The sequence below is a fragment of the Daphnia magna genome, linkage group LG7 (assembly GCF_020631705.1).
Source record: "Daphnia magna isolate NIES linkage group LG7, ASM2063170v1.1, whole genome shotgun sequence".
Taxonomy (NCBI): Eukaryota; Metazoa; Arthropoda; class Branchiopoda; order Diplostraca; family Daphniidae; genus Daphnia; species Daphnia magna.
The window spans coordinates 9,283,214-9,333,882 of record NC_059188.1 but is presented as its reverse complement, the minus strand read 5'-3'; the positions used below and the strand labels follow the sequence as shown (position 1 = coordinate 9,333,882).

At 38.7% G+C, this 50,669-nt stretch overlaps 4 protein-coding genes and 2 pseudogenes across 6 annotated transcripts; 2 read left to right on the top strand and 4 right to left on the bottom strand.

Moving 5' to 3' along the window:
- Positions 1-7,800: 7,800 nt before the first annotated feature.
- LOC123474675 lies at positions 7,801-9,133 on the bottom strand (annotated as a pseudogene).
- A 163-nt stretch (positions 9,134-9,296) lies between these two features.
- Positions 9,297-10,977, bottom strand: LOC116926965 (annotated as a pseudogene).
- A 1,222-nt stretch (positions 10,978-12,199) lies between these two features.
- LOC123474254 (lysoplasmalogenase-like protein TMEM86A) lies at positions 12,200-13,139 on the top strand. The gene is made up of 3 exons (XM_045176184.1): positions 12,200-12,393; positions 12,509-12,624; positions 12,727-13,139. Exons 1-3 carry the CDS (start codon positions 12,291-12,293, stop codon positions 12,850-12,852), a joined length of 345 nt encoding a protein of 114 aa, XP_045032119.1. The 5' UTR covers positions 12,200-12,290; the 3' UTR covers positions 12,853-13,139.
- An 18,273-nt stretch (positions 13,140-31,412) lies between these two features.
- LOC123474555 lies at positions 31,413-33,416 on the bottom strand. The gene is made up of 5 exons (XM_045176768.1): positions 33,321-33,416; positions 32,504-32,633; positions 32,336-32,443; positions 32,110-32,235; positions 31,413-32,008 (listed from the first exon to the last, which is right to left on the bottom strand). Exons 1-5 carry the CDS (start codon positions 33,414-33,416, stop codon positions 31,413-31,415), a joined length of 1,056 nt encoding a protein of 351 aa, XP_045032703.1.
- Positions 33,417-37,062: 3,646 nt separating this feature from the next.
- On the top strand, positions 37,063-38,656 carry LOC123474128. Its single transcript, XM_045175979.1, has 7 exons — positions 37,063-37,176; positions 37,250-37,362; positions 37,426-37,652; positions 37,716-37,845; positions 37,904-38,043; positions 38,109-38,349; positions 38,415-38,656. The coding sequence occupies exons 1-7, from the start codon at positions 37,142-37,144 to the stop codon at positions 38,642-38,644; spliced, it is 1,116 nt and encodes a 371-aa protein (XP_045031914.1). The 5' UTR covers positions 37,063-37,141; the 3' UTR covers positions 38,645-38,656.
- A 5,073-nt stretch (positions 38,657-43,729) lies between these two features.
- LOC123474791 lies at positions 43,730-45,295 on the bottom strand. 3 transcript variants are annotated; one of them, XR_006649917.1, is made up of 7 exons: positions 45,108-45,295; positions 44,848-45,038; positions 44,686-44,782; positions 44,269-44,625; positions 44,095-44,212; positions 43,931-44,022; positions 43,730-43,837 (listed from the first exon to the last, which is right to left on the bottom strand). XR_006649917.1 is itself a non-coding variant. In XM_045177500.1 (6 exons), the coding sequence occupies exons 1-4, from the start codon at positions 45,150-45,152 to the stop codon at positions 44,278-44,280; spliced, it is 681 nt and encodes a 226-aa protein (XP_045033435.1). In that variant the 5' UTR covers positions 45,153-45,295; the 3' UTR covers positions 43,730-44,022; positions 44,095-44,212; positions 44,269-44,277. The 3 variants fall into 3 exon arrangements, 1 of the variants encoding a protein (XP_045033435.1); XR_006649918.1 differs by having other exon boundaries at positions 43,730-43,899; positions 43,978-44,022; XM_045177500.1 differs by having other exon boundaries at positions 43,730-44,022.
- Between the last annotated feature and the right edge of the window lie 5,374 nt (positions 45,296-50,669).

Below are 50,669 nucleotides of genomic sequence, written 5' to 3'. Positions count from 1 at the left end.
AGGGAAGAATGCCGCGTGGATATCGACAAATGGCTCATGTATCCTAGGGGTAGGCGGTAAGGATTTTGATCTACAGTAAGAAAATGAAATTTGGATTAATTGAATAGTTTATTTAAATATAGAAAGAATGGATTTTATTAACCACCTAGTAGCTAATTCAATATCCGTCATATATCTCACTGTAATCTCCTTGTTCTTGTTGATTTCAAAGAAGATAATTCCTTTAGTTGGCTTGAATTTTCCTTTTAGTGCTTCCTTTTTGCATTCTTGAAAATTGGAATCTTAAGAAGAAATATGAAGAGTTTAATGTTTTATTGGCCCTTCGTGATTCCCGTAGCCCGTAGTCTAGTGGATGATTGTAATGAATTTCACTTGCTGCATTGTGTTGGTTTTTCTCAAAGTCTTCTTGATTGTAGTCGAACAAGTAATCTCGACCAGATAGAGTTGGTTGAGTGATTCTTGTTTTGCAGGGGTCTTGAAACCGCCGAGATAATCAACGCCAAGTAAAGCATTTTCTGCTAGCGCGTTGCCTAGTCTAGTAATAACCTTGTAAGAAATAAGATGTTAGTTATCAGTTGGTATGAATAGTATTTTATTGGATTATCTAACCTAATGATTAATTTTACTTTGCCTTTGTTAGATCCTTCACTCACTATTTTATCTTCTGCCTGTGTCAGTGTTTCAAAAAGGTTTGCTGTAAAAAGGGAAAAAAAATGTTTACAAAAAATTCCGTTACAAATTTATTATTCCTTACTTCCAACACAGATTCAATTAGATCCACTAGTGGTTCAAGTCGTATACCATCACGTATACAATTTTGCTGGAAACAGATGGTAGACACAGATTGGGAGCCACCTGAAGTTGTTAGAAAAAGGTAATTGAAAATTTATTTCCTAATTTATGTATATATACAGTACCCACCACAAGTGTTCGAAAGTGCGCGAATACTCGTAAGCCTCCGTGTAAATACCTCGCTGATTTGCAAGGTAAATACTGGGGCTAGATTTAATTTTTTTTTTTTACAAATACACTGGTTGAAGATGTATTCGTTAAAAGAAATCAGAACTGTAAAAGCCTTCACTAAGGCTGTACACGACTTTCCATAAGTATTAGAAAATTTGTTTTTTGTGCGGATTTCTTATGTCGGGATGGATTTTTCCGGCGGATATATCTTTTTTTCTCTATCTCTAAATATCTATCTATAAAATCTTTAAAGAACGCCACGCGGTCTGTGTAAAAAAATATTAATGATAAATTAAAGAACAACTTGAATAACGTTGTTCCATTTCTTCAAATAAAATTTGGCAAGAACGTATTTATAACATCTTTCTGGTTTTTGCAATAAAAGTTTGATAAAGTTAGTATTGTAGCTGGATGGGATTTCTTCAAATTTTTTAAGCCTATATGTTTAAAGTTTTAACAGAAACGCATAAAATCTCGAGAAAATAATATCTCTGTAATCAACTATCTGATGATTTTTATTTCAAATGGCTTCAGTTTTCCATGTTTTTTGTTGAGTTCCGTTTTCCATTTAGTTCAGGTGCAATATCAAAAACTCGAATTAGGATCACTAACATGAAGTATTGGGAATTCCACTTAGTAGAAAAGGTTGCCAAGAAGGCAGCTAAATATCAAAACCAGAGCAAGCATATTTGAACTGCCATATATAATAACTCGAACAATCTGAATTATTTAATCGACAAGTTTGACTATGCATTACAGTACCCAGCCAAACGTATATACACCCTGAAGTTTTTCTCCTATATTTATACGACCTCTTACGGCGCTACGTACAGCCGTTTTTTTATTCCCTGCCAAACGGTAAAAGACATGTAAAAAAATTAAAAATCAGCCAACTCACTGATGAGTGGCCTGTTTGCAATATAAGTCGCATATTTCCCTTTATAGTTCTCTGAACGGTAAAAGCTGGTAAAAGCTGATTCTAAAGATATTCTATGGGTGTCTTCAGGATTATCTTTTAACGTCCTAAGGAAATCCTTAAGGTGTCTATAAGATGCATATACAAGCCAAATAAGGGGCAGGTTTTTCAGGGAATTTTGAGAATAACCTAAGGTGTCGTTTGGATGTTTTAGAGATATTCTTAAGGCGTCTTCTGAATGTCCTTCTAATATTGATCGGACATCTTGAAGCCATATAATTTCAGTCAGGAAAATTATTTGTAAAGTTTTTCCAAATTCGTTCTGTTTAAATGTCTTAAAGACATCATAAAGACACCTTACGAGCTCTTCGATTTTCCACGTAGCCAGCTTTGTAAGTGATTGTTCACTAGCTAAATCATTATTCAGAACTGGTTCTTGCCGTTAGATTCCTGTGTTGTAGGGGTTTCAATACCTGGCTCGTTGTCTTTCATTAGAATACTCATCACCAAAAAAATGTAAAACAGAACAAGGTACTGTTTCCCCATTTAAGAATTAAATGGTAATTAAAATTGGTTTAGTCTTACCTTCACAATCTACAAGTTCTCTGATGTGTAATTTTGTGTAATTACCTCTAACGTTGGAGATTTATGAGTTCGAGGTTCAGATAAAATACCGGCTTTAATAACCGTTTGGTTGAGAAGTCTGTCTATTTGAATATATGTTACTGACGATTCGTCCGTTGTTTCATTACCATACATGAAATTCAAGTATGAAATCTTTTCCTGATTTTTCCTTCTATTTCGTCTATCTGTAATTTCTGTTACACTCTTATGTTTCTAAATAAAAAAATCGAAATATAAAAAAGGATATCCACGAAAAAACAAACAAATTGTTTGATGTATCAATGATAGCCGGACAAGCATCAACTGATCAGGTGGGTGTAAACAGTAGCAGCAAGCTAAATGAATCAAAACTTGGTGATCTGAAAAACATAACAAACAAAAATCCTACAATTTTAATGAAAAAACTTAAATCTAAGACCATGATTTATTGTACCTTATATCATATTGCCAAATATGGATGTATTGAGACTAACAGTATTCCAGTAAATCAATTTAGCAATAGGGGCTATACAACAAATTGTCGTTGTAAAACTGCATGAGCTTACATATTTTAACAATCAGTTTAAGCAACGGGTTACCCACATCAGGAATTCAGTTGCCTTAAACAATATGGTTAAACCGAAACTCCCCTTCTCTCACCCTGTCAGCGGTTTTTGAGTAGAGCAGAATTCGCAACTGAATTCAGTGAAAAAGGGTGTTTTTAATGACCACCTTCTTAGTTGTTTCATTTGAAGGTGAAACCATGGAATATAAAGTTATCCCAAGTACTAAGTTTCATAAAGAAAAATGTGCTTTGCAATTTAAAAATGTGCGTTAAGAAGCTAAAAAATTTTCGTTTCTCAAAATGTCGTGGCAGCGCCATGTCTGTACTATTCTGTCAAATCACAGTAAGTCATCTGTGTAGACAAACATTTTACTGCTCAACTAATTTATAATTTTTTTAGATTTATTCGAAAAAAACTTTTGAAAGCAATGATGAAGCTTCCTTTATTGGGTCTGTCGAGGCTTTTTTGAGCAGATGTGGTAGGAATCGAAGATCTGAAGGTTAAAAAAGGATTCAACAACAAAAAAGTACAAGTGTTGAACAACCTAGCACTCAGTCATCACAGCAGACTTAAAATTGTGATTGGCACTTGCTTTCTAGTGATTCGGACAGAGACAGCGTGCTGGAGGACAGTGAAGCGACTGAATCTATTAGGGCTGGACCCTTAACAAGGTTTCCCAGTAAGTGTGCCTGTGATATTTTAAAATGCTACATCCGTGTAACAAATTATTTATCTAATTTAGTTTCAATCACGTAAATCTAGTCATGACAATATATTCAAATTCATGCTCGCCTAACTCCTTCTCAAACGAGGGTACGGCCTTACAATCAACATTTCAAGAGATTCATCAGCTCACAATCCCGAAAGCACCAACTGGTAACTGAAAATATTCGGTCACAACAATATTCAAATTTTTTTCAATTTGAATTATTTTATTTTGTTTAGTTTACGTCATTAACGCGCATATTTTGAAAAATATGTCATCAGAATGCTATCAAGTATGAAACTTAAATAGTTTAAATCTAAACTTTTAAAATCTGTTCATTACTATAGATCAAAATCACTACTTGCGAGCAATGGCCAGAGAAGTGGCAGACGTAAAGGCATATATGCGTGACCTACGAAAGCTTTTCTTTATCCGAAAACATATGGCAAGCAACTTTAACAACAACACTGAGGAGAGCCGTCTTTCTGCTTTTAAAAACCACGTCTCCCTTCCCTTGAAAACAGTAGACGACTTTAAACATTTTGAAGAATGTCAGGAACAACCTGGTAAAAAGCTTTCTCAAACCCAGTGAATTTTTCATCAGCAACATTGTAATAAACATGTTTTGTGTTTATTCAGATTGAGATGCTAGTGTTTGGAACAGGAAACACCAAAAGAGGTTTGACTATACACGCTAATTGTTGAGGAGAAGCGATATCAGTATGTTTTCCTATTTCAGTTGCGCTTCAGTCGAGCATACAAGGCAACCCGAAGTACGATAAAACTTACTTCAGGGGTTTGGAAAAAAAAGATTTTATTGTCTACATGTTGAACTCCGGCTAACTCCAAGTAGAGCTTCTAGGTATATTTGTTAAAATAGTGTTTTAGATTAACCTTTTAGCAAAGCAATGATTTTGTTTTACAGCGTAATAATAGCTGGCAATCTTTAATATAACATAGGTTTTTGTCGGAATCAGCCATTGAATGACGATGATATTGGGATCAAACGATCGCGACGTAATAAACCCTCTTATCACGCAACACGGTGGTGGAAATCAAAACGAAGCTTTTATTCATCGTCAAGGATTTGCTAAAATAGATTGCATCACATCAAAATTCATTTTGAAACATTGTATTTCGCTTTCACATTTCATACAATGACTCGGATTTGAATACATTAGAATTCGTCTTTTGAGTTGAAAAGAAGATCATAAAGATTTCTAGAAAGGTACCGTAGACTTTAGACCCCTTCGGCATAAGACCCCGGAGGGACTAAAATTTTCTGGTAGATTTTCTTTGCACATCTTAGGCATTTTTAACGGAGAGATGTAGCCGAGCCAATAGAAAAAATAAAACTGGATAGTATTTGCCATATTTTTCATTTTACTTGTCTAATGCATCCTCCCTATCTGATGGACGACTTTACGGATTAAAACAAATTTATATTAACATGGAACTCAAAGGCGTTTACCCACAATGACGACTGTGTATTAATAGGCTAGGCCATAAAATATAAGGGGACTTCACTTAATTACAAGGGGACAAGAATATGAGGACAATAAGGGAAACAAAAATGGAAATAGAGACAACGTAATTTGGTCTAATCGTAGTAGCGTGAGCGATACGGATTAAAATTAATAGTCAGGGAGCCCGTGTCACAATTAACACAAACCTTTTAAGAAAAGGTTTGACTATCAGGTTTGGGTTAGGAGGGTGGGAGAACCACGAGATGGCGCGTCTGTCGACTCAGACCGGCCGGATTTGGTAGTTATTCACTCCCGAAGTCGGCGTGATTTGGCCAAAACCACAAAATATTTAAGAGGGAAAATTTTTACAGGGTAAATTAAACAAAAATACGCTGATTTTAACGTCAGGTCGCCAGACGTTCAAATCGGCCGTTTTCAACAAATCAAGCTCAAAGTTTCACTTTATTGTGAAATTTCACATTTCATTTAAGAAATGTAATTTTTTTTCAAAAAATAGCTCTAAGTGAGCTTATAATTTAGACGAAAGACCAGACGGTGACATCGGCCGTTTTCTATTCATCAGACGTGATGAAAAACTGACATTTACACTCCCAGGTTTATTTTTTGTAATGCGGCAACGCCGTAAATATGGCGCTAATTTTAAAAAATTTCAAATGGAAGAGAGGTACATTCAATTCTGTATTGATTTTCTTGATCAAATTTAAGAAAAATTCGCATTATTAAAGCCTTAAAAGGTTGCATTATTAAAACAATAAACATAAAACTAATCATCGGCAGCTGAGTCTTCATCTTCCGCAGCTTCTTCGGCGACGGTTTCTTCTTCTTCGCTTTCGTTATCCATTTCTTCTATTTCCTCGTACTCTCCTTCCCCTTCGTTTGGTGATTCATTTTGCTGGACATCTTCAAGTTTCTTTGGAAGCATTTCCCCATCAAACCAGTTTAGGGTGAGATAGTTATCACCGAACTCATCTTGATTAAGGTTCCACCCATTTCGTTCTGGGGGAAACATTGTTGTCTGGAAAGAATAAGCGTTGTTCCAAATCGAACACAGACAATTTGCCCCTTTCACTTGTTGAACAAATGCGGATTTAGATGGCGGCAAACTTCACTTGTATGTTAACTTTTCTTTCGTTGGGCGAATCATATTTTGCGCAAAATATTTGATACCGCGCATTGTTGACTTCTGCGGCTATCATTTTGTCTGTATTTTTTTTATGCCATACAGTTGGCAGGTGAACTTTTCGATTTCCCCAATAATTTCTTCCGAAACGGTTTCCATGGAACCAAGCGAGGCAAATGCCTTTTGATAAGCAGGGTTGCTTTTAAGAATCTTGAGAGGGGCTATTTTAGCCTTGCCGGCAAAACATGGTATTTGGTCACATCCTGTAAAACTGTGGAATCCAGCTAGTGATCTTGCCAATTCCCGGCCAATTTTTTGGGAAATAAATGATAGGTCGATGAATTTAATAGAATTTTTGCTAGCATGTCCGACCTCCAAGTAAAGCTTTGTACTTGGGTTTATTTTTGAGATGTTGGACTGTCCAATTATAAAAACATCTGTGTCGGCGGATCGGATGACAACAGTAGCTGGTGATGGAATTGATGCTACATGCGCAATCATCTAAAAAATTCAAAATCAATCCTGAGTTCACTAAGGTAATATTTAAAAAATGGTACCCTTGTATCCGCCTCTTCGTGCGCACATCGCATTCAAAGGTAAAATCTATTGCACCGTGGAGTCCACGGCGCTCTAGTGTCAAAAAGGGCTATTGCGCCGTGGATCCACGGCGCTCTACTGTCAAATAGTGCTATTGCGCCGTGGATACCAGTTAGCGCTAGTGTAGTCCCGAGTCGTTATGGTGAGTTGAAATTTTCATTTCTGATAAACGTTTTATTCTCTGAAAAATGATTCTATGTAAAGATTTAATTACAATTTTAAATAGAAAAATGATTGTTTGATTGAGGTCTCGTGGTGGAGGCCATGGCTTCATGAAGGTTCCACATACTACACAGGATGACAGGATAACGAAAATGTGGTTCCAATGAGCCACTGCAGCACAAATTCAAGTAAATATACCATTGATAAACATGGGTCTATCCCTGTAATGCAACACTCTTACTTCAATTTCACAGATCTTGTGAAGACTGAAGAGGTGGTAGCTTTTAGTCACTCCAGCACGCTGTCAAGTCAGTACTCCTTATGATAATGTTGCGACAAGCCGTCTACTGTCCCCAAAAACAAGTAAGTATTTATCTAATAAATAATAGTAAATATCTAATTCAACATAGTTATGCTAAACAGATGCTGCTAGTTATTTTTCTCCAACGTGGATGGTAACGACAGAAAGCCAGGCAACATACACATACCAAAATGAAAGCATTCCATCCACAGTGAACCATGCTTCAGTGTAAGTGCACGACTAGGTTTCTAATTGGGTATAGAAATGTATTAATCGATTTTTTTCTTTTTTACAGTTATCACAAAACCAATGATCATCAAAATTTTTGGGGCAATCCTTGATGCATGTTGTGTGGTACTATCCTTCACAATCCTCTGTGTCACATCCGATGAGAACCAACCCCTTTCCCTCCCACCCTGTTCGGCGACAAGTGCAAAATACTTGTTCTTCTTCTACAATCTCCTTCGACCTCTTGGGCCGGATTGGATCTGATGGGAACGGCGTTAGTGTTCCCGAAGCCATACAGTTTATCAGGTGTGCACGTAACTTCTTTGGGTCGTAAAGTCTGGTTGCGGGGTCTTCTCCATTTACCAAACTGGTGGCAAAAGCAATGGAGAAGACTCCGCAATCAAATCCGTTACTTTGGCGCTGACAAGATTTAATAATGTATGTCATTTTCTCATCAGGCGTGCAAAGGAGACTCGACATGCAGCTCAGGATGTGGTCATTTTTCCATGGCTTGCTCGGCATACTGTCGTACACCAGGACATGGTTAGGTTGTGTAAAACCTTTTGCGACACACACCCAATGGTTTGACCCGTTGTGGATTATCTGCAGCCATCGGTCGCCCTGCGCGGGAGGAAACTCTAGTGCCGCTCCCATTGTGGAGCAATACAACCCTCCGATCGTTGGATGAAGTTTTTTCAGGATTACTTGGGCAATGTTGATGTCGCCCGTATTTAGGTAGTTGTTCTTTGTTATTACCTGGGCTTTATCCAAGAAGAGATGTGGCTCTTTGATACGGTTTCTACGTGTTTTGCCAGTACTATCAGCTGGTAGAAGCTATCAATAGGTAACGAGAAAATTAGTAACATGAATTTTAAAAACTTTCCTATTTAAATTTGTTACCTCGACAGACAGATCATCAATTGTAGCTGCATCCACTATGCACATTTCGTCGTCAGACAAATCATTGTTGGGTGAACCAGAAGCGGAAGATACTACTTCGCAACTTTCGTCGGCAGGCGGATTATCAGCGGGTGAAGAAGGGATGAGAACCCCCATATTGCATGTGTCTTGCTCTCTTGCAATGGCCTCGGCTTCCTCGTTAAGGATTGAAGCTTCTTCTTCCAATCGATTGTCCAAGTCGTTGCTTTCCAGCCTCTTTTTTTTGGCCTGCTTGTGGTAGGAGTTGAAGTAGCCCTTGTTTTCCTTTGGCCTGCCCCGTTTTCTTGGCGCAACCGGCAGGTGAAGGGCTGCCCAAGACGAGATCTACAAGTATTTTAATACAAAATCATGTAAATAAATCACATTTAACAATAAAGTGTTACCTTTACATTTGTTTCAGATAAATCAGTACTCGCATCAGTAGTGGGAGGTTAATCATGAAGATCAGCACTACCTTCTTCCTTTTTATCCTCTTGACTGGATTGGACCAACTGGATTGGTTTATCAGCCTTGATCAGGGCATGTATGTCGTGAAACAGTCTCATCTTCTCCTGAAAATCGGGTATGGTCATGGAACTAATTGTTTCGGCCAATTTGCGGAAGAGATTGGTAGCGAGGTTGTACTGGTCCCTCTCAGTTCGTGGTAATCTGGCTTTTTTCTTCTTGTGGATTCCGGTAGGTGACGACACATTGGCGGAAACTACTGCCTCATTCTAATACCATCAGAACGTTATTATTAATATAAACAATATTTGGTTCATTGACTTCTATAGTTACCTCCAAGCACTCATTCCTCCAGTGTTCTGCATAAGATCCGGACGGAATTTCGAGATTGTCCTTGAAATGGAAATATATGATGTGGCGACACGGGAGTCCAAATGCTGAATAAAAGTGACAGCTGCAACTGGACAAGTCTTTTTCAACTTGTAATTAGTATTCCTTGACGTTATGGTGTACGTCAAATAATCCTAGAGAAGTAAAACGTGTTTCATTTTATAGTACCTTCATGATTAATTAAATGTAATCTGACTTACATTGTCTAGGATGAAATGATAGTTTTTCCTCATTATCTTGATTTCGTTTTCCAACAGATTCCACGCGAAAGGAGAAATGGATTCAGCCAATTTTCGGATGAGTTCAGGCTTCGACTGTGTTGAAAATCGAACCTCACGTATCTTTTGTTTCAGCTCCCTGTCACTTAAACGAAGTAAAGTCACGTTAACCAGGGTCTAGATAACTTCAGATAATCTCTTTGTCTTCTGCAGCACGTCTTTGATGGTATGATGAAATCTAGGAATTTTAAAATAATATTATTTTAACCTTATTGATGCAAGTAACTGATATTTTTACCGTTCAATACGATTCGTCGTGTTATTTCCAAAGGTTGGTAAATTTCTTCGTCCCAAATTGGTCCACTTATCCTCGATATTAAACCAATTATCGGCAAAATATTCACCAAGGCTTCCCAATCCTTCATCAAGTAAGTAAGAAAAATATTTTTAACGTGTAAACAAATATGTGAAAGTAAACTATCTCTTTACCAGGTCCAATTAGGTACGCTTTAGCTTTATCGTATGCATCCGGAGTTTCTGCGTACATTGCAGCACGGAAATTTTGGCGTATCTCATGGTGCTTTTCTCTTTCAATTTCTCCGTTCTTCGTTCTTGTAAGATGGAAGTCCACGGCCTTCAACGCATGGAACTGGCAAAGAAGATGGACAGCTTTCGTGAATGTTTTTCCCAGGGCGGCGATCTCTGCGCAATCTTTGTCAGTAAATGTTACTTTAGTGATGGCCACTTCGTTGTTCTGTGGTAATGAAAGATTTAGTATTATTTTATATTTTATTGTAACAAAACTTACATCTGAAAATATTTTCAGGCATTCCGTAATCGCCTCAGTAGTCTCATCCCGGCTAAAGAACATGGCCACCGGCTGACTAACGCCGTTGTTGTCTTCGATCATTAGATGGTACAGCGCAAACCCACTTTTGTTAGTGTTGTAAGTTCCATCTAACTCCAGCACTGCTCCATATTTGTTGTATAGTCTGCGCTGCTTGCCTAGCTGGACAAATATAGCTGCCACTTCTTCGTCGGAATCATGAAGAACTTTAATGACGTTATTCTCGTCATTTTTCAGATTTGAAAGAATCCCTACGACATCTTTCCAGTCGTCATCCGACTTCCCTGTAAGATTCGACAACTACGTTAATTGATCCATCCAATAACATTTTTTAAACAATAGGCTTACCAGTCAATGTCTGCTTAAGGTTGATGATGTCTTTGCTAATAAGATGTGATCCAAATTTATCGAGCAGCAGTTTTCGAACTTTGGTCGGTTGACCACCAGCGACCAGCGCACTTTTTGCGAAATCGAAAGCCTCTGTAGTCATGTGCCTGCATGAACGTGTTGGGTTAGTTTAAGAAGTGAATATGCGATCACATTTAATTTACTTCTTTCTGGCGTATGTGTGCAGGTGTGCCTCAGAAACAGGGTGAGTATGGTGAAGAGCTCCAGCTTTGTGATCTTAAACTTCTTCACTGACTCATCCGGATTGTACGAAAATCGAATTTGCACAGGACAATAATTGGGCATCACATGTTGATTGAGTCTTCGGCCCTTTTTGGCACGAGAGTTGTGTGTTCCAAAATGAGGACATATGTACAGTATCCTGCACAAAAATCCGAACACCGATTTAATTTTTTAAAGCCACCTATTGGCGGGGTAATGGGTTTTTTGTTTGTTTTTCTTTAAGGGGGAGGGTAGACGGGGTGATGGACACGACAGGGTAGGGTAGGGTATGCCTTAAGGTATTACGCTTTAAGGCAAGTTACAGGTCGGGACATTTTTGCAACCCCCAGGGTGGTGTGTTTTTTAAAACGACAGTTGGAAATTTAGGGCTTGGGCATGGTAATGTTGCTTACCGAAACAATTAAGCTTATGTTCCAGCTGCCTGTAAATGTTTATGTCGCTGTCAATGGCGTAGGTGTAGCGTTTCTGAATGTGGTGCTGGAGATCGGTGTTCGATTCTAGATGAGGTGATGAGTTAATATTGTTAACTTACGAGAAATTCTCGTTCACATATAAAATAAATTTTCATCGAGCAATCTATGCTTTTTTTGTTTATTAAATAATTTTAAAAATAATAATCTCCTTCGTTCTAGAGAAATTAATATTCCCAGCAAATTCGAATAAAGAATATTATAATGATACCATATATTTTACAAACCCTTTTTGGGATTCGAACACTGATCTACGGCGTCGCAATCAGAGGCTCTACACATATGCCATCGGTATCGAAATAATTGTGCACAGGCAGCTTTATAATTTATTTGGGTAAGGAGTATTACACAGCCTAAGTCCAACATTTCCAACTGTCGTTTAAAAAAAACACACTACCCTGGGGGTTGCAAAAATGTCCCGACCTGTTACTTGCCTTAAAGCGTAATACCTTAAGGCATTAAAAAACTGTCTAGACTTACCCAACCCTGCCCTATGTGTCCATCACCCCGTCTACCCTCACTCTTAAAGAAAAACAAACAAAAAACCCTTTACCCTGCCAATAGGTGGCTTTAAAAAATTAAATCGGTGTTCGGATTTTTGTGCAGGATACTGTACACATTTTCACGACGCATTTTGATCGGCCTGATTTTCTCCTGCATCGGTGACTGTTTACTCGTTTGGCGTGAATTTTTCCTTCACGGAATGGTAGCGTTCGGTATCGGTCACATGTTTTTCATTTCAGCTTTCGGATTCAAACCGCTCAACATCCCGCTAAGCATTCCGATGTACATCGCATCAATGCTCAGTACTTTTGAATTTCTTAAAAAAAGGGAGAAAAAATGATTAGATATTCATGAAGAAGTCATTTCACGGAAATAACAAATAGCGTGAGTGATAACAGCTGTATCGTTTTCAATCAGGTCTGTCTATGTGGCTGCCGCAACAAGCACTGATTTACAAAATGACTGTCCCTATTTACACGGCACTGCTCGTGACAATGGCTTGGAGGGCCACAGCCCGTGTCCACTTCTTTGAGGTAATGACAACGGATGCTCCGGGATCGATAAAGCGGACGGAATAGGAAGGGCGTCGGCTTTCAAATTTTGTTAATAATCGATTTTTTTTGTTTACCTGTTAGGAGCTGTGGACTTGGACGAAACTTTGCTCTTGCGTCGGTGGTTTATTCTTCGTCATTTCGGACGCAATCATCGGTTTACATATGTATTATTCGCCCATTCCATGTCCTTGTCGGACGTGTTCATAATCAGATCACGGTGAGATGATTATAACGTTCAAAGTAGACTTGAAATATGCCGAGGTGTTGAAATGAAAATTCTGCAGACAAAAGAAAGAATGAGAAATTGCTTCCCAATGACTTGTGGCACCACACCTCAAGAGGAAACCGACAGACGAGCTGATTTCTAACAAAGCCAAAAGTGAAATTAGCACAATTTTTATTTTTGGATGATTTGGGTTTGATAGAAATTGAAGTTAGAACCGCCAGTACTAGCGGTTACACAGTATGTGCCCACTTATGAAAAGGAATGGAATGAGTTTCACGTCGGACTATATAACACCGTCACTGTGAATTCATCACTATCAGTCAGTTGTCCAGCAAAATCATCTACAACAACATGCAGGTACTATTCCACTTTTGCGTTAAAATTTCCTTAACCCGGACTAAAATGAATTACATTTTCTGTTACAGGTCTTTATCATTGTTGCTTTCATGGCCGTGGTTTCATGCCAAACTCCCTATTACCAGCAAACCTACAATCCCTACCCGGAATACAAGCCGGAATACAAGCCGGAATACAAATGTTGGCAACTCCGAACGTCACACAAGCTACACAACTCTCGGAATGAAACAGAAACGGCCCTCTAACTTCTTAAAGGCTTTGAGAAGCGACTCTTTCAAACTCGAGTTCGTGAAACTCCTTTCTATTGGATTCGGCGATGCGTCTTTGTCAACGATTCTTGGATCAAAACATCTATATGTAACAGAAGGCAATTCGTGCTTTTCCTTTAAATCCTGTGAAGGTGCAATAGTGCGAGCAGAAGAATTTGATATGGGTCGCGCCTATTGCACCGTTGAGTCCACGGCGCTCTAGTGTCAAATAGTGCTATTGCACCGTGGAGTCCACGGCGCTCTAGTGTCAAATAGTGCTATTGCGCCGTGGATCCACGCGTCTCTACTCTCTGTGTCAAAACATGCTATTACCCCGTTGAATCCGGGGAGGCCCTCCATCCATAGGGCTGTATGACAACTGAACATCTAAATGTCCCAATAATGGTTACATTTTGCAGTAATAAAAAAGCACGAGTAATTTAACAGTCGAGATAGTTTTATTGAAATACAAATGTCCAGGGAATGGAGCAAGGAATGGGAGCGGTCTATGTTCATGATTTGGAAAACAAATATAATAAAAAACAATGAACGGAAAAAGGTCCATTGCGCGACGGTTACTCATTTTGCCCCTTTGACGGCGGCTTCCATCCAAGAAGTGAGGAAGTCGGATGACTCTCTTATGCTCGTTTGCGGTTACGCTGTTACCGTGTCTTCAGAGGATTGGAAAGGAAGATCTGTCGCATGCCCTATTGAAGTGAGGAGAACCAATGAAATGAGGAGCAAAAAATGGAAAAAAAACAAAAAAACTGGCAAGATCTTCAGTAGAGTTTTCTTTCTTGCCCAAGAATGTCGATCCTTGATTCTCTTACCGAAGCCACGACTTTTGATAGCCATGCTGATATCGTTATATTTATCGAGCGGCTTTTTCAGGAAGGAATTGTGTATTTGTGGCGCGGGGATACGAAGTCGGTTAAATCTTACAACAACGATCCTAGGAATAAAGTGATAATAGACGAAGAAGTAGAGTTTAAAAGCGTGCAGTACAGTAATCCTGCACAAAAATCCGAACACCGATTTAATTTTTTAAAGCCACCTATTGGCGGGGTAGCGGGTTTTTTGTTTTTTTGTAAAGGGGGAGGGTAGACGGGGTGATGGACACGACAGGGCAGGGTTGGGTAAGTCTAGACCTACAAAAATGCCTTAAGGTATTACGCTTTAAGGCAAGTTTACAGGTCAGGACATTTTTGCAACCCCCAGGGTGGTGTGTTTTTTTTTTACGACAGTTGGAAATTTAGGGCTTGGGCTTGGTAATGTTGCTTACCGAAACAATTTAGATTATGTTCCAGCTGCATGTGAATATTTACTTCGAGGTCTATGGCGTAGGTGTAGCGTTTCTGAATATGATGCTGGAGATCCATGTTCGATTCCAGATGAGGTGATGAATTATTTTGGTTTGCTTACGAGAAATTCTCGTTCATATATAAAACAAGTTTTCATCGAGCAATATGTGGTTTTTTTTTGTTTATTAAATAAATTAAAAAATAATAATTCACTTCGTTCTAAAAAAATTAATATTCCCAGCATATTCGAATGAAAATATTATAAAGATACGAAATGTTTCGCAATTCCTTATCGGGAATCGAACACTGTTCTACGGCGTCACAATCAGATGCTCTACGCATATGCCATCGGTGTCGATAAAATTGTGCACAGGCAGCTCTCTGACTTATTTTGGGCAAGGAATATTACACAGCCAAAATCCAACATTTCCAACTGTCGTTTTAAAAAAACACATCACCCTGGGGGTTGCAAAAATGTCCCGACCTGTAACTTGCCTTAAAGCGTAATACCTTAAGGCATTAAAAAAATGTCTAGACTTACCCAACCCTACCCTGTCGTGTCCATCACCCCGTCTACCCTCCCCCTTAAAGAAAGACAAACAAAAAATCCATTACCCCGCCAATAGGTGGCTTTAAAAAATTAAATCGGTGTTCGGATTTTTGTGCAGGATACTGTACCTGATTTTTTATTTTTAAAAAAAAGTAGTGCTAATCTAGTTTTTCTATCCAAGATGAACAAACAGCCTTGAGGACAGTGGTCGGGTACATCTGCACCGAGATGAGGAAAAAAAACAATTGTTGGCGAAAATAACTCCCTCATAGCCGAGACTCATGCCGTGCATTGGCACGAAGAGTAAGAGACTTAGGATCGGTAAACATTTAAGGAACATGGCGAAGAGGGATGGATTGTCCTCCGGAATGAAAACGACGAAATAGATGGCCAGCGTCTTGAAGAACGGGACTAATTTTGGTCCGACGCTCTTTAACTATAGATAACGTCCCCAAAATAAAAAATTGAGGAATTTGTCACTTTGACATTGTTATGAAGCAATCGAATCAAGTTTGGCCAAAAACAAACAATAGTCATGCTGTAATCGATACGATAGAAAAACCCTGAGATAATTGCAAGGTTGGTTACAAAGGCCATCCTCGGGGTGATCGAGTACAACTTTAAACGAAAACGACTTTGTGTGAACGTCAACCGACATGCCATTTGTCTGTTCTTTTTTTCACGAAGCATTCTCATACTATATTTAAAACTGAAGCCAATAAAAGCATTATTAACTCATCCAAGTAATTAGCAAACAAAAAATGCGAATGGGTTGATTGCGTTTATAGTAACGGTGATCTAATTATGATCAGTACAACTAAACGACCTACGACTACACAGAAACCTTTAAAGATTGAAGGGTAATTCGAGAAGAGAGGGCCAGGCAAATGTTTAGTAAAGAGTGAAACTGAGAAGACGAAAAAGGGAAATCAACCAGCTTGGGTGTGGGTTGATTGCGATTATTCAAGCGGTCGTCCAAAACCGATTACTTCTAATCCACCTGTCGTGAAAACAACAGCGATGCCAGCAACCGTTCGACCTGTTGTTCCAGTACACGGACACGGACACCGTTGTGGACAAGTGACATAGCCACACCACAACCTTGTGGTGTGGCGTCGTCCCTTGTTGTCAGATGTATTATGCTTTCTCCGTTAGACGATTACTTTAAAAAACTTTGAAATGAGCTTGAGCGTACGTGAGCTTGAGCTAAGCTCACGTTTCGGTGAGCTAGTTTCAGCTGTGGAATTATGTTAAGAAGTAAATGGAAAGGAAAGGATGGATTTAAATTATTTATGAATTATGCTGCAAAATTACATTCTGGGGGAACAACTATAGAAATTTCACAAGTAAAACGTTCAAAAAATATATGAAAATAAATTAATGTATTTAACTTTATTGTAATGAATTACTGCCATCTAGTGGGAGAACATTTGGATTTGAAATTGGAGTATTCAATTTTTCAAATGTTGAAATAAATAGTTTTGGTGTTTCTGCAAAAAACGTAGATTCTTTTTCCTAATTAAACATTTGTAGGTTATGTTTTAATATTTGTATACATATAATTGGTTACTTCATTTGTCGGTGTTGAAAAATATTGTGGTGTTGATGGTTCTTTTGCTAATTCGTAGTTTGCTGATGAAATTATTGTTCTTTCAATTAATTCCTAAGTGTATCTTATTAATTTATTTATTGAAATAAAATTTGAAATTATATATCGATACATCAGTGAGAATTGATAATTTATCAAAAGATTCTCTTATGTCAAAGGCAGCGGTTTTTTACATTGGTTTATCTAACGCTATTGTGATTTTTGGGGAAAAGAATAGAAAAATTATAGGTAGGTGAATTTGTTTATATAAATCTTTTTTACTTTTTCTAGTTCATTGGTTTTTTCTTGTACAACTGTTGGCATTTTATTCGCTACGGTAAGTTCACTTTTAAATTTTTAAATTTATGTTGATATATCACAAAGATGAAGTTTTAATTTTGTAGACCAGTGAACTTTTTTTGACATCTTTACAGGTGAATTAATATACAATATATGTATATTGAAATTGTAAATAGTCGATGTTGTCACATATTTTATTTTATTATTGAATAATATTGTGTTAATATGCATTTATTTTATTGTCAATAAAATTTTTTATTCTACGTGTTTTTTATGATAAAGAAATGCAGTACTAGTTCTTGAATATATTGTATTTTTTAACAATTTGGTGTTTTATTTACATATTAAGTAGTAGTCTACGCTTGTTGTTCAAAAATTGGCAGATACATTTCATTGCTAGCTTACATATGAGTTCAGTTGTGGCTCAATTTCAGTTTTTCCAAGCTTCAACAATGGATTCTGTGAATTTTAAGGTAAAGGGTTTTGTTATTTAATTAATAAAAAATATCGTGTATTGTACTTTATTTACTCTAGATTTTTTCTAGATGTTTTTGTTCCATCACAGCTCGTGGAATGAATCCTGGCTTTCCTCCTTTTGATGACTTTTTATGAGCTATAGAACTATTGTTATTAATAATTATACATAAAGATTAAGTTATAATAAATACTTACTTTTCAAATATTCTTCAGTGAATATAGATGTTGTAAGTACGCTTACAAATTTATTCATTAAAGCTCAAGAAAAAAAAACTTCTAAGTGAATCGAAATCATGTTTAGTTTCCATAATTTTAAAACTTCAAACAAATTTAGCAAGAATAACAGAAGAAAACAAAAATAACAAGTTCAATATATATTAAAAATCTGCGTATTAAAAAATGTAACAAATTTTTACTCGATATCAGATTGCTAGTGAAAAATACAAAAAAACAATTTGAGGATTTAGAATTAAATAAGGTAAATAAAGTAATTCGACTTAAAATTTAAAATATATATATATAATTAACACTAAATTCACATCAAGAACCAACAAATAGAAAAATTGGAAAATGAGAACGGAGAGCTGAAGTTAACAATAAATAACCCAGAAATAGGCAATCAACATTTCTACGACAAACATTTTGAAACATTAACAATAAATGATTATACATACATAATTAACAGACATAGAAGAGATGAAAAAATTTCCAAAGGAAAATGTGTTTCGACAGGAAATCAACAACAATGAGGAATTCATAAACAACGAAGAAGATTTAACTATAAATAACGAATTATCTGATGATGAATCAGATTTAACAATTGAAAACCTCGAATTGACAGTAATAATTACTACATAAAATTTAAAACTAATGACGTGACTAAAATTTAATTTTAACAGAACTATCCACTCACTCAGCCATTTACTATCCCTATGCGTGTGAAAAACACCTTGAAAAAAAGGTAAATGAAATCGTCTCAGAAGATTGGAATATAGAAACTATAAAAAAATTCCCACTACACTATTTATAAATTCATGAATGAATTTACGTCGTCATTGTAAACGATTTCCAACACAGTTAATCAAATGGAATTTAAGATTTTGCACTAGATTACCTTTTTTGCATTTGAAATAAAATTTTTCAAGCTTATCACGGTCTACCCCTATCTCGTACCATTTTTATCTCGTACCATCTATCTCGTACCGGTACGAGATCATCGGTACGAGATTGGAGCCCCCAAGAAAGCGGTACGAGATTATCGGCTCGTGACAGAAAAAATCTTCTATGTCGTAGAAGAGCCACTACTCTAAACCAACCGCTCGGCATTGCTCGAAGTAGTGTTGGCGATAGTGTTGGCGACTATCTAAACTTTTTAACGATTTATCGATATTTTTTGATAAATGTTAGATAGTCGATATTTTTAGATATATCGTTGTATCGATACTTTCCAAGTAGTTTTACCGATATCCAACAGATGACGTATTGTAAAAAAATCGTGCAAAACAAAATTAAAAATAAAGTTTTTACGTATAGGTGGATTTGAATTCCGAACCTTTTACATGCGAATGCCGTCTTCATCCACAGCGGTTTTGAATCGGTATTTTAAATTGCTATGCAAAGAACAAATCTTTTGTTACCGAATATCGATATAAATAGCACAATACAAATCTGAACTGATCATCTTCGGCTTTACTTAAGGCTAAACAGTATGTTGCAATGTTAGTTTTATGTATATCATTTTATATTTATATTTACGTTTATAGTTTTATTTTGTTATCAGAAATATATGGTGCATCATTAAATTATGTGTTCATTGTTATTGTTCCTTTGTTTTTATGCTGTGTATTGAAGAAAATACAACTGTTGCATTCAAGTTCTACCATCTGTGTTTTAAACTTCGATAGGAAATAGAAAATAGTAAATGTAAAACCATGAAATTATAAACGATTACGACTGCCAAATCATCATTTTCATATACTAATTTGCTTTAAAAAAAATTAAGTTGGTTATCTGGATCGAACATGGATACTTATCATCATGAGCATCGTCTTATACCACTATGCCATTCAAGTTAGTAACTATTACGTAAGTTGAGAATAATTCACTATTGTTGGTTAGTATCGATACAAATTGCAGACAAAAAATCTAAAATTATCATTGTCTGCAATACTATATCTGGCTGGATAGCAAATTTGTTTACTATTGATATCAGGGTTGCCTCCGCAATTACAAATTCTTTTTAAATTAAAATAATTACCAATTAAAATTATAAGAAGAAACATTATAATTCAAAAAATAAAGGTCTGTTGTGCAACCGATTTCTAAAATCCCGTCAACAAACATTTAAGCAAGGTTTTCCCCAAAAAAACGTTGAGATATAAACTGCACTTAGGTTTGAACCTAGTAACTGAGAATTACTAGACTTGTATTATACCACTGCGCCAATAATCTTTAAATTACAAGCAGTATAACAAAGATTTATTGTTATTTGGAAGTATTGATACAATTGCAGACAAAAATCTAAAATTATCGTCGTCTGCAACACTATATTTTACTGGATAGCAAATTTTTCCGATTGAAACACCTAGTGATACACACGTATTCAAACGCTTTTTTGGAAGTTACAAGTTAATCTCATGTTAAATCCGCACATTCAAATCCGCTCAAGAACTAACCAGTTAAAAAAAAAAAAAAAACTAACTAACTAACTAACTAAATAAATAAATAATTGGTGTAGAAACGATTATCAGTGGACTTACAGCAGCACCTCTCAGAGAATCCTGATCACGTGGAAGTAAGTGTATTCAAACTCACCCATTGTTCACTGTTGTAGGGGAGACTGGAGTATGCCGGGACACCGGGTCAAGAGGGACAGTAGGGGGAAAAATAGAAGATTTTAATAAAATTATAAATTTTTTTAGTATGTTATTTAGATACAATCAATCTACTTTGGCATGAAATTTGGTCTAGTTGGCATAAAAAACGGTTGTTTTTTAGTTAATTTTTTCTCCGCCATTTAATGTTTCTAGAAAAAAATAATCGCAAATGGCATGTAAATTTAATATGGAAATGAAGCTTAATCATTTCTTGATTGTTAAAAACAAAAATTATAATTTTCGATCAATTACTGTAGATAATATTAACGTTTTAAAAAAATAGTCTTTATCGGGAAATCGGGACAGCTGTTTTTGACTAAAATGGGACATTAGTGGGCGGGTTTGGCCTTCAAGCCCATCAATAATCACCGAGCTCATGACGCCATTACTGTTCCTTACAATGATCTCAAGCAATCGATTATTCAGCATATTAATCGATTACAATAAGCCCAACCCCCACCTATCTTGTAATAAGGGTTTTTTATCATATAAGAAAAAATTTTTATTAACACAATAATCAAATTGAAACATTTATTAACTTATAGAGTCTATGCAGTGGGACGCTATTTCAATTTTTACAAATATCTTTAATGAATTTTAAGGCGAAAACGGAGGACGTCCCTCACCACCCACCCTAGTGTCCTCACTTACCCCTCAAAATAGGCTCCTCCTACGAATCTAAGAAAACTTTAAAGGTCTTATATGGGAAAATGGTCTATTATTAAATTATATGAAAAATATGGGGGGTACATTACCTTATGGAATACATAAAAACCAAAAAATAAATTAATTTAATGATTAGTTTGGGAGATATAGGGGAAAACGAAAACCGACCGCTTACTCCAGTCTCCCCTACCATCAGCTTAATAATTCAATAAAATTGTCAAACTACTTCATCCTCGTATATTTCATTCCCATAATTGCTGATAGCACTGCAACCACCAACAAACACACACTTAGATATCATTGCTCAATCCCCATCATACCCCATCTAGCACATTTCTGCCGTCGGATGTCCGAATCATGGCCGAACATCCCTTAGATATCCATGTACTCAATGGGTAGTTCCAGGGATGTCCGTCGGCTAGTCACCTTGGAAGTGCAATGGATGTGCGAAAATTATATTCTATGGACCTCCTACCAACAGCCAAGAAGATTTTCAATTGTTTCATTTAAGGATCGGCCTCGAGCCAATCGGGGCGCTTTTTTGCAAATCGTGTTTCTCATTTCGGGCCATCGAGGCGTGGCTCAGGGTGGAAAATTCTTCTCCCGAATTCAATTGGGGTTTGCAATCATTTGGATTGCAATCAATCGATTCATCAACGCAAAAAATATTATCGATTGACTGTTTCACCCGATCGATCCGATAACAACCACGATAATATCTCGTTCTACCCGCTTGCCCCGATTTTTACTCTGAAACCGAAAGAACGGCATTTTTAATATTGCGTCGGGGCAATGGGTTAACCTCAAATTTTTCTCCGCACCGGCCCGGTTGAAAAAGTGGCACCTCAATTCAACCCCGAATGCACTTTATCGGTGCGGGGCGGTTAACTCGATTGGAACTAATAGAGCAGTAAAACATCCTACGTTGCACGTTCTCCACAAATGCGAAAATCTCATTTGTGTCCAAGTTGGTCTGCTGCGGCTGCAGCGTCTTATGGAGAAACCAACTTCTTCATGTAAAAAAATACGTTTTCATCAATATAATTAAGATTTTCCCCCTTTTCTTCCTAGCAGAGGGTACCCTATTCATTTTTTCATCTCCCAATTTTTTTTCTAGCCCTAGTTCTATCTGGTTTATTTTTATTTAGCTATTGTTTGTGAATGGTTTGTTGTTCATCCCCTTGTAGCAGACGAATTTCTGGCAGCAAACGAAATTCTTCGGCTAAAAGAGACGAGCAACTTACAAACAAAAATAAAATAAAAATAAAGTAGATAGGATTTTAATTTCAAATAATAAAAAACTACTTTAAACTTAATAAATCATGCTGAAGTTTAAAATTCAAAAAATATCTAGCATAAATTGTTTAATTGCAAGTTATACACTTCTGATTTAACCTAAGTTCGACATCATCTTGACTTCTTAAAAATACTGTATGTGATTTGTTATCGAAAAAAACTGAAGTGTTTTACAACAATTCGATAGGATTGTTCGAAAATTATATGTATTAAATCTAAAGATTGGCGAGGAGGAATAATATTCGACTGTGGTGCGGGAGACCCGAGTTCAAACTCTGATGTAGCATAATGTTTTTTCAACATTAGAGGTCCCATACATGTCATATTTATAGCCAAATGAAAGCCGTTCGGACATCCTTAGAATATCCGACGGCACTGTTGATGGCGGTAAAAACCAAAAAAAATTACATCAATAGGACATCCAAATCGGATATCGGGCTGTCCGGAGGATATAAAAAGATGGACTTAACATCCGATCCCGACATCTGTCGGACATCCGACGGACTGCATTGTGTTATGTGGGACAATGCAAAAAATCCTGTCAACAACCTTCATCCTGGAACACGAGGTATCTGTAAACAGCGTGGAAGCCGAATGGCTCAACAAAGGAGTGGTTCATGGCATCCCGATTGAGCTCCATGAATCCTTTGAACTGGATGCTTTAATGAAAGACGCAGGAGCTGTAAACTACACAAGTATCCCATCAAAGGCAAGCAACAGAACGAAAATCATAATTACCTTTCCATCAACCTCCATCCCCCGAAGCCTCTTGATCTCTGTTTGGAGCTACCCAATCAAACAATACATCCCCCGTCCTCTTCAATGTAAGAAATGTTGGAGGCTCAACCACTCCTAACGAGTATACATGCTTAAGGCAGTTTATCCAAGATGCCATAAGGAACATGAGCAAACTGAGGCCTGCAAACATCCTAAATTCTGTATCAACTGTACCAGCTATGAGCACTGCTCGACAGATTCAGTTTGCCCACTGTGGAAAAGAAAAGAAGCAATTATCGAGATTGCAATGAACCAGAAAATCTCATTCACAGAGGCAGAAACCAAACTGAGTCAAAATACTCACCAACAATGGAGAAACGACGCAGAGAGCCACCAAGCCGCAGCACCAAGCAGCACACAATGACGCAGCCCCTGAAACCAAAACTGGTGAATTCAATGCCGAAATTTAAGCACTGAAAAAAAAAGAATACCTGCTTTGGAACAAAAACAAAGAGCAACAGAAGAAGCAATCCAGAAAATTGAATACAATGTCGCCAAACTTCCTCAAATAGAACAGAAAGTTTCCTCATTAGAAAAAGTCAGACAGTTTAACGCTAATAAACTCTCAAACCAATTAGATGAAAAGTTTTCGATGCTGCTCGACAAACTATCAATAAAAAAGCCAGGAACCTCGATGAAGCGTCTGAAATCTAAAGGCAAACACTTAAGTGCGCACAACAGTAACACAACAGTGTTACGTTGGATATACTCACGAACGTGCAAATTTGAAGTTTTCGTGAACAATCGTGTTGGAAAAATCGTCAGAAACACCAATCTTCGGCAGTGGCGTCATGTAGCTGGAGTCGAAAATCCAGCTGACCTGTGCAGTCGTGGTATTGACCCACAGAACGTAAACGAGTTGTTCCAGTTTCATCAAGGACCGCAGTTCTTGCAACTCGATCCATCTGAACGGAACAATTGGGTTGACATTGCTGAGCCGAAAGAGAGTGACGTGAATGTGATTCGCATCTTGGCAGTAAAAACAGAAGATGAGATCCATCCCGTAGACCAGTGCGTAAAAAACTGTTCGAGTTTGCTTAGAATTCAGAGAAATCTAGCCTGGTGTTTGAGATTCGTGAGAAATACACAATCCAGAAAACGTGGGGACCAACTGACAGTTGGGGAGTTAACGGCGTTATAAATGTCAACGTCGTTAGTGATTAGCGTCAAACGTGCTCAAGTGTTAGCTTTCAATGAAGAAATCTATGCCTTAAGAAAAAACCTGGAACTACCGCTGACGTCTAAACTTCGTCCTTTCAAGCCATTTTTAGATGACGTCGGACAGTTACGGGTAGGTGGACGTATCCAGCACGCCCCGGTAGACTACTAAGCAAAACATCCCATTCTGCTACCAGGAGATCAGTTGTTGACTCAACGGATAGTGTGGGATCATCACGTGAAAAATTTGCATGTGAAAGCTGAGACGTTGTTAGCAAGTATACGTTCACGTTACTGGATACTTTCTGGTCGGAAAGTCATCAAATCAGTCGTTAATAATTGCTGGCCTTGTAAACGCCGATCGTCGAAGCCAATGCCGCCCTTTATGGCATTGCTTCCAGTACATCGGCTTACCCCGTATCGCCCTGCTTTTGCCTTCACGGGGATCGATTACTTCGGTCCTCCCACTGTACGTGTTGGTGGAAGAGGTGTAAGGCATGAAAAGCGATGGATCTGTCTTTTCATGTGTCTAACAACCAGGGCTGTCCATCTAAAACTTCAGATGGACTCAGTCTGGAAGAATTCTTGCGTTGCTTCACCCGGTTCGTCAGTATACGTGGAAAACCAGATGTAATTTACAGCTACAACGGAACAAACCTTGTTACAGCCGAGCAAGAACTTCGCCAGGCTCTGGAAGAACTCCAGACGATAATGTCCTGTCAGCAGATTGAATGGCATTTTCCTCCTATGTATGGGCCCCATTTCGGGGGAGTATGGGAAAGATTGGTTCAATCGTGCAAACGTGCGATGAAAATCAGTGTTGGGACTCGCCTCGTCACTGATCGTGTCCTAAGAACCGTCGTTGCCGAGGTAGCCGCCTTGCTCAATTCAAGACAACTGACTCATCTCAGCATGTATCCTGACGATCCTGATCCCCTAACACCGAATCACTTTCTACACGGTGGGGCACGTCCTTATACACCGCAAAAGTTATCAGATGAAGAAAACGTAGACGTAACCGCAAAGCAATTTCTGCAAAGCCAGGCCATCATTCAACATTTTTGGAATCGATGGCAACGTGAATACGTTCCTCATCTGAGTGAAAGAAGAAAGTGGGCCGAAAATCGGCCAAATGCTACTGTGGGGGATATAGTGCTTTTTATTGAATCAAATACCTTACGTGTGCAGTGGCCATTAGGCAAAGTGATAGAAATAATGCCCAGTGCCGTTGACAATGTCGTTAGATTGGTTAAAGTGAAGCTTGTGAACCACAAAAGCCCGTTTATACGCCCTGTGACAAAGCTCTGTGTTTTAGCTATGGCCAAAGAGCAAGGGGTAAAATGGATACCGACCATCTGCCTCTCCCCTTTCTTCACTTTCGGGGTACAGCATGGATGTTGAGGATCATGAAGTGCTAGCAGGAGCCTGGATCAGCCAACATGAAGCCGAACCCAATGAATAACACACTAAAATGTATACAATTCAATGCCAGAGGACTGAATAAAGATTTTAAAAATGAATTCAAAACATACCTTAACCAGACCCAACCTGATGTAGTCCTTCTTTCCGAAACTTGGTGGACCGACAACTATGTACCAACATTCTCCAACTACAAAAATGGCTTCTTGAATCGTGAAATAGGAAAAGGTGGTGTTGCTCTTCTTGTCAAAAAGGATCTTCAAATGGCAAGGATACCTGTAAAACAATTCCTAAAGAGTAAGATAGTGGACGTTTCTGTAACAATCTCAACAAAAACTAAAATTCATATCTACTCAATATACTGTCCTGATGGTAATGAATCAATCCTGAACCTTCTGTATCATCTCCCTGGAAGAACAAATCCTTGCATAATAGGAGGTGATTTTAATGGCCATAGCCCTCGGTGGTTCAACTCGCATCTATCTAATAAAATCGGAAGAGAAATAAGTAATTTTCTTACAAATTCGGACAATTTTACGCTACTCACCCCTAAAAACCTCCCAACAAGAATTTATTCAGTAACTATGAAAAAATCAACCTTGGACCTCACCATAATGTCAACACAGCTAGCTCTTTGTTCATCAATCAAACTCGGCCCATATCTGGGGAGTGACCATCGGCCGATAGTCTTTAGACTTCTAACGAAGGAGAAGATAATAAAACAAAAATACAACTAAAATGGAAATTTAAAGAAAAAGAATGGCCAAAATGGAATGAGTCCATAACCAGGAAACTTGCGGAAAAGAAGTACATTGAATCCGGAAAACCAAAATTAGCATTCAGCATCTTCCACAAGTCCGTCCTTGAATCATAGAAAGACATTTTTAATCTTAATAATGAAAAAAGATGTACAAAAAACATAAACAAACCATGGGGAAATGAAGATTGCTCGAAGAAAATAGCTGAATATTGAAGAGCCTGGAAGGAATATACTAAATGGCCAACACCAGAAAACAGAACAGCTTACAATAGAGCGATGGCATTAAAGAAAAAAACTATAAGGGAAGCGGAAAAAAACGCATGGGACACAAAGCATAAAAATGTAGACATAATAAACCCTAAAGATGCATGGAATTTCATCAACGCAATGAGAAGTTTACCAAATTAATCCCTGGAATCCAACCAGATCACTCTTCCATGTGGTACACGAATGACAGAACCTAAGAAAAAGACCCAAATTCTTCTTGAAGTATTTAGTAAACACCAAACCAGCCCACAGCCAAGACCAAAAAAAAATGGAAAAAGAAATGAAATAAAAAATAAGAATTGCAGTAAACGCAGGCAGCACTCTGGATGAAACTATTACACGCGAAGAACTAGTGACAGCCATAAGCCAATTGAGACAATCAACGATGGGTGAAGACCTCGTGCACAACAGCATGCTCCAACATCTTAATGGGGAAAACATAAATCAACTACTGCGTCTATTTAACCTATCACTTAACAATTCTTTTATCCCTCCCGAATGGAAAACATCCATCATATGTCCTATCTTGAAAACGAAATAAAGAGCCGGGTAATCCATACTCATATCGACCTTTAGCCCTTACTTCATGCGGAAGCAAACTTATGGAAAAATACTAGCCAAAAGAATAGCTTGGTTCCTAGAGACAAACTACCTGCTCCCAAACAGCCGAGCAGGATTCAGAGAGGGAAGATCTACTATAGACCAAATTATGACATTGGAAGCTAAAATCAAAGAAGGCTTTAACAAAAAATTAAATACGTACGCCATCTTCCTAGATCTCTGCAATGTGTATGACTCGACATGGCACGAGGCGATTTTATTCAAGATGGCTAAACTGGAAGTGAAGGGGAAAACCTTAAAATGGATAAAAAACTTTTTAAAGAACAGAACAATGAAAGTGAGAATCGACGTTGAAATCTCAGAGACTACCTCCCAAAAAGTCAGCGTTCCACAAGGCTCAGTCCTGAGTCCGTTACTATGCCTGATTATGATTTCTGATTTCCCTGAATCGTCCAGATTATGTGGTAACCTAGAGTTCGCAGATGACTTCGTGACATATTGCAGAGCTTCAAACAACTGTTCAGCGAGACTCATAATGCAACCACACGTGCGACGTCATCAAGCCCTCCCTCTCCACATTCAACAGTTGTACAGACGTCGATGACGACGATGCCATCCAGCTCTCCGTCTCCGCATTCAACAGTTGTGCAACCGCCGATGATTACAATACCATCAGGCTCTTCGTCTCCACATTCAACAGTTGTTCAGCCGTCGTCTCATCATTCACCATCAAGCACGTCCGGAACGTCGGCGAAAGTGGCAAGAGGACGGGGAGAGGGAACAGAACGAACGGCGCAAAAAAATGGAAATTCGGGTGTTTCGAAAAGATCCTACCAACCTTTAACTAAGGCTTACACTTGGGCGGGAAAATATTTTGTCTTTGAATGGTGTTTCTTCTTGTTGCTGAATGGTCCCAAAAATATGTATACCTATCTGATCTCCCACCCACAGTGACCGAAGTCATCCCTTTGCAGGAAGACCCGCTTGCTGTTACCCAATTGTGCAAAAAAATTGTGCTAAAAATTTAAAAAATTCTTGCCATCTACCCATAAAGGGGAAAAATGTCTGCAACTCAGATTCCTGTCATTGCCATCTACTGACAATTAAATCAAGAACAAGAACTTGTAAAGGTAATCGTACTGACGTACGGATACTGACTTAAGTGTATGTTTCTTTGGTGACAATGGGCGAAATGTAAATGTATGTTTTCCGTGTTCACTAATGTTGTGTTCCAAAATCTCTTTAAGTCAACCCAGAATTTTTTACTACTTTATCGGAACTGTTCGAGTTGAACTGTGATTGTGACTGCTGTGTTCGACGAGATTTCATTTTTCCCTATGAGACTAAGAGGCTGGCTAGCTAGGCTGTTCATAGAAGAAACAACCAGGTATATCAATGCATTTTCATTCTAAGTTCATAGTCATGTTAACCATAGTAAATTTTGTTTTTAATATATTTAACAGATTGTCCCAGCAAAGAGAAAGGTGCATGCCAAGACATATGGCTCAGCCACATTCAATTCAACAAGGGAAGGCTCAAATAGTTAAACATTATTGATTGCTCTTGTATTGATGCACAAGGAGAATACCACCAGTTGTGAACATGGGAGAAGCAGGCAGCAGGCAAGTAAACTTTTCAGAAATCCTTTCGTGCTGATTTTGCTGATCTCTTTCTTCTGTTTAGAATTGACATGACTGCAAATTAAGTCAGAGTATACATTTTTTGTGGCAAAGGGATCAATGAATATAAAGTTTGCTTTGACCAAGCTGTAGACTCAAAGTCTATTCGCTTCCAGCTGCTAAACCAGAACACGAGACAAAGTAGGCATTGGAAATTGCAAAGAAATTTGATGGTGTGACCCTTTACTGCCCTCACTTATTTGGGAACAATATAAAAGCAGTTTTATTTTGTGATCAACTTAATAATTTAATTTCTCTTTGTTTCTTTTTACTTCTCAGGTAAAATTCTTTCGGTATACTGATCCTGCAGCTGAAGCGCGTGTTGCGAATAGCATTTCATTTTTACAACGTCCTAGTCAGGAAAATAACTGGAATCTCTGTGAATGGTGCAACTAAATAGGTTTTTAATTGTGACTCATCATTCAGACTTCAAAGTACTAATGTATTTGTATCATTTCTATTTACATCAGATGGTATCGTGATGTACTCCAATGAGCATAATTATTCCTTCAGTTGCCATAAGAGTAGATGTGTCCTGCCCACACAGAAGCCAGAAGACCAAGTCTCATGTCATCAAAAGAAAGCTCATGTTCTGTCGGTTCTGAATTGATTAAACTTCCCATGTATAATTTATAATAAAACACATTTGTTTGGAGGGTAAAATGGCACTCGTTGATGGGTTTCACTAAGCTGTACTCTTGCGTTTCAAATATTTTGGTGCTCAATTAAGTCAAGACGATCTTGGCCATGCCTCACACTTTTGTGCAGCGTCACAATTGTATTGTTTTGAAATTGAAATTCTCGCTGGTCACGTACGTGTTTATTTGAATACAATAAAAAAGATTTGTCCAATATTTCTCTTTGATTGCATTGTTTTTGAACGCTATATCCTGACTCGTCTATTTTTATATAAATCTACATAATTTTCCATTAAGATATCATAAACACTGGTAAATTAGTGCATAAGCTAGTACGGTCGTCGAGACTCATGTAGTCGGGACGAAGCCCCATTCCCCCCGCCGGTCTTTAATGGCAAGTGCCGTACAAAAAAAAAATCCCAAAAATACGTCATATCTTGAAAACCGTTCTTCTTAGCGAGTTTTGGTCTTCGTATTTTTGTATCTAAACATGTTTAAAGTTATAATTATCAAGAAAAAACTGAAAAAAAAATTCCGTCCCCAACAGCTTTCATTCAACGATGGCGGCGGCCGTGGGCCCACAGTCGGGGCTGTTTAGCGCATGAGTTCGTACCGGGTGGTAAAATCTTGCGAAATTAATTGCATGTGATCGATTAAAGATAGAGAAATTCTGTGTTCAGAAAATGAATTGGCGTGTAATTATCTCTCAAAAAATATAAAAATGAAATTATGCGCGTAAAAAATGTGCCTGGGGTAGAAAACTGCGATAAAGTTTTTTCGCCTTCCTGTGAAGTAAAACACTCGTACTCCCATACTGATGGTAGTCGACACTCAGCCGGACTTCGGCTCGTGTTAAGCCGATGATTTTCCCTCCTCTCCGAGAATTTTTGGGTGTGTTTAGGGATACTTTCATTCTAATTTATTTTCGTACTGTGTTATACAATAATACAAAGTAACAGGTAATTATACAAGGTCAGGAATATTTAATTCTCTAATGTATTAAAAACTTTTAAATTTTGATAATTTTAAATCTGCTGAGACTGATTGAAACCTGCTTTTATAGTCAGGTCAATAAATCCAGTCATCATTGAAAATATTAACATAACAGAAGCAGATGTTATATATATGTATTTTCTTATAATCATTAGGCATTGGAAAGTTATAATTGGATAGTTATAATCCTACAGCTAAGAGACCAGACTATTCCATTCTCATCCATCTTCGCTCAAGTCAGCACACCTCATGGTCATTCGACAGACACTTTTCTCCTGCATGGCAGTTCAAGCTAGATTATACGGTCTTGAAGAATGGTTCTTATTTTTCTAAACAACTCTTGTAAGTTACAAGATATGCATCTTATAAAAGCAGATTTCCTTCCTCAAAGGTACAGTTCTGAAGTAGTACGATAGTCTTACATATTTTTACCCATTCCTCAAGAAAATATTGTTGACTCGATAAATCAAAATATATAACTTTTTCACTTAATAAAAGCAGTTTTCATGTTAAGAAACAACCAAGGTTGGATTACTTGTTAAAAAATAGACAAAATTGAAACCATAACAGTTGTTCACTGATTTATTATTGTAAGAACTGAACGAGATGAATGCACTTTATTTTCTTGCCCTAAATACCACAGTCTTCATCATCTAAATTCCCCAAAAACAATTCCTCTGCTCTGTGATCTTCATTCGGGGCATTTGATTTGGAATTTATTCCAACGTCTTCACTGCCAGATTCATCGGTTTCGAAATCTTCATAGTCATAATCATCGTCTTCATCTTCATCTGCATCTTCTTCGTCTAAATCCTTATCCGCGTTTGGGATGGTTCCGGAAAAATCCTCTGACAGGATCAAATGTTCAAGTAGTTCCTCATCATCCATCCCCTCCTTTGCCTTCAACAAATCATTTCTAAGCAAATCCAAACCCGTCGATTCGATACAACTAAGGTTATAGATTTCGCTTTCAATAAGAAAGTTTGACCCAGACAGTATTTCTTTCTCATCTAGTAGGGAGCTAGCAGCACACCCTTCTTCGATTTTTGAAGTAATTTCTATAATGCGTCCAGTTTGATTCTTCAGTTTGTCTTGTAAATCGAGAAGAAGTTGATTTAGAGTTGCGAAAAATTGCTTCAACTCATTAGGGGATATAATAACCTCCTCTTCACAACGGCAGGTTAGCATCCATGCTTCACAAAGCTGTTGATCTTCGTGATATGGAACTATAAATAAAAGGTGAATGAAACCAGACTATAATAATTGAATTTCAGATAACCTTTTAGCTAGTGATTAATTTTTAGAGGATGGATTTTTCTTATTTTACCGCTATCGAATTGTTCTTCGGAGATGTCCAGTTTGTACTGTTCCTTGATTTTGCTCATCAACTTGCGAGCCTTATCTTTGACAGTTCGTATTCTTTTTTGAAGTCGTTTACGCTGTTTTGACCTCTCTAGAAAAAAAAACACAGAAACGAATCAAATATGCGTTATCAATTCAAGAAACTTATTTTTTGACTTATTTAACATAAATTTAAAAAAATGGAATCTTACCAGCATCTTTTGAGACTTTACGTTTAAGGACTTGTATTTCTAAGAATAATCCTTCAAGATTGTTTATAGCTTCCTGAAACGGAGTGTTAACTGTAACTGAGTTGTTACCTATGAGTAGGAACGAAATAATTAATAAAATGACTTAAGTAAGCGAAAAATTTTGATTACTTTTACAGCGCTCGGTAAATCGAACCAATTTTACATAAATACATCTTAAGTCTTGTTCGTGATTTTTATACAGCTTTTCTTGTTTGAGACGATTGACGTCGGCTGAATATTGCTTGATGTTTTTATTTGCCTATGGATGTAAATAAGATTGAAATATTGTAACAGTATGTTGTATTGACGGTTCACAAGACTAAGACTGCTCTCGCGATACACGACCACGGAGGACTATATATGGGGGGAAAACACTGACGTCACACGTCCGGTAGCATTGCATACTAACCGGATCACATAACGTGGTCATTGACCACGTGACATCCCCCCTCTAGCTGCATTCGTCCCCGAATGCATTACAAAAAAAAGAAAAAAACAACACAAAAAAAGATATAAACCGAAAGAAAACCGGGAACATTGCTAGATGATACATGTCACTTACAGTGCTGCCCTCACGGGCAGGATTGTAGGTGGCAAGGGCCTTCGGTTTGTGTTTATGTTGGAAGTGGCCCTTGCCCCCTTTGTTCAGTGTGTGTTTTTCAGTTATTGTACCGTACCGGTCGTGAACGAGGATCTCTCGTTTACCTCCCCCGTAATCCAGTCTAAATTTTAAGTTCCCAATTTTCTCTCTCTCTCTTTGTTTTCCCTTTTTTCAACAAAGAATAAAGCCGTGCGTTTTCCCTCAAGTCATATTTTTCATCTTCATTATTTTTCATCCTCCATTCCACATCTTTTCTGTTACAACGTCTCCACTGCACGTGAGCGTTAGTAACAATACAGGCCACATGACACCCCCCCCCCCCAAAAAAAAACATCATCCTCATGCCAGATGCTCAATGGACGACTCCAGCTCGCGCAGTGTCGTCAAGCAAGCCTCTTCATGCGCTGCCATACGGTTGTCTATTTCCGTAAGGCAATGCATGGTACTCTACCGCCGCGCACGTCGCTTCTTAGCTTCTTCCTCGACGAACTCCTCCACCACCCGTAGGCGTTCCCGAAGGTCGGCCATATTAACGTCTCCTTTTCTCACTCGGCACCACTGGATGCTGCACACAGCCACACTGGCCATAAGCAACGCTGCTCCCACACCCCATAGCTTGAATGGATATGTATGATGTTCCGCCGCTCGTTTTTCCCTCTCCGAGTCGTCTACTTCCAAAGCACGGATAGTTTTACCAAAACTAGCTGCGTTCGTCAGACTGCCGCCGATCCGTTTCAAGGACGCTTCTAATGAAGCCTACAGCGATGAGTTCGTAGATTTCCCGCTCGTCATGCTTCCTTGTTGTTGGGCGTCTGTAGCTACAGCCCAGTTTACCCCTTTTAGACGTGGCACAAAGTCGTTCCCCTTCCTAGTGGATGATAACGAGTGTTGCCTACTGGCCTGCAAAATCCACTCATCAGTTTGAATGGAGCAACCGTGCTGGATTTCGAAAATGCCGACCAACGGCAGCTCTGCTCTCGAAGAATCCCTCGAATCTGTCTGTTGGGGACACTCCATTACCAGAGAGCGTGTATTATTCATTTATACTGCCCATCTCCGGTGGCCCAGGTAAATGGCTCCAGGTCCTCTCCATTCTACTACAACATGATCGCACTCCATTTTCTTTTTGTCAGTGTCCTGCAGGAACAGCGCCATCACACAAGTCTTCTTAAAATTTTTCCGGTAGATAGCTTTACTGGGCGGGCATACCGAGCTCGCCCTTCCCTGGCAAGAGCGAACCTCGGCTTCCATCAGTTCAATAAATGTTTGCCGATCCCGCCCTACCGCCAGAAATGCGGGAATGGGTGCGTAATGAAGACCCACGTTACCTGCAGCACTAAACACTGGCAACACAAATGTTCGATATAACTCAAATGTCTTAGTAATCTCAATTATTGGCAGATGAATGAATAGCCGAAGCCCGTTTGTTGTGGCCGCTACGACGACCCGGGCTTCCTGGTATGCCCTCCACAGATCACCATTCTGCAAAGCAGGTGTTAGTGCCCAACTCATCGCCAAAGAAGCTCGAATTTCTTTAAGAACCGATCCCAGTTGAGTAGGTGGGAAAAGTTCCGGGGGTAAGTTGCCAGTTGCCAACAGGGCGAGACCAATGCCGATGTCCTACAATGTCATGCTGGCCCAGTCTAGAACTCTCTGAGCAGCTCGAAAGGCTTCGTCCATCCTCGCCATCATAATCACTTGACTTTCTAGGGCGTTCACGGCACTCACCACATTCTGTCTCCATTTGTTGAATTCCTTCTCCAGTGATTGGTGCGCTCTTTCCAGCTGCTGCATGGCCAGTACATGTTCCCCGAGTTCTCGTAATGTTTCATTCACTAACGTTGCTTGATGAGCCACCGCACTCACTATCCCTGACGTTTCTCCTCCCAAGGCCTGCAGCTGTCCATTAAGTCCTTCTACATCTTGACTTGTCGCCACCCCGAACAGCCAGTGCAGTGCGGTACCGCCGACGTCGATAATACCTCTCTTGGCCCTCCTGGGCCCTCCTGCCACCGCCTCCCGCAGCGTGTCGTACCGTTCACGAACAAGTCCCAATAGCTCCAACCCATCCGTCGCCCTTTCCACCATGTGCGCCCGTAACCGTGCACTCCATTTTGTTTCTTCCGCCTGCAATTCTTTCTTCTTGGCCGAGTCGGTGAACCAAAGGTGCAGTTTGTTCAGGGCGTTTTCTATGGGTCCGAACGAGACATCGGTCACTACTACCCACTCCGAGTCACTAAAGAAGACCTCCCCTTGTAATTGGAATATTACTCCATCCCTCACAAAAGCCTCTTGGGAATGTCCTTGACTGGGTTGTACCCCCATCAGCGGTCCCAGTAGTCCTAGCAGAAGGAGAAGAGCCCCCACTGCCACCTGCGGCATTTGTCCGTATCGTACCGGTGGCATCCGGGCTCGTGTCGATCGACGCACCTGATCGTCAATCCTTTCATTTCGAGCTTCTTGCACCTCCTCGTCCCGGGGTATAGTCTCTCTAGTTTCGGCATCTCGGTCACGGATGTCCTTTCCCCCGGCAATTAGGTTGCTGCATTGCGGCTTTATTCTTCTCGGTTCTGCTTCCGTACTTTCTTTGCTACCACTGTCCATTCGGCCCCTCTGAAGAATTTTTTCATTTTCACCACGTGCACCAGTTCTATCTGTCGACCACTTGGTCTCTTTACTTCGTAATTTAATGCCGACGCCCTGTGTTCCACCACGAAAGGTCCCAGCCACCGGTGAAGTAACTTTTCGGTTCTCCCCACCTTCCGGAACGGCTTGTACACCCCGTACGCGACAGATAGCTTAAAAGTGCTTTTTTATTTTTTTCCCCGTTTCCCAAGCTTAAGTTAGCTTACATTAGCCTTTATTTCATATAGTAGCCCACGAGTAAGGTTTGTCTTGCTTGATTTAGCTAGATTTTTTAAATTCCGTCGATGGTGATTGTCTTTCAAGCTTTATTAAGCTGAAAATTACGGATATTTTATCGAGCAGCCTTATACTTTTTTTTAGTAAGCTTGAACTTACTTTTACTTTCTCTTCCTTGGTTTTGATTCACCTTAAAGCTACTTGAAACAATTAAAGTAATGAAAACGAAAGTTTAGCAAAGCTTTCTTTTTATCATCTAGGGAAAAAATAAGCTGAAAACAGCTAACATTTTCTTTTCGATTTTATGCTATATAATTCTGAATAAACGTTTTGTTAATGTAAGCTCATTCTATGCTATGATTACAAAAGTAACGAATAAATAAGCTGAAACCAGCTAAAATTTTCTTTTTGATTTTATGCTATATAATTCTAAATAAAGGTTATGTTAATGTAAGCTTATTCTATGCTATGTTTAGAAAAGTATTTAAATATAACGAATAAATAATAAGCTGAGAGTTGATTAAATTTTCTTTTGCTTGAATTATCACATATTTTATCATATTTTTTATTCTAGCTAGAATATGATATTTTTACAGTTGCCTTCATTCAGCATCATGCTTGTTTTTATTAAATATAAACCATATATGTTATTTCATTATCTCTAGAAAAAGTTCAAGATGCAATGGTTTATAGCCTTTTTAATAATAGTTAATAGGCTTTGTTTTATTTTTCTCATTTCTCAATTTAATCCGTCTCAAAGTTGTTCACAAGAGCAGTTACAACATACATCTGTGATATTTCATTGCATGAAGCTATAACACGTCGTCTGTCACTGAGCAGCTGTCATTGTTTATAAAATCCCCGAAGGGCCGCTTTAACAATGATTAGCAATCAATCTGGCAACATCATGGATTTGGCGCCAAAAGCCAGTTAACAGCATAGCGATGGCTGCTGACTGATGGTGAGTTTGGCCATGGAAGTGAAATTGTCTCGCATTTAGGCAGAATTCAGATAAGTTGATTGTGAAAAAAATTATCCTTTGCTAAAGAACTTACAAACTTTTAAGGAAATTATAATCAATGTCTATTGATTGAAACTTAGTTTCAAAAATGGCAAATTTTGGTAATGAAGACGAAAGGTCTCAAGATGGAAGTACGGCGAGCATTTCTCGGCCTCTGACAAAACACTCAAAAGTGATGATTGTGTTTGATTTTATGGAACACTTACCTGGTATTGGACTGATTTCGCATGTGGTAAAACCTGTATTACCAGAAATAGAAGAAGATGCAGTTCCTTTGGTATAAATGTACATTGAAAAACATCGTAACCTTGCAATCAGGTAACAATTTTGTGATATGGTGTTGTGAACTCATTTCTTAATGTTTTTATCATGAAATATTTTGTTTTCATAGGTGGAAACCACCACTACCAACTGATACATCATCTTGGCATTTAACTCAGTACAGCAATCTAGAAAGCTGCAAAAATACAATCATCCGGCAAGCAACTGCAGTATGCATATCAGGTTATATCAATCATTATATTCCAATTTAAGTCTGACGTGCATAATTCAGAAGTTTTTCTAAAGATGATAAAGATATTTTATCCAATCAGCGGACTGCTCTTATAAAATATATGATGAGCCAAAATGATCCAAGGGTATCTGGACGTCCAAGAGCTCGAACTCAGTTACAGTATCTCACAAACATGGAACAGCTGTCTACTGCCTCTAATACGAGTCTTGATGAAAATGTTGAAAGTTCAGAAGCAGAACCCTTAACAAATCAAAAAGCAACTTACGAGGATGTTGAAAGAGTACACATTTGTTTTTATTTTTTGGCTTTTATTATCAACTAAATGTAATGAAATTATTTTCAGGAACTAGCTGAAAGCGACGCCAAAAGGATAAAACTTGAAATTGACCAAAGGGAAATGCAACAAAGGATCATTGCTCTCGAAGAAGAAATAAAAACACTAAAAGAAGATCCAGTTCGCATACTTACTTCAAGTAAGTGTATTTCAAATATCTCGTTTTTCAATTGTAACCGTTTTTGTCCGGTTTTCAGCTGTTCGTGAGCACACTGTTATTATTCAAAGGTTCATAGACGGATCAGCAACAGATCGACCAACCGTTGGCCAACTTCCTGGTACACCAAGACCTTCTCCTGGTTCAAAAGTTTCAACAACACCTGATACATTTACTCCAGTAAGCCTATAGTCAAAATTGTTTTACACTTACTACTTCAAAAGCAATTTTCAAACTTCTTATAGGTGAAATTCCATGGTAATGTTACCATTAATCCACAAAAATTGAGGGAAGCTATTATTTCTGGACGTACGAAAACACAAAACCCACATAGGCGATTAAACAAAACCGTTTCAATTTTGTTATCAGCGTGGTATGAGCCAGCAGAATTAGCTCAGTTTAGTCTAGCTGGGAAAGCATGTCCTAGCATTCCTGGAAGTATTCCTAAGCCCAAGTTTCCGGAAGATATCCTAGAAGCAATCGAAAGTACAAGTCCATATTCACCTACAGAATTCAAATTAATTTCATTCTTTTTTTCTTTTTCTTGTTAGGGTTCTTGATTCCAAAATGGGAAACTTGGCATAGCATCATTTTAACCCCTGAACAAATCAAAACTTCCGTTGGGGATCGCTTGTTGTCATGTCATACGAGTGAAAAAAAGTTAAAGAAGAAGCAAGCAGCCTTTGAATGTGCGGCAGAAAATGGTGACGGGGGAAGTGCAGAAAATGGTGATGGACGAAGTGCAGAAAATGATGATCTCAACCCATCAGATTACGATTAGTTTTCATCTCCTTAAAATGGTCCCTTTAACAATTGTTAAACCAAGATTTTGATATTTGATTGGTTCATGAAGTGGTTCATGAAGCCTATAGTATTTCTCGTGTTGTTAACTATGCTGTGTTAATTTTATGTCAGTCGTCCTTTTAATCGTCAACTCCAATCTGTTATTGTAACCAAGTCAGCAGTTAATACAGAAGTGTGATGTAAATCATACATTTTACAAAATTCCCGCATTTCTTAATTATTCGCGTCGTCTGCATTTTTATAAAAATAAATATTAGTATCTATGGTAAGAACAGCTAGTTTAATTATTACCTTAAAACAGCTTTTACTACACCCAGCTGAATTTAGCTATTTAATTTATACTTAAAAAGAAGCATGCTGTGATAAGCTTGAAGAAAAAAGCTATTTTTAGCTAGCCAAGGTAACAGCTATATTAAGTTTGCTAAAATCATGGTTCTGGATGTTGCAAAGTTAAGCTTACTAAGTTTTTAGTAAACAAGGGATTTTTTCCTTTTTTCTAAGCTTAAACCAGTACTTTTAAGCTATCTGTCGCGTACGGGACCAGTAGTTCTTCCCCTGGGCTGAATTCCGGTGTAGCTCTTCGAGTCGCGTCATAGTACCGCTTCTGTCGTTCTTGTACCTGTACCAATCGTTCTTTCACAATCTTTCTCGCGGCTTCCAAATTCCGGGCCAGTGCATCAGGATCCTCTGCAAGAGGCGTCGCGCGTACTCCCATCACTACATCCGCCGGCAACCGCGCTTCTCTGCCTTAGAGAAGGTAAATAGGTGTCTTTCCGGTCGATTCCTGAACACTAGAGTTGTACGCGAATTTAATATAGGGCAGAATGTCGTCCCAGTTAGTGTGTGTGCTGTTTATATACATCGATAGCATGTCCCCAAGCGTGTGGTTTAGTCTTTCTACCAGGCCCTTTGCCTGGGGATGATAAGGAGTTGTCGTTCTATGGTCCACCTCCATTAGACGCATGACTTCCTTCGTGAACTCCGCGACGAAACACTTTCCACAGTCGGTAACCACACCCTCCGGCGCCCCATGCCGTAAGACAATCTCCTCGACGAAGAACTCAGCCGCGTCTCGGGCCGTCGCAGTTTGAACGGCCCTCGTCTCTGCCCACTTGGTGAGATAATCCACCGCAACGATGATATTCTTCTTGCCCCCCACCGACACGGGAAAAGGCCCCAATATGTCCATCCCAACTTTTTCGAAAAGGTCTCTCCACGCGGATGATTTCCATGTGTCCCTGAGGTTCTACTGGCGGGTTTTTTCTTGCCTGACACGGAGGACATGCCCGCACGTAGTTTAGTACCTGCTGTCGTAAGCGTGGCCAGTAGTATCTTTCCTCTATCCGCCCTAGCGTCCTCTTCACTCCTAAGTGCGCAGCCCAACGATCGCCATGGTACGCGTCTAAAATCTCCAACCGTTGATCCGGGGGTACGCATAGACGCAACCTCATTCCTTGTTTACCCAAGGTTCGGCGATGCAGTAGTCCATTAATCAGCACGAAATTTTTGTAGGCCACGGCTGTGCTCCTTTCCAGTTGCCTGCGTACCTCCACCCATCCCGGGACTGCCCCTTGCATCTCCCTCGTCCAACGACGCTCCTCCTCCCATGCTGTCGTGTATACCGGTAGCAGGTCCTCTTCGTCGTCATTGTCTTCTATCCCATCCATCGGATACCGAGATAGTGCATCAGCGTACTCATGGAACCGCCCACTTTTATACACACTGTCGGGCTGATAGTTCTGTATGGACAATGCCCACCGTGCCAATCTGCCCACCAAATCCTTCTTTGTTGTTAACCGACAAAGGGCGTGGTGGTCCGTCACCACTTTCACCTTTGTCCCCCAGATGTAGCTGTGGAATTTCTTCACCGCCCAAACCAGGGCTAAGCACTCCTTCTCCGTAATGGAATAATTCCGCTCTGTTCGGGATAATAGCCTGCTGGCAAAGGCAACTGGCCTCTCCCCTGTCTCCCCCTTCTGTACTAAGGCCGCTTCGATCCCGTATTCGCAAGCGTCGGGATGGATTTCGAAGGGCATGTTGGTTATCTCCATCTGTCCGATTGTTCCCATGCCGCTAACCAGTACCTTTCCCGTCGACACCCTTTTCGTCCTCTGCAATGCTTGGGTAGGTTCCACCAGTGCACTTTCACCAAACCCTTTCAAATCTAGTGGTTGATTTGCGACCACTTTCATCGATCGGGGTGTGACCCAGCATCCTTTCTGGACTACTAGTTTCGGTGCTTCCTCCATCATCTCCTCCACCAGTGCTCGGAGGGCAATGTCTCCAATGAAGAATCTCCGGTAGCGCCCCAATCCTCATCCACGTTCCAAGTTTTTCCAACATGTCCTTCCCCAGAAGTAAGTCGATGTCGCCGTCCAGATCCAAAGCCTGCCCCTCGACGGTCATCCTCCCATCCGATACTGACAGCCTTGAGGCTCTTCCCGGTTGAATCTCCTTGCCGTCAACTGATACTAGACGATTTGCGCGCCATGGTGTCACTGTTATCCCTAGTTCTCTCACTAATTTGGGCGAACACACGGACACTACCGCCCCTGTGTCTGTCACGGCAGCCACCCGTTTTCTCCAGCACAACACATCCAGTACTACCATCCTCTGGATGTCGATCTTCAGAATTGGCCATGCTAGCACCTCCGGGTCTCCATGCTCTGTTCTACTAGACCAAGCTTACTACTACTTGCTTACCCTCTCCAGCGAATCGCACCTGCTGATGCTGTTTTTGTTGTGGTGCCCCCCCTTCTCGCTGGGAGCTCGGGCAGTCGCGACGTATGTGTCCTATCCCTTCACACCCGTAGCACACGAACTTTCCGTCCTGCGTCCGACCCCTCAGGCCTCCCTGACCGTTTGCTCTTGTTGGACACTCTCTCCCGATGTGCCCCTCCGTCTTACATCTGCTGCAGATAGGTTTCCCATCCGAAGTTCATTTCAGTATCGATCGGTTATCCGACCGATACTGTTGACTCTCCGCTCTTTCTCCTTGCTGTGCAGCTGCCCCTGATGCGTTCCTTGATGCAACGGCTCCCATTAGTCCCTCTAACAATTTTTCTATTCGATTCATTCTCTCACTTCCCGTCGTTGGTGTTTGTTTTCCGACCACGCCCATCGCCCATTCCTCGTGTCTTGCTCGGGACGTCATTTCCTGATACCGCTTAATTTCTTGAAGGAATTCGTCACACGAGTTGGGTTTCAAACTCCAGAGATTCTCTAGTAAACTTGGCTTGAGTCCTCTCCATAGGTGCGCCAATTTCGTAGCTTCGGTCAATTCGGGTCTACTCTGCGGAATAAATCCAGGATGTCGTAAAAATACTCGATCGTGGATTCCTCGATTCCTTGTTTGCGTTCTCTTAGTTTCGCTTCATTGAATCGATTCTGATTGACTGGCTTGAATTGCTCCAACAGCTGTGTTTTAACTCCTGGTACAATTGGCGGTCCTGCAACATCCTCCCATTCGGCTGCTAGTTGTCCCGCGGCCTCTTTGTATGAGTACTACTTCTGCGCTGCCCCGGACAGCGACAGCTCCACGTGGTCACGAAGTTCTTCATCTCCCCATCGATTATATCTCCCGATTCTTTCGCATCGATGCATCCACTGCACGACGTCTTCCCCGTCCTTCCCCCCGAAGGTGGGTGGGGATTGGAATTTTATCTGTGCGGCCATCGCGTGCCTTGCGCCCACTTGCTGTTGAGCTGCTCTGAATCCCGGGATGTAGCTACTGATATTCGATGATCTTCTTCTCAAATCCGTGAAATCCCACTCTGGCTGCTCTTCTCCGTGTTCTCCAAATCCTTCTTCCTCTTCGGCGTCCTCCCACCGCTCAGTTTCCTCCTCACTGAATGTGAGATGATACTCCTGCCGAACGGATGCCGGTCGCTGCTCCTGTTGGGGTTCGTTAGCCCCGTCCTCTATTTCTCCTCGCTCTTCCGTTCCGCTTTCCCTCAACGGTCGACTGCGTGTCCTCGCCCGCCCCTGGGATGCACTCCCGATCTCGGGTATCCCCCAACTACCCCGTGCCACAAACCGTCCCCGAGAATCTCGGACTCTCTCCCCGCTCCTTACGTCCTCTTCTCCTATCATCTACTTCCCGCAATCCTCGCACCGCTTGCTTCTTGCTGAACTCTTCGGCTCCCGGTTCACTTCTCCGCTTTTTGTCAACAATTTCAGCTCACGGTTCACTTCTCCGCTTCTTGCCGAAAACTTCGGCTCACGGTTCACTGCCCCGATTCTTGCCGAACCCTTCGGCTTACGGTCACTTCTCCGCTTCTTGCCGAACTCTTCGGCTCACGGTGCACTGCCCCGATTCTTGCCGAATACTTCGGCTCACGGTCACTTCTCCGCTTCTTGCCGAACTCTTCGGCTCACGGTTCACTGCCCCGATTCTTGCCGACCACTTCGGCTCACGGTTTCCGCTATCCACGTTCCCTCAATGTACCCATCTGCCCCGCCTTAGCCTTTTTCACCGTTTTCCCCCCGGCGTCTCTCCTTCGTTATGCTTCCCCCGATTGCCCTACGGTCGGAGCCGTGACCCCGTACCCCCTACAATTTAAGGTGCTAAGACCAGTTGGGTCGTCGACTCTCAGGGGTCCCTGACAGGCACCGCCTCCACAGCACAGAATCGAACAGAAACACAACCACAAAAGAGACTTACCAGAGGTTCTGCATCTCCACCATGTAACAGTATATTGTATTGACGGTTCACAAGACTAAGACTGCTCTCGCGGTACACGACCACGGGGGACTATATATGGGGGGAAACACTGACGTCACACGTCCGGTAGCATTGCATACTAACCGGATCACATAACGTGGTCATTGACCACGTGACAATATTGTTACAGTATATCAGTGCTGTAACCATACAAGAGTAATAAGCTTTTCCATTTCTTCCATTCTTCTTCCGCTTTTCCATTCTTGTTTCCTTCTACTCTAAGGTGCTCTAATTTCTGGTTATAGTCAACCAGCGTGACTTTTGCTATAATAATTCATGAAACAAAAAAATAATCAAGTGTAACAAAGTGCAATCAGTAACAAGTAGTTCTACAATCACCTCTTCAATTAGAGAAGCGCCTTTTTCACACAGAAGATTAACCTTTTCAAGTCGCGCATCCATCAGCTTGGATGTTTGTTTGCGGTACCATTTTACACTTACCCTAGCCTATAATTTGATTAACACTCTCTTTAAGTGTCACCTATAATGGCAGTGTAATACACAAATTTCTACATGAAAAGAAATCAGAAAGAAATTTACCGTGTGATACGTTTTAAGGATACCTTTGACCATACGAGGGATCTTACCCCAGTTTTCTTTGATAAAACTAGCGCTAAAAGTATCTATTCTTCCTTTAAATAAATAAAAAAAAATAAATAAATAACGTGACGTCCATATTGTTTTCGAAACAGCAGAAAACTCACGAGATGCACTCATGTGTTTGGTTGTTGTTACAAAGCGACTGGTGTGTGCATTGTTTTGTTCTTGACTTTCACCACTAGTAGCACCAGCTCCTTTTTTGTAAGATCCAAGGTGTAGTAGCTAAAACAAAGCTGCTTAATAAAGTATGGTAGTAATAAATATATCAAGTTTATTACTTGGTAAAATCACGCGTGTGTTTTCCCGTGCCATCGCGAGAGAAAGTCTATGGTCAAAGTAATAAGACCTTCAAATCTTTCTCTTAGTTCTTCAGTCTGAGTGACTTTCAAAAGGAAAATCCAGTACTGACATACGACATCGGAACAAAAGAAACGGACATTCTTGTCCTTAGCGTACTCATGTAAGTACAGTACATAGCGGTATGTTTCACCCATGAACAAATTTAGCGCCCTCCATACCCACCCGTGACGGCAGCTCATAATGAGCAAACCAGTTTCATCCAGACCTTTCATTGATGAAGATGTTGTTTTAGCAGCCTGGTAAACTGCTGCGCCGCAGTTTTCTTTATTTTTTGACTAGGATTCAGAGAACTTAAAGGAATGTTTCAACAGTATATCCAAACGAATAATATATACCTGCGGCGGAATGACATTATTAATGAGATCCAAAAATTCCTTAACGTCTTTATCAGATGCTATCATGATATCTTGAAAGAGAGGATCGGTTTCAAATCTGGTTTGTTAACGAATAGATTTATTAGCGAAAACCTTAACAGAAATATTATCATCAAAAAGTACCCTTTAGCTGTAATACAACGATAGCACTTTAAATTTCCATCGACGTGAAGAGCAATTGGGTGTTCTCCACACGCCCAACAAATACCAGGTTTATAGAGAAGTACTTCATTTTGAATGCGATATCGCATTAGATTATTCTCGTCATAGGCTTTAGAAAACAGAATTGGATTGATGTAACTTGGCTTACAAGGCTTACAAAAAAAAACATCATATATTAAGGTTATTGTTTGATAAATCAGTTCAGTTAAATTTAAGATTACCCGGCCATTTTGAGTAGACATTTGAGAAAGACTTCTCAGAAACATTTCTTGTGATGTTCCAGGAGTATTGCTTTGAATTTCGTACCAGGTATCCAAAAGATGTTCATCAAAAAAGAGATTAGCAGGTTCTTACTTATCCTTTCCTGGTTTACCTGGTAGCCATTCTGAATAAACGTACTCTTCATCGAGGGCCTGATATTGTTACAAAAACAAATATTAATATTCGCTTTTTCCAGCTCCCTGTTTGGTATCTGTAGTCTCAAAATAAAACTTGTCCGCTTAAACCACCCAGTATCAGTTCTGAACATACGCAGTATTATTTTTCGCCAGTAGATGGGAATAATTAGATACCTTATCGATAATCGTATATCAGTAATACTGAGGTATTGGGTTCAAACCTGATCGAAGTATATTTTTCAAAGTTTTTATTGTTGGTCTGGTTGGCTTTCCCTAAATAAAATTAGTGAAGTATTACTTTACTACATGTTCTACATGTTTGTCAGACAAGATATAGAAATACTACTACTAATCTTTACTAAACTTATACTAAACTTTTTTCCTAAACTTTAGTTTTTTAAGCATAATAATTGATGATTAGTAAGGTGTAAAGTAACTTTACTTCACATAAACAGTCATATTACACATAAACTCCACATATATAATTAAATAAAATTATGGTATTTTTCCTAGATTTGAACCATATATCATACTCAGCAATACAGGGCTATACCACCGAGCTACCCAACACTATTTTACAGAAATTTTTTGCTGATTATAAACACCATTTAATACATATTGCCATTTGAAGACGGCAACATTGCCTTACTATGTTTCGCAACATTGTTATTCTGTCAACCAGTAGATGCAGATGAACCGTTCTATTTATATTACCGTTCTATTTGTATTTGTGTCTCTGAATTCAGTACAAGTAAAGTAAAAATAAAGTAACTTTGGTCGGGTAAGATAGATTTTATCCAAAGTTTTATTACCGGTAATTCATAGTTTTTAATAGTTATCTCAGATGAATTATCATTCATCTCAATATCCATACTTGATGTATGGTTCACTTCTTGATTGTCAATGTTTTGGTTTTCATCAAGATGTGTTTTTAATTGTTCGGATTTCATGTATTTTATTTCTGTAAATATAAATTAAATATAAATGTAAATAATATATTATTAGAAATATGTAATAGTTATAAATATTTATTACCTGATTCTTTTTGTTCAAGTTTTAAGAGTTCTACTTGTTTTTATTATTGCATATTATTGATTAAGTTAATTTTAAATATTTAAACTGTATACTAAACCTATCTACCCTATTTATTTCTGATTCCTTAAATTATTTTTTTATTTTATGCTATCTTCCTGAAAGCGAGTAAAATTTTTTCAAAAATTGGTTTACGTAAACATTGAATTAATAATACCTTGTATAATTTTTTTTGTACAGTTATCTGAAACTGTTTTTTTGTAAGTCGATTACTTTTTCCAATAGAGTTTTCTTTAATTCTGACATCAATTTTTGCTTTTCGATTGTAGGGGAGAGTGGGGCTAGTTGGCAGGAGGGCAAGTTTGCAATTCCTAATTTAGAAGAATTGTGTGAAAGAGGTTTTATTGAAATAATTCATAGTCAAAGATGTTTATTGTACGCACATTTGTGCAAACTTTTATAAATTTATCCCAAATAGTTTAGGAAATAGAAAATAACGAAATTTTTTGCGTCAAATCCACAATAGTTGCGTGCTTGGTATTCATCAATTTTATCTTTTCTTGGTATGCATATAATTTTTAAAAAATATTAGTTTTATAGAAAATTGTGTCCTCTATTGAACTGTAACAATGGATTTGTTTTAATCAATTATAAAGGATTAATAAAAATTTGTATTTGAATAAACCCGGGTGTTGGGGCAAGTTGATACATTGCAAGATGGGGCATGTCGGCATAGGCATTATACATGCATATGTATAGTACATGGCCTGTCCAAATGTCAGGGAATTGTAAGTCGAATTTTTGCTAGATATGACTTATGGTGAACAGTGGTATGCATTAGAGGCCAAAATTTGGCACATTTTAGGTGTTTCACTTTATACGATGTTCACCTGTGAAATGTTTGCCTGAATTATGTACATTATTTTTTATTTTTTGCATTTAAGGCTATTTAATCTTTATGTAAGTTATCACAACTTATTTCTGAGTTTCCCACTCTAAAATAACTATGGGATTTTTGTTTATTTTAATTTTATTCTAGTTTGTTTACAACATCAACATTTCACTGAAATCCGTATTTGAAATACATGGGGCCAACTTACCCCACTACCACTGCCAACTTACCCCGTTAGTGGGGCATGTAGGCAATTTTTTTTTAGCTTTTTGAACGTTGATTTCGATATAAATTCTTCAACGTAGATCAAATTAAAAAATAGCACGAGAAAGCTGGTTATCTGAGCTTTCTTTTACAATTTTTTGGGTGTCAAAATATGAAAAATTAAAGAAACCAGAGAAGAAATTTAAAAAATTGTACCAACTAGCCCCACCCTCCCCTACTCATTTTATTTAAGTTTAGTTCTCCTTGTGTTTTGAATTTACTTTACAATCAATTTACTCTACTATCAACTAACATACTTTATAATAAAGTAATGTTCATTGATGTAAATAATATTAATAGCTATGAAATGTATTTATATATTTTATAAGATTTATAAAATTTTTTATTAAACATCATGTCGCAAGTAAAGTAATTAATAAATCATTAAATATTAAATATTATTTTTGACCGTACAATACTGTGGTATTTCATTTAGTAGACTGTATTTCATATTCATTTATGTTGCTGCTTCATATCTGCGCAGTTGTCGTTATAGTGTAGGGAACTTACCCTTAAAAAAATTCAAAAATTCATTCTTAATTCTTCTATTTGGATATTGTAATTGGTTTAGAGTAAATATCTTATATAGTTTAATTGAATTTATTTTTATTTATTGGCTTGTATTCAGAACTGCCGTTCCATCACGAAATTGCGATCGATGATCTCGATCTCGATCCTACCCCAATTTGGGATCGAAGAATCCAAATCGATCGGTTTTTTAATTTGATCAATCGATCGGGGAAATCGATCTTCTCGATTATTTTTTTAAAAATGTATTTCCTTTGTGCTGCATCACACAGACGATAGTGAGCGGCAAATTTGACCTCACTTTTTGTACTACTCCTTTGAGTAAGCTGATGCCAAGTTAGCATTGAAACAGTCAAAAAATTTTTGTTTTAACTCCAATTTCTTATTTTGTTGCATTAATACATTGTATTTGAAGTGGTTTATATGGCTCATTTCATGAAAAATTGATTAATGTTCTGTAAGATTTGTGATCTCGGTTTAATCATGTGTATCAAAGAATATCCAACTAATTCAGGTCTATAGTTGAACTAACATCAACTGTCGAGCTGATTTCAATGGTTTTCATTTGCTGATCTGTGTTATCCCACCCGGTTGGGGGGCTAACATCAGACTAGCTGAATTGACTAATGTCTGATGATTGACTGGAATCATTTTGTTCCATCGCTTTTTCATCCTTTATTTCATTGGGTCTTGTATCCATAGGCGTAGAAGTCTCTATTGGGATACACGGTAAAATGAAGTCACCCTGAATACACAATAAAAATATACTTTTATATAAAATAAATTTTAATTCCAATACCTACCTGTAAAAAAGTTGTCAGCCTTTTAATTTGCTCTGGTGGTTGTTGTTCATTAGTCTTAGACATCTTAATATTGATCTATAAATGGAATAATACATTTAGAAATTAATTTATCATATTGAATAGGAAGGGTTTCGTTATATAAAGGTTTCGCGGGTATTAAAGTAATTCAGTTAATTATAAGAAAAAAAATAAGGTTGCTAACGCTGGAGTGAAAACATAGGCAGTCATTAATGATAACGCCCGGTAGACGCCCATTTTTATCAGTGACGTTCTATAATCATGTGTGTCATGTCGTTATTTTTTCCCTAAAAGAATCCAAGGACAGGTATATATAAAATTTAAGTCAAGTTATCGACAAGTCAGGCATGAAAATCAAACCAAATTTAGTATTTGAATTTTATAGGCATTTATCTATGATGTTGTGAACAATCTTGGATCCATGGCAGCTTGATTTATTTTTCTCCCAACTCAGGAGACCAGTTATTTTTATTTTGCCCAATTGTTAAACAGACAAATCCCAATTGAGCAGCAGCCACGCCAAGTAATCGAACAAGTTGCTTGAATTCTGTGCAAACTTTTAAGAGTTTTAAGCCTTATAGGTTCCATTATTGTTGCCTTTTGACAATACAATCAAGACAATGTAATCTGGCTGGATGGATGTAGGAAGAAACCGGATGCATGTTTTGTTGTGGTATTCCATAAGAGCCCTGGCTATGACACTGCGTTCCTCCAAAGCTAAATATTTGGTTTTACGAACAGGGTTTATGAACTTGGTGGGAATGAAAGCTTACTGAAGGGTGCAGAAATGACGTAAGGAATAACAGCATTCGGCCAACGGTAATTACGACCGATGATTGCATTTCAAAGTTCTTTGATCGACTGGATCCCGGAAATATCGCCTTAAAACATATCGGTTGCGTAACGAGGTGCTACGCAATTCGAACTGAAGAATCATCCACAGGTAATGGCTTATTGATTTTATAAAGCGATTGCCAAATACACTGTCTAATTTATTTTCCTCAGCTTGTGGTTTATTAATGGCCAATATCAGAATTTGTGATCCAAGCCGTTGTGTGCAATGATACCTACCATGCTTGAAGATGAATATAACGATAGACGGATGCGGTTAACACGAAACATCTATCAACACATACTTCATCTTCCTCGGCACTTGGGGTGAGTATTTAATGGTAACGCCAGATGTTCGTCTTCCCGTGCGTGGTCAAAGGCCCGACGGGTGGCCGAAGGCCCCAACACCCCTCACAAAATCCTTCCTTAAGTCCACCTTTTTACCTAATCCCGTCAGTTTAACCCATATTCGAGAGGCGAGCATCTGGCCTAACATATCATATATTTCATAGTATAAGTTTTTGCGTGTTTATTTTAAATGTGATTTTTTTATGAGTTTGTTAATATGATTAAACAAGTACAAAGTAAAGTTAAGAGTAAATTAATATTATTAGAAAAAAGGGTAATTACATTACACACCATTTAAAAAGAAAAATTAAAAAATTAATTAGATAATTGGATAAAAAAAATTGGAAATTGAATGTTTGTCATTGTCAAATGAAAAACGAAATATTAAAAAAAATCGTCTGTAAAAAAACATTGTCAATTGAAACAATAAAATAACATAACAAAACATTACGCAACATTACACAACATTAAAATAGCAAAATTTAGTAACATAACAAAAATGAGTCTGTAAAAAAACATTGTCAAATGAATAACGTAATATTAATTTAAAAATTGTCTGTAAAAAAACATTGTCAAATAAATACACACTCTATACAAAAAACCAATTAATATCATCACTATCATCTTAAGACATGTCGTATGCATCAATATTACCACCGTTGATGTTCA

What these genes read in the sequence shown, in the direction of transcription:
- LOC123474128 (XM_045175979.1), top strand. Translation starts at nt 37,142, where the DNA reads ATGTACATTGAAAAACATCGTAACCTTGCAATCAG. An exon ending in CTTACGAGGATGTTGAAAGA is followed by an intron (nt 37,653 to 37,715) that starts GTACACATTTGT and finishes AATTATTTTCAG; the next exon opens with GAACTAGCTGAAAGCGACGC. An exon ending in TATCCTAGAAGCAATCGAAA is followed by an intron (nt 38,350 to 38,414) that starts GTACAAGTCCAT and finishes TTTTCTTGTTAG; the next exon opens with GGTTCTTGATTCCAAAATGG.
- LOC123474555 (XM_045176768.1), bottom strand. Translation starts at nt 33,416, where the DNA reads ATGCATTGCCTTACGGAAATAGACAACCGTATGGCAGCGCATGAAGAG. An exon ending in AGTCGTCCATTGAGCATCTG is followed by an intron (nt 32,634 to 33,320) that starts GCATGAGGATGA and finishes TTACATCCATAG; the next exon opens with GCAAATAAAAACATCAAGCA. An exon ending in TAAAGTCTCAAAAGATGCTG is followed by an intron (nt 32,236 to 32,335) that starts GTAAGATTCCAT and finishes TTTTTTTTCTAG; the next exon opens with AGAGGTCAAAACAGCGTAAA.
- LOC123474254 (XM_045176184.1), top strand. Translation starts at nt 12,291, where the DNA reads ATGGTAGCGTTCGGTATCGGTCACATGTTTTTCATTTCAGCTTTCGGA. An exon ending in GTACATCGCATCAATGCTCA is followed by an intron (nt 12,394 to 12,508) that starts GTACTTTTGAAT and finishes GTTTTCAATCAG; the next exon opens with GTCTGTCTATGTGGCTGCCG. An exon ending in CCCGTGTCCACTTCTTTGAG is followed by an intron (nt 12,625 to 12,726) that starts GTAATGACAACG and finishes TTTACCTGTTAG; the next exon opens with GAGCTGTGGACTTGGACGAA.
- LOC123474791 (XM_045177500.1), bottom strand. Translation starts at nt 45,152, where the DNA reads ATGTTTCTGAGAAGTCTTTCTCAAATGTCTACTCAAAATGGCCGG. An exon ending in CGTTGTATTACAGCTAAAGG is followed by an intron (nt 44,783 to 44,847) that starts GTACTTTTTGAT and finishes TTAACAAACCAG; the next exon opens with ATTTGAAACCGATCCTCTCT. An exon ending in ATAATGTCATTCCGCCGCAG is followed by an intron (nt 44,626 to 44,685) that starts GTATATATTATT and finishes TCTGAATCCTAG; the next exon opens with TCAAAAAATAAAGAAAACTG.